This window comes from Sminthopsis crassicaudata, chromosome 3 (genome assembly GCF_048593235.1).
Source record: "Sminthopsis crassicaudata isolate SCR6 chromosome 3, ASM4859323v1, whole genome shotgun sequence".
In the NCBI taxonomy this organism is placed as follows: domain Eukaryota; kingdom Metazoa; phylum Chordata; class Mammalia; order Dasyuromorphia; family Dasyuridae; genus Sminthopsis; species Sminthopsis crassicaudata.
The window spans coordinates 611,234,730-611,305,339 of record NC_133619.1 but is presented as its reverse complement, the minus strand read 5'-3'; the positions used below and the strand labels follow the sequence as shown (position 1 = coordinate 611,305,339).

Here is a 70,610-nt window from a genome sequence, read left to right as displayed (position 1 = left end):
TTATAACCTTGTCATTACTCTGGACTGCTCATTCTTCCTGGGGCAAGTTGGGGCCAAATCCTATAATTTCCCCCTCCACAATGCCTCTTGCTTCCTTTTCTTTCTCTCTACTCATACAATCATCACCCTTGTTTGGTCCCCCATAACCTCTTGGCTGGACTGCTACAACAGCTTCCTGATTGGTCTCCCTGTTTCAAATCTCTTTCCTCTCCAATCCGTCCTCCACAAATATGCAAAATGATATTCCAAAAGAACAAGCCTAACCACATCACTCTCTTAACTTAATAATCTCCAATGGCTCCTCTAGGAACTTCCATTTCGTTTTTAAAGCACTTTTGCAACTTGGCCCCAACCTACTTTTCCAACTTTATTATCATTTTTCTCCTTTCTGGACTCTATAATCCAGACAAACCAGCCTATTGCCTTTTCCTACACACCACAATCTATTTTCTTTCTGTATATATTCACACTGGATGTCCCCATGCTTAAGATTCACTCCCACCTCACTTCCACCTCTTAGAATCTTTTATTTCTTTTTTTTTTTTTTTTTTTGAGGCTGGGGTTAAGTGACTCACCCAGGGTCACACAGCTAGGAAGTGTTAAGTGTCTGAGACTAGATGTGAACTGAGTCCTCCTGAATTCAGGGCTGGTGCTCTATCCACTGCGCCACCCAGCTGCCCCAAGAATCTTTTATTTCCTTAAAAATTCTACTCACACAAAACCTATAGGAAGCTCTTCCTTAGTCCCTAGATGATGGTCATGGTCAAGGTCACAGTCATGGTCACAGTCATGGTCATGGTGACTATAGTAGTGACAAGGGTAAGAGTGATGGTGGTGATGATAGTGGGTCATGATGGTGATGGTTATGATGACAATAATAATTATGGTGAGGGGGAGGTTGGCAATGTTGGCGGTGGTGAAGTTGTAATGGTGGTAGGACTGGTAATAATAGTGTGGTGATGATAGTGATAGTGATGGTAATGGTGGTGGTGGCGACCATCTTGGTAGTGATGGTTATAGTGATGATGGTGATGCTGAGGTTACCATGGTGATAGATGATGGGTAATGGTGATAATAGTGTAATAGTGATGATGATAGTGATCGTCATGGTAACGGTGATGGCAATCACCTTTGTAGTGATTGTCATGGTGATGGTAGTGATGGTGAAGTTTCATGGTGATGATGGCAGTAATGGTGATAGTGTTGGTGAGGGTGATATGGTGAACCATAGAATAAGATGGGGGAAGAGGTCACAGTAGATGGAGGAAAAAAAGAGAATATCAGTCAAAGACAATTATCCTTGAGGAAGATACTGTTGACCTTGCTCCAATTTCCTACACCTAGAGAAATGCTTCGAGGACCTCTTCATCCCCGCTTCCCTGGGGACTCCAGGAAGGACAGCTCCTGAGAAGAGCAGATTCTCTCCCCTTCTACTTCTGTTTGGACCCCAAACCTTAAGCTACAGTCAATTTATCCAAAGCATTTATCAAGTGTCTCCTCTAGGCCGAGTTTCATGTGTCAGTAAGGAGAGAGCCCCCTTCCTTGGAGAAGCCTGAAGTCTCCTGAGGTGGACCACACGCAGACAGGTAAGTGTGTGCAAGAAACAGAGTCGTTCCGAGGGACATTGAGAGAAGGAGTCTGGGAGAACCGGGCTCGGCCTCGTGCAGAAGGCAGCCTTGGAGCTGAAGGAAGCCGGGATCCAAGAGGCACAAGTGAGGAGGAAGAGTGTTCTAGGCGTGGGGGAGAGACAGGGCTAAGTCATGGAAACTGGAGTGCTGGGAGCAAGCAGCGCTATGTAAGCTCCAGCCCCTTCCCCAACCTGCCCAGCCCCTTCCCCCAACTCTCCTAGCGCGGCTCTGGCACCAAAGGCCCCATAAAACTCCCTTGGCTGGGCTCCCAATCACCCAGGCTAGTCATTGTCTCCCTGGCACAGAGCACCCTCCCACCTGGCCAAATGATCCCGTCCACAGCTGCGGCCAAAGCCTGCCTCTCACTGAGCCTTCGGCTGGGGAGGGGGCCGGCAGGACCAAGTGGGGGAAGGGCAGAGAGGTTCTTGCTGTCCCTGCTTTGGGAAGGAGCTTGAGAGCAGACAAAGGCCTCCAGATTCCCTTCTCTGACTCAGCACAGAAAAAGAGGAGGAGGGGTGGCTCCCTCCCCCCAGGGAGCCCGTAGCTTGAAAATAAGCTCTAATCAAATCCAGAATCATTCTGTCTTCCCCCTGCCCCCAAGGACAGCCCCTTTGCTGGGTATTACTCATATGCTCTCTGAGAATTCTTCCGAGGCTTCTCTGAGACATAAGGGAATTTGCAGGGCTGGGAAGATAAAAATCTAGAAATCTTTTTCTTTTCAGTTGCTTTCTTGCTTTTCTTATTTTCTCCTTGTGACTCGCTTCCAAAAAGCCCTTCAAGAATTACATTGTTTGGGGTTGTTCTTGTTGTCCGGCTCATGGAACCCAGAGAGGTAGATAAGAGTGTCCAGGGGGTCTCTGGCCAAAAGCTGGACACCCCTCAGGAGGAGCCACAGTCATAGGTAAATCAGAGGTCACAGTGCAGGACCAAGAAGCCAAAGGCCAGGCCAGGAGCAAAACTGGCACCATGGAGGTGCTGGGAGTTTCCCAAGACCCCAGCGAAGATCCACAGCTCCATTTACACAAGCAGTGGAGTTAAAGCTGCTGAGCAAGCTGCTCAGAGAGTCAAAAATATCAGAATCAGCTAGAGTCCTTAGAACATGGAATGTCAGAGCTGGGAGGGCCCTTAGGACCCAGGAGGTCAGAGCTGGGAGGGCCTTAGAACCCAGGAGGTCAGAGCTGGGAGGGCCCTTAGAACCCAGGAGGTCAGAGCTGGGAGGGCCCTTAGAACCTGGGATGTCAGAGCTGGGAGGGCCCTTAGAACCCAGGATGTCAGAGCTGGGAGGGCCCTTAGGACCCAGGAGGTCAGAGCTGGGAGGGCCTTAGAACCCAGGAGGTCAGAGCTGGGAGGGCCCTTAGAACCCAGGAGGTCAGAGCTGGGAGGGCCCTTAGAACCCAGGATGTCAGAGCTGGGAGGGCCCTTAGAACCCAGGAGGTCAGAGCTGGGAGGGCCCTTAGAACCCAGGAGGTCAGAGCTGGGAGGGCCCTTAGAACCCAGGATGTCAGAGCTGGGAGGGCCCTTAGAACCCAGGATGTCAGAGCTGGGAGGGCCCTTAGAACCCAGGAGGTCAGAGCTGGGAGGGCCCTTAGAACCCAGGAGGTCAGAGCTGGGAGGGCCCTTAGAACCCAGGAGGTCAGAGCTGGGAGGGCCCTTAGAACCCAGGAGGTCAGAGCTGGGAGGGCCCTTAGAACCCAGGATGTCAGAGCTGGGAGGGCCCTTAGAACCCAGGATGTCAGAGCTGGGAGGGCCCTTAGAACCCAGGAGGTCAGAGCTGGGAGGGCCCTTAGAACCCAGGATGTCAGAGCTGGGAGGGCCCTTAGAACCCAGGATGTCAGAGCTGGGAGGGCCCTTAGAACCCAGGAGGTCAGAGCTGGGAGGGCCCTTAGAACCCAGGAGGTCAGAGCTGGGAGGGCCCTTAGAACCCAGGAGGTCAGAGCTGGGAGGGCCCTTAGAACCCAGGAGGTCAGAGCTGGGAGGACCCTTAGAACCCAGGAGGTCAGAGCTGGGAGGGGTCTAGAACCCAGGAGGTCAGAGCTGGGAGGGCCCTTAGAACCCAGGAGGTCAGAGCTGGGAGGGCCCTTAGAACCCAGGAGGTCAGAGCTGGGAGGGCCCTTAGAACCCAGGAGGTCAGAGCTGGGAGGGGTCTAGAACCCAGGAGGTCAGGGCTGGGAGGGCCCTTAGAACCCAGGAGGTCAGGGCTGGGAGGGCCCTTAGAACCCAGGAGGTCAGGGCTGGGAGGGCCTTATGGATGAGAGGGAAGAGACTAGAAGCAAGGAAACCAATTGGGGGTCAATTTTTGTTTCGTTTTGCTTTATTCTGTTCAGTCATTTCGGTCACGTCTGACTCTTGGTAACCCCATGGTTTGCCTTCCCTTTTCTAGCTCATTTTTATACGTGGGGAAGAGTGGAGTGACTTGCCCAAACTCACACATCTGCTAAGTGCCTGAGGCCAGATTCGAACTCGGGAAGGTGAATCTCCCCAACCCTGGACTTAGCACTCTGTGCACTGGGGCACCATCCAGACGCTGGAGACTGTTAGAAAATCCTAAGGAAGAAGGAATGAGTTGGATAATGGCTGTGAGAGTGGAGTGAAAGGAACCAATATGGTAGATGGCTGGTGGTAGGGATGGGGTATGGGAACAATCATTTATTAAGAGCCCATATTGTGCCAGGAACTGTGTTAAATGGTTTAAAATATTGTCGGTTCATCCTCACCACAACCCCATTTTACAGATTTAAAACTGAGGCAGGCAGAATGGTTTGCCTAGAGTCACATAGCTAATAAGTGTCTGAGGCTAAATTTGAACTCAGGTCTTTCTGACTCCCAGCTACTAATTACTGTGACATCTACCCACTGTGACTAGGTTTGAGGATCAAAAAAGAATAAAGAGTGAGGAAAGACCCTGAGATTGCAAACTTAAACACCTAGAAGGATAGTAGTGAAATAAAGAAATTAAGCAGAGAGGTAGATTTTAATGAGAAAGTTAATGAGTCCTGTTTGGGACATACTGAATTTGAGATGTGTATCCAGGTGGAGATAACTAGGATATAAAATGTGATGCAGGAACCGATTAGAGGAAAAAAGTTAAAATTGGATATGTAGCTATGGTTTTGCCTGCATAAAAATGATTTCGTGGATAAATTCCAAGAAATCTAAAGGTATCATCAAGATAAAGAAGAAAAGAAGAGATGGTTCAGGAGAGAGTTCCTGGTTATAACTGACAAAACTATTAATATAATTGTTAATGTAATGACAGAAAATTGTTAATACTGATGTAATATGGACTGCTACGTCTTAACCATCGTGACAATGTCAAAATTCCAGGAATGTCCTTATGTTCCTACCCTTAAGATAATGAGATTAAATTAAGCCGAACCACACTGTAGATCCCCCCACTCAGGAATGTTCCCTTGTGGGGAGCCCAGATCAAGCTGTATCTCAGCCTCTAGTGTCCTTGTCCTTTTCCAGGAGGATTCATCACATGAAGGACAAAACAGCCAGAATGAGGCAGCTTTCCTTGCCTGAATTGCCAAGGATCGCTGACATCTCATGACCAGACTTTGCTGCCTCAGTCTGTTTCCTCCTCCTATTCTCCCAAAATATCAAAAATTAAACTTCTTTATGGGTCTCTTTGGTTGGGAAATCCATTAGACATTCCCCCAGGATAACAGGTTTGCTGTTTTGTTATCTCAGTTAAAGATGATTTATTCCTCAACTCATGGCTTTGATTTATTTAAATTATATATATATGATAAATTTCAAAAATATTTTGATTTATTATTGACAAAAACACAAGAAGAGAATTGAATAAAGTCGATGATCCAGCAAAAGAGACAAAGAAAGCCTGGTCAGCCAGATAGGAGAGTCACTAGAGTGCCATGAAAGCTCCAAGAAAAGAGTATCCAGGAAGAGGGGGAGATCAACATCATCAAAAGCTTCTCGAAAAATGGATGCAGTTTTTTATTTCCCAGGTTTTTTTTTTCCTCCTTAATCCGATTTTTCTTGTGCAACAAGATAAATGTATAACTATGTATACAAATATTGGATTTAACATATATTTAACATATTTAACATGTATGGGACTACCTGCTATCTAGGGGAGGGTGGGGGGAAGGAGAAGAAAAATTGAAACAGAAGGTTTTGCAAGGGTCAATCTGAAAAATTGCCCATGCATATGTTTTGTAAATAAAAAGCTTTAATAAAAAACTAAAAATTAAAAATGGACACAGAATGGAAGAAGAGCATTAGGTTTTCCATTTTAAAGAATGGTTGATAACCCTGGAACAAGCCTTTTCAATAGAGAAGATGGCTTGAAAGCCAGAGAAGATGGAGTACAGAAGTGGGGGTGGGATGTGACAAAGGAGAGAGAATGAGCATGAGATGATCCTTCGAGGAGACTGGAACTGAAGAGATAAGATATAGGATGTTAGTTTGAAGGGACAGTTATGATCAAATGAAGTTGTTCTTTGGTTGGGGGAGAGGGATTTTTTTTTACTGCTTTTTAAAATTAATTTTATAATTATAACATTTTTTGACAGTACATATGCATAGGTAATTTTTTTTTACAGCATTATCCCTTGTACTCCCTTCTGTTCCGAATTTTTCCCCTTCTTCCCTCCATCCCCTCCCCTAGATGGCAGGCATTCCCATACATATTAAATATCTTATAGTATATTGTAGGTACAATATATATGTGCAGAACCGAATTTTGTTGCTGTTGTTGCAAAGGAAGGATTGTATTCGGTAGGTAAAAATAATCTGGGAAGAAAAAACAAAAAAAAATGCTCACAGTTTACACTCATTTCCCAGTGTTCCTTTTAGCTGATTCTGTCCATCATTGATCAATTGGAATTGGATTAGCTCTTCTCTATGCTGAAGATATCCACTTCCATCAGAATACATCCTCATACAGTATCATTGTTGAAGTGTATAATGATCTCCTGGTTCTGCTCATTTCACTCATCATCAGTTGATTTAAGTCTCTCCAAGCCTCTCTGTATTTCTCCTGCTGGTCATTTCTTACAGAACAATAATATTCCATAACATTCATATACCATAATTTACCCAACCATTCTCCAATTGATGGACATCCATTCATTTTCCAGTTTTTAGCCACTACAAAAAGGGCTGCCACAAACATTTTGGCACATACAGGCCCCTTTCCCTTCTTTAGTATTTCCTTGGGATATAAGCCCAGTAGTAGCACTGCTGGGTCAAAGGGTATGCACATTTTGATAACTTTTGGGGCATAATTCCAGATTGCGCTCCAGAATGGTTGGATTCTTTCACAACTCCACCAACAATGCATTAGCATCCCAGTTTTCCCACATCCCCTCCAACATTCATCATTATTTGTTCCTGTCATTTTGGCCAATCTGACAGGTGTGTAGTGGTATCTCAGAGTTGTCTTAATTTGCATTTTTCTGATCAATAGTGATTTGGAACACTCTTTCATATGTGTGGAAATAGTTTCAATTTCATCATCTGAAAATTGTCTGTCCATATCCTTTGACCATTTATCAATTGGAGAATGGCTTGATTTCTTATAAATTAAAGTCAATTCTCTGTATATTTTGGAGATGAGGCCTTTATCAGAACCTTTAACTGTAAAAATGTTTTCTCAATTTGTTACTTCCTTTCTAATCTTATTTGCATTAGTTTTGTTTGTGCAAAAACTTTTTAATTTGATGTAATCAAAATTTTATATTTTGTGATCGATAATGATCTCTAATTCTCCTTTGGACACAAATTCCTTCCTCCTCCACAAGTCTGAGAGGTAAACTATCCTATGTTCCTCCAATTTATTTATGATTTCGTTCTTTATGCCTAAATCTTGGACCCATTTTGATCTTATCTTAGTATGTGGTGTTAAATGTGGGTCCATGCCTAGTTTCTGCTATACTAATTTCCAGTTTTCCCAGCAGTTTTTGTCAAATAATGAATTCTTATGCCAAAAGCAGGGGATCTTTGGGTTTGTCAAACACGAGATTGCTATTTTTATTCACTATCTTGCCCTATGAACCTAACCTACTCCACTGATCAACTAGTCTATTTCCAAATACCAAATAGTTTTGGTGACTGTTGCTTTATAATATAGTTCTAGATCAGATACAGCTAGAACACCTTCATTTAATTTTTTTTCTTTACTTCCCTTGAAATTCTCGATCTTTTGTTGTTCCATATGAATTATGTTGTTATTTTTTCTAGGTCATTAAAATAGTTTCTTGGGAGTCTGATTGGTATAGCACTAAATAAATAGATTAGTTTAGGGAGTATTGTCATCTTAATTATATTTGCTAGGCCTATCCAAGAGCACTCAATGTCTTTCCAATTATTTAAATCTGACTTTATTTTTGTGGCAAGTGTTTTGTAATTTTGCTCATATAACTCCTGACTTTCCTTTGGTAGATAGATTCCCAAATATTTTATGCTATCATCTGTTATTTTGAATGGAATTTCTCTTTGTATCTCTTGCTGTTGGATATTATGTTGGTAATGTATAAAAATCCTGAGGATTTATGTGGATTTATTTTGTATCCTGCAACTTTACTAAAGTTCTGAATTATTTCTAATAGCTTTTTAGCAGAGTCTTTGGAGTTCTCTAAGTATACCATCATGTCATCTGCAAAGAGTGATAGTTTGATTTCCTCATTTCCTACTCTAATTCCTTGAATCTCTTTCTTGGCTCTTATTGCCGAGGCTAGCATTTCTAGTACTATATTGAATAGTAATGGTGATAGTGGGCAACCTTGTTTCACTCCTGATCTTACAGGGAAAGGTTCCAGTTTATCGCCATTACATATGATGTTTACTGACGGTTTTATATATATGCTCCTTATTTTTTAAGGAATAGTCCATTTATTCCTGTACTCTCAAGTGTTTTTAGTAGGAATGGATGTTGGATTTTATCAAATGCTTTTTCCACATCTATTGAGATGATCATATGGTTTTTATTAATTTGATTATTAATATGGTCAATTATAGTAATAGTTTTCCTAATATTAAACCAGCCCTGCATTCCTGGTATAAATCCTACTTGATCATAGTGTTTTATCCTGGAGATGATTTTCTGAAGTCCTTTTGCTAATATCTTATTTAAGATTTTAGCATCAATATTCATTAAGGAGATTGGTCTATAGTTTTCTTTCTCAGTTTTCAATCTACCTGGTTTAGGTATCAGTACCATGTCTGTGTCATAAAAGGAATTTGGTAGGACTCCTACAATCCCTATGTTTTCAAATAGTTTATATAGCATTGGAGTTAATTGTTCTTTAAATGTTTGGTAGAATTCACATGTAAATCCATCTGGTCCTGGGGATTTTTTCTTAGGGAGTTGGTTAATAGCTTGTTCTATTTCTTTTTCTGAAATGAGACTATTTAGATTACTTACTTCTGTTAATCTGGGCAAGCTGTATTTTTGAAGGTATTCTTCTATTTCATTTAAGTTATGGAATTGATTGGCATAAAGTTGAGCAAAGTAACTCCTAACTATTGTTCTAATTTCCTCTTCATTAGTGGTGAGTTCTCCCTTTTCATTTTCAAGACTAACAATTTGCTTTTTCTCTTTCCTTTTTTAAATCAGATTTACTAAGGGTTTGTCTATTTTGTTGGTTTTTTTCAAAGAACCAATTCTTAGTTTTATTAATTAATTCAATAGTTTTTTTTTTACTTTCAATTTTATTAATCTCACCTTTTATTTTTAGAATTTCAAGTTTCGTGTTTGTCTGGGGGGTTTTAATTTGTTCCTTTTCTAGCAATTTTAGTTGTAAGTCCAATTCGTTGACCCTCTCTTTCTCTATTTTATGCAAGTAGGCCTCTAGAGATATAAAACTTCCCCTTATTACTGCTTTGGCTGTATCCCACACATTTTGGTATGATGTCTCATTATTGTCATTTTCTTGGGTGAAGTTATTAATTATGTCTTTGATTTGCTGTTTTACCCAATCATTCTTTCATATAAGATTATTTAGTTTCCAATTATTTTCTGGTCTATTTCCCCCTGGCTTTTTATTAAATGTAATTTTAATTGCATTGTGGTCTGAAAAGGGTGCATTTACTATTTCTGCCTTAGTGCATTTGATTTTGAGGTTTTTATGTCCTAGTATATGATCAGTTTTTGTATATGAACTGCTGAGAAGGAAGTGTACTTCTTTCTGTCTCCATTTAGCTTTTGCCAAAGATCTATCATATCAAACTTTTCTAGTATTCTATTTACCTCTTTGACGTCTTTCTTATTTATTTTGTGGTTTGATTTATCTAATTCTGAGAGTGCAAGGTTGAGATCTCCCATTATTATAGTTTTGCTGTCTATTTCTTTTTGCAGCTCTCTTAATTTCTCTTTTAAGAATTTAGATGCTGTACCACTTGGTGCGTATATGTTTAATATTGATATTGCTTCATTATATATGCTACTCTTTAGCAGGATATAATGCCCTTCCTTATCTCTTTTAATTAGATCAATTTTTGTTTTTGCTTGATCTGAGATGAGGATGGCTACCCCTGCTTTTTTGGCTTCACCTGAAAGGGGGGGAAGGGATTTAATGGAGGAGATAAAGCAGTGTCCACTAGCAAAGAACTTCTTGCGGATGGAATGATCCCCATGGCACCCTCAATGTTGTTTGAACCTCTGCCAAGAGATCTTCACCCTCCATCTTCTAATCACCTACTGAAAAATGAAGATGAGCCAAGGAAATGATTCTTCCCTCAAAGGAGATGGAAGACAGAGAGGATGCAGATGTGGCAGAAGATGAAGAAAGCAATGGAGAAGAGGTGGTGGTCCCTCAGAAGAAAAAACTGTGGCCACACCAGCAAAGAAAGTACCTTGAGCCAAGAAAGTGGTTGCCACCCCACCTGCCAAGAAAATGCTCATGACTCCTATAAAAAGGCTGCTGGGGACCCTGCCAAGAAAGTGGCTACCCTAGCCAAAGCTGTCATCACACCAGGCAAGAAGGAAGCAACTCCAGCTAAAACAGCAACCACCCAGCTAAATCACCAGCCCCCATGCGCCCCAACCAAAGGAGCAAAAAAAAGAATTACAGAAAGAGGAAAGAACTGAATCTGAGGGAAAGCACAGTGAAGATGAGGAGGATGAAGAATGTGAGCCATTCAAAGCCACAAAAATGGGAGCAGTCCTAGCCAAACAGGATTCTGAAGAGTGAGGGGATGGGTGGCGATGAAGATGAGACTGATTCTGAAGGAAAAACTATAGATATCACACCTGCCAGAGGAAGGCTTCTTCTGTGATGGCTGCCCCTGGAAAAGCTGGGAAAGCCCAAGAATCCAAGGAGGAAGAAGATGAGGAGGGGGGAGGAGAAAGAGGAAAAGGAAGAGAAGGAGGGAGAAGAGGAGGAAGAGAAGGAAGAAGTGAAGGAGAAAGAGGAGGAGGAGGAAAGGAGGAAAAAGAGGAAGAGAAAGAGAAGGAGGAAAAGAAGGAGAAGAAGAAGAGGAGGAGAAAGAGGAGGAAAGGAGAAGAAAGAGGAGGAGGAAAAGAAGAAGAAAGAGGAGGAGAAAGAAGAGAAAGAGGAGAAAGAAGAGAAGGAGGAGAAGAAAGAGGAGGAGGAATACCCATCAAAGAAAGGACCAAGGAGGAGGAGAAAAGAAATGGTCAAACAGAAAATCCCTGGAGTCAAGAAATAGAATTTGGAAGATTTCAATCTCTTCATCAGGACCATGAGCTTCAACAAAGCCCCTTCTGAAATCTAGTATCACTCAAAAGAATCTTAAAAGTTGTAGACATCCATATTGGTGCCCCCAGGAAGTTTTGGTTATAAGGAATTTTAATCCACTAAAGATAAGAAAAAACCTCTGAAACTCAGTCAGTGTCTCCTAAAGGTTGGCTCTGAAACAAAACTGGAAAACTCAAAAGAAAAGAAAAAAGATCCAAATGTAAAGATGATCTTTATCAAAAATCTGCCTTACAAAGTAACTTGGGAAGCCCTCAAGGAAGAGTTTGAAGGAGCTATTGAGCTTAGGCTGGTCTACACAAAGGACAGGACACCTGAAGGAATCACCTATGTTAAATTCAAAATAGAAACAGACAGGGAGAGGGGGGGGCAAAAACCTTGAAAGAGGAACATGGAATTAGATGAATGGTTAGACATTCATTCTGGACTACACATGGGAGAAAAATCAAGTACAAGAGAATCTGAGGGGTAGGAAGGACTCCTAGAGTCAGAGAAATACTAACCCACAAGACTGGAAGACACTAGTGCTTAATAATATCATCTGCAACAGCTTTGGCAGCTGAGAGACTGGTCATGGTGGCAGTTGGAAGTAGTGAAAGCACCCTAGGAAGGGGAAATGATGTGGGAAGAGAGAGTGCTGGTTTCAACTGGAAAGCTCATCCCCATAAACTTTTCATCTAGATTAGTGATAAATATTTCAGTTCATCATTTTGCCTATACATTGTTTTGAATTCATAGTGTTATACCCCCCTGTCCAATACTAATTTTTCTTATCAAAAAATAGATAAATGGAAAAGATCTAAGAATGTTTGTAAAATCAGAGAATGAAGAAAGACTGGAGATTAGAAAGAGAAAAAGGGCAGTGAAAGGTCAAGCTGCCAGAAGAGACAGGACTCAAGGACTCAAATAGAAGGACTGACTTCGGCAAGGAAAAGAGATCACTTCTGAGAAAGGACCATGGAATAAGATGCATGAAGATGCTGAGAGGACTGAAGGTAGAGAACTGAGGGCTCTCAGATTTTTTTTGTGAAACAAGGTTTTTTGTTGGAAGGAAATATGGATGAGAATGTTTTTGGGGAAGAGAAGAAAAGGCCCGAGACAGCCACCTTGGAGAGTGCAAGAGGAAATCTGGCAGGAAATAATAAAAGGTGTTATGCAACAGCAAAAAACAGGAGAAAATTGGTAGTAGATTGCAACAGGAAAATTCTATGACTTCCTCCAAGAATATTCAGCAGAACTCAACAGGGAGCAAAATAGAGAGATGTTGGAGGTAATCCAACATGGGAGTTTGGAAAGGAATGAGTGGTAAAAAGTAAGAGAGAAATGAGTTTAGAGTTGGGAAAAGCATGAATTTAATTGGTTCTCTGTGGCAACAAGATTTCAAAGGGAAGGAAAAGGAAATAGCAGGAGAGACAGACCAGGAAAGAGGGAGGGGATGGAGTAGTAATTCCATCCACATAGAGAGGAATTGTGAGTTAAGAATTGAGTGATGATGAGCTCAAAGGCATTATCTTTGAGGGAAAAGTGGAGTAAAGGTGCAGATTATGAAAGCTGAGAAGGTTGGTGAACTGGGATATTTAAAAAGACATCAGTAGGAATATGGAGAACTAAAGGAAGGAGAAATTGCTATTCGAGGCAGACACGATGGAGGATTATGCTTTAAATAATGGGAAGAAATTGGGCAAATAGGAGTGATGAGCTAGGGGTTGGAGATAGTAAAGGCACTCCAGGAAGGAGGAATTATAAAAGTAATTATATAATTATAAAATAATAAGTATATAAGTAAAGATTTGGGAATTTGAGTAATGGCGAGAAGGGAGTTATCACTGCCCTCGTACTGATCTCATCTCTAGGGGATCCTCCACAAGACACCAGGCCTTTTCCCAGCAAGGAGAGCAAGAAGATATAATCTACTTTTTCTGGGATCATGGAATTTCCCTGAAAAGAAGATAGTGGAGAGCACCATGTGAAGCAGAATGTGCCCTAGGAGGGGACAATGGAAAGCTCTAAAAAGGGCATAGCACAGAATCCATATGCGACCTCCCGAACAAGATCTGCCTGCCAGGGACCATTCTGTGTGATACATCTCTGTATCAATAGCATTTTTCAATGCATTGAAAAGGTATCCCATATACTGGGGCCATTACATCCCAGCCTAATGCACCCAAAAAATTAGAGCCATATCAGGACATTTGGTGATTCCCAAGACCCCAGCTAGGTGATACAGTTCTATTGTCACATGTTCTACATTCATCTTTGCCATCCAGGCCACTAACAGATCCATAGAGAGAGCAAAGGTGGGAACTAGCCTTAGAACCCAGGAGGTCAGAGCTGGGAGGGCCCTTAGAACCCAGGATGTCAGAGCTGGGAGGCCCCTTAGAACCCAGGAGGTCAGAGCTAGGAGGGCCCTTAGAACCCAGAAGGTCAGAGCTGGGAGGGCCCTTAGAACCCAGGAGGTCAGGGCTGGGAGGGCCCTTAGAACCCAGGAGGTCAGAGCCGGGAGGGCCCTTAGAACCCAGGAGGTCAGAGCCGGGAGGGCCCTTAGAGAGAGCCTAATTTGACCCCTTCCATCCCCACACTACCTAGAAGCAGTTAGGATCCAGAATCAGGCAATCTGGCCCCAGATACTTACTAGCTCTGTGATCCTGGGCAAGTCACTCAATGTCCATCTGTCTCTAGCTCTTCAACTATAAAATTAGGACCTCACAGAGTTGTCATGGGGATCCATTGGTATAACATTTTTATAGTACTTAGCATATGTCTGGCAATGACTGCTCCCTTCTACCCCCATCCTTCCCTCAATGTTATAGATCGGGAAAGAAATCCAGAGGAACTGACTTGCCCCGTCATACACCTGACCTGCAGAACTTGAAGCCATAACTCAAGCCCAGGTATCCAGGCTCAAGACCCAGGGCCCTTCCTACTATGATGGCATGATATTTCAAGCTAACGTGCCAAGTTCTGACTCCTATTTATAGGGAATATTGGGGGCAGATCAACTGGGGGCGGAAAGATGGGAGTGGGAGAGCATCTCTAACTGCAAACTATGTAAAGAAGAGAGGGGAGCAAGCATCACTTCATGTGGGCAGGAGAAGAGAGCTGTTAGGGTGCCAGCCATCTCAGGGAGAAACAGAAGTAGGTCATACTCCACCTCTTCTCCTGTTCCTTGGATCCTTCATCTACAAATGAGGGGATTAGATCAGATGATTTCTGGTGTCCCTTACAGCTCCTACATTTTTTGTCCTGAAGTCACTGGCAGGTCTAAAGTTCAATTTGATCCAAATCAAACCAATTCAACAAACACTTACTGAATTGAATTCGATGTTCTATAGTTCTAGCAAGATTGTGTGATGATCAACTATGATAGAATTTAGCTCTTCTCAGAAATACTTTGATCCAAGACAATTCCAATAGACTTGGGATGGAAAATGTCATCCGCATCCAGAGAAAGAACTGTGGATACTGAATATGCCGAAGCATCTTAGTTTCACCTTTTTTTGTTTTCTTTTTCTTTCTTGTATTTTTTCCCTTTTGTTGTGATTTTTCTCTCACAAAATGACCAATATGGGAATGTATTTTAAGTGATTGTACTTGTATAACCTATATCAAATGGCTTGCTGTCTCAGAAAGGAAGGAGGTAAGGGAAGATGGGGAAAAAATTTGGAACTCAAAATGTTAAAAAAAAAAGTTAAGTAAAACTATCTTTTCATGGAATTAGAAAAATTAAATACTATTGAATTTTTAAAATTGCTCTATAGTTCTACATTCTGAGGTTCCTTTCACTTCTTTTTTTTTTTAATTAAAGCTTTTTATTTACAAGATATATGCGTGGGCAATTTTTCAATATTGACCCTGCAAAACCTTCTGTTCCAACTTTTCCCCTCCTTTCCCCACCCCCTCCCCTAGATGACAGGTAGTCCAATACATGTTAAATATGTTAAAGCATATGTTAAATACAATATATATATATATATGTGTGTGTGTGTATGTGTGTGTGTGTGTGCGTGTGTATATATATATATCTACAGTTATCTTGCTGCTCAAGAAAGATCAGATCTAGAAAGAAAGTGAAAAAAAACCTGAGAAGGAAAATTAAAATGCAAGCAAATAATAACAGAAAGAGTGAAAATGCTATGTTGTGGTTCACGCTCATTTCCCCAAATTCTTTCACTGGATGTAGCTGGTTCTCTTCATTATTAAACAAATGGAACTGATTTTGATTCCTCTCATTGTTGAAGAGGGCCACGTCCATCAGAATTGATCATTATATAGTATTGTTGTTGAAGTGTATAATGATCTCCTGGTTCTGCTCATTTCACTCAGCATCAGTTCCTGTCAGTCTCTCCAGGCCTCTCTGTATTCATCCTGTTGGTCATTTCTTACAGAACAATAATATTCCATACTATTCATATACTATAACTTATTCAGCCATTCTCCAATTGATGGGCATCCACTCAGTTTCCAGTTTCTAGTCACTACAAAAAGGGCTGCCACAAACATTCTTGCACATACAGGTCCCTTTCCCTTCTTTAAGATCTATTTGGGATATAAGCCCAATAGAAACACCGCTGGATTAAAGGGTCCCTTTCACTTCTAACATGTTGTGTTCTAAAGTCCCTTTAATTTTGATGTTCTAAGTTCTATAACTACTTCCAATTTCTATAGAAAAAAAAATGGCATTGGGAAATAATCTAGAAAAGAGAGGCTTTAGGGGCAGATGAAGTCAGGAGGACCTGAGTTCAAATCTGATCTCAGATACTTAACACTTCCTAGCTGTGTGACCCTGGGCAAGTCACTTAACCCCAATTGTCTCAGCAAAAAAAAAAAAAAAAAAAAAGAAAGGAGGGATTCTAAGCCAAACAGTAAGAAGTGCTTGAAGTAGTAAGCATTAGTGAAGAAAGGCAGGGGGTGAATTTGGGCTGGAAAGACTTGGCAAAATTGAAGAAAATTTGGAGAACCAGATACTAGTTCAGGAGCAAGAAAGCAAAATCAAGGACAATAAAGGAGGATATAAATGATTAAAAGGATAGTGGAGTCATGAAACCTAAAGAGATAAACTCAAACAGAAGAAAGAGAACATAGTCGGCAAGGCAAGGCAAGACCAAATAAAAGAAAGGTAAGGGAGACAAATAGAGGGCTAGGTAGATTTAACAGAGTGGATTGGTGGGTGCAACAAACTGATTGTAAAATGTCTTAACTTTAAAAAATTAATAATTGGCCTTTTTTAAGTTTTAACCAAGTGCTTAGGGTTAAGATATAAATACTTGAAAGTAGTCTCAAGAAACAAAGCTGAAAATCACAGGGTCAGGGAAAATTGTAGAATCAATCACATCAGGTATTTTCTTTTGTTTGTCACCAGTCAAGTGACTATTATCTGTATTCCAAGTACAGTCTGAACACCCTCCTAGAAGAACTGGTGAAGGACTATTTGAAAAAGAGAAACACCTCTTTACAGTGTAGGTTGTTAGGGAGTTTGAAGGGCTGCTAAAAGAAATAGAAGCAAGGCTTTAATTCAAAGGAAAGGTGGCTTCTGGAGTGAGTTAAAGAATACTTAACCTTGATTTGGATTATAGAATATGGAAGAACAATACACAGAAAAGAGAGAGAAGGAAAAGATCACTTGTATAATTTTAGTTTCATAACTGGCTTGAGGTCCTTCTTAAAGACCTCTTAAGACTTTCTTAAAGAGGAGAGAGTATGATGGAAGGAGGATGAAGAAGTTGCTAGTCCTCCCAAGAATGATAAAGTGGCAGAAGTTATCAGTTGTGAGATAAGAGGGAATATGAAAATGACTAAAGTGAAAGAGGAAAAGAAAAGGAAAAGTAGTTAGTGATTCCCTACTCAAAGATGGTGACCAAAAAATAAATTTTAAAAGATAACGATGCATTTATTGGTTAAGTTGATAAGACTTACTGGGGCCATGTCTATATCCAAGATATGAGAGAAAACATTCCAAGTTTTATTAAAAATTTCAAAAATGATGATAACTACATCTTTCACATGGATGTAAATAAATGTTCCAGAAAGAATCTTCAAAGTATAGTCAATTGTTATGAAGTTTTAGGCCAGAAACTGAAGACTAAGGATACAGAATGTACTTTCCTCACTTTTGTCCAATAAAGACAAAGAATATAGAACAGAAAATTGAATTGGTGGGTAAAACTGGGATTTGGTTTTCTACTTATTGTAGAAATTTCTGGCCAGAAGAGAATCACTTAATAAAGGTAGGTAAGAATGTATTGGTAAGCAGTTGCAAACCTAATCAAAAGGCTTAAACTAAAAAGGATAGAAGAGGAAGAAGGTACCCTATGAATATTCCTCATGCTATACCCTATAGAGAGAAGCTACAAAGAAAGAAACCTAGGAGCTGGGATGCCCACAGATTCACAAAATCACAAAATCCAAGCAGAGATCCAGTAGTAAAACCCACAGCCTCTTGGGAGTATAGACACATGTTAAAAGTTTAAGCATCAAATAAGAGGGACTAAAGGGCCTAATAAAAGAATGCAAATTTGACCTTATTAGATGTCATTGAGATCAAACAATCAATAAAAAAATATTAAGCACCTACTATGTATTTTTGGGAAAACAAAAAGAGGCAAGACATAAGCCCTGCCCTCAAGGAACTTACAATCAAAAGGTAAAAACAACATACAAACCAGCTATATGAAATATAAATAAGACTCAGATAGATGGTACTCCTAACATCAGGAGTACTTGAATTCAAATCTAGTCTCAGACACTTAATACTTACTAGTTGTGTAACCCTGGGCAAGTCACTTAGCCCCAACTGCCTCATCAAATACATTTTTTAAAAACAATAAATAACAAAAGGAAGACATGAGAATTAAGAGGAGTTGGGGAATTCTTCCAGTAGAAGATAGGATTTTAGTTGAGACTTAAAAGAAATCTGGAATGTCAAGAGGTAGAACAGAGGAGGGAAAGTGTTGCAGAGAAAAATGCCAGGAGACAAAAGAAAGGATAACTTGGTCACAAAACAGCCAAGAGACCGATATCTCTAGATCAAAGACTCCATGTTGAAGAGAAAGAGATAAGAAGTCTGGAAAGGTAGAAAGGGATTAGGCTATGAAGGACTTTGAATGTAAAATGGAAGATTTTCTATTTGATCCTGGAGATGACAGGGAGCCACTGGAGTTTGTTGAGTAGAAAGAGTGACATGAGCTTTAAGGAAAATCACTGTAGAGACTGAATGGAGGATAGATTTGAGTGAAGAGAGTAGGTTACTGGAGATTTAGTGCAATGAGACCCATGACTTGACTTTGGCTTTGAGTGGCTATAGTATATAGTATATTAAAAAAGAAAAAAACATGTGTAAAGTGTTTTGCAAAAAATTAAAGTAATAAACAGATGCTAGGTTATTGTTCTCTTTGTTGTTTTATTAAAAAGTTGTGGAACAAGAGCAGGGAAGCACAATAAAGAGCATTTGCGTGAAGTGATTTTTGTCATCACTACCAACCATATGAAAGGATTAATGAAGGAAGAGTTTGGGAAACATGTCACAAATCTTCCTCAGGGGTGCGTTATAATTGTTATGGGCAACTCCAGCTAGCCAGACATCTACCAGAGCTCCCTCTGCCAAAAGATTTCTTGTCATTTGTTTTAGTTTTCTGTGTGTAAGACAATCAGGATTAAGTAACTTGCCAGGACACACAGCTAGGAAGTGTTAAGTGTCTGAGGTTGGATTTAAACCCAGGCCTTCCTGACTCCAGAACCAGTGCTTCATCCACTTTACCATCTAACTGCCCCATTAGCAACTCATTTCTTAATCCCCTTTAGTGACAATTTTACCTAGAAAGGTAGAAGAATCAACAAGGAGAATTCTATTCCAAATCTGATTCTCATTACCAGGGAGCAACCAGTTTCTGAGATGAAATGATAGGAATAGAACTAGAAGGAGGGAAGGATGGAAAGAAGTGAGCTCACCATCCCATAGTTAGTGATAGAAAACAAAAAGAAATCTGGGAATAATAATCTAACATTGGAGAGAAGAGATGATCAAAAGTGCAGAGGAAGGGGCATCTAGGTGGCGCAGTGGATAGAGCACCAGCCTTGAATTCAGGAGGACCCGAGTTCAAATCTGGTCTCAGACACTTAACACTTCCTAGCTGTGTGACCCTGGGCAAGTCACCAGCCTCAGGAAAAAAAAAAAAGTGCAGAGGAAAGATAGTTAGGAGTCCATAAAATAAAATATTCCAGGAGAAGTCAGGCTAGGAGAGATAGGAGATGTGTAAGAATAAAACTATAAAAATACAAAAAAAAAAAACAGTTTCAATGAGGAAGGGGGAAAAAAGCAGAATTTGTCTGAAGAGACTTGTGGATGTGGTTACACAGGGAGCCCATCTTAGCCCAATTTAGATTTTAAAAAGATGTGTTAAAGGTAGAAGTAAAGCCAAGTAAGATATGGTATACCTAGATGAATATGCATGGGATTGTCCTGTAAAATTAGTGTCAAAAATTAAGCTCAGAATCGGAATCAGAGCCTACAAAGGGAAGCTAAGAACAATCAAAAAGAACTTTTTAAGCTATGTTGAAAGGGGAAAAAAATCCTATGTTGAGGATTAAGAAAAGTGTTTGGGGTTTACATGATGATAACTTATAATGAAGGGGAACTAGAAATCCTTAATCTTATTTCACTTATGTTTTCTCTTCAAAAGAAAATGACTTTCCAGTCATGAAATCTGTCAATGGACATGACAGATCAAAAGGGATTATCAGGGAATTGATATCTATGATAAGGAAGAGACCCCCTTGCTGCCCTGGATGAATCAAGTGACCTGAAATGTCATGGGTGTGGTTTACCTGGATTTCAGCAAAGTTTTTTGATAAAGTAGCTTATGTTATCCTTATGGAGCAGATAGAAAAGTAAGATTAAATCATAATACAATTAGATGGATTCCTAATTGGTTGAATGGTCAGACTCAAAGAAAAGCTGTTAATGGTGTTTACATGGCAGAAGCTCTCCCGTGGAGTGCCTCAAAGATCTGTGTTGTGTCTGTGGTGTTTAACAGTTTTAGTAATGACTTGGGTGGGAAAAGGGCATTTAGATGACTCAGTGGATAAAGCACTGGGCCCACAGTCAGGAAAACCCAAGTTCAAATCCAGCTTCAGACATTTACTGGTTTACTCTCCATTTGTCTTGTGTTCATAAGGAACTAAGAAGGAAAAGACAAAACACTCCAGTATCTTTGGGGAAAAAATGAACAAAGGACAATATGTCCACAGAGTCATGAAGAGTCAGACATGACTGAGCAAATGGAAAAAATGTATAGACAACATGCTTATCAATTCTGCACGTGACCCAATGTTGGAAAGGATACCTAATACGATGGACAGCAGAGTCAAGATCCAAAAAAGTATTAATAGTCTAGAGCATTGGGCCAAATCTGATGAAATGCAACAACGATAAATATAAAACTGTACAATCAATAATAAAACAATCAACTTCATAAGCACAATTTGAAGGAGACATGACTAAATAGCAGCTGTTCTGATATAGATCCAGGAGCTTTAGTGGACCACAAGTTCTATCAACAATGTGACCTTGAGTTTTTAGGAATCAGAAGGTGATGGTCCTGATGTACTGTATATTCCAAAATCTGGAGTATTGTGTTCAATTTGAGATACCATTGTTTAGAGAAGACACTTACAAGTTGGGGAGAATTTTTAGCCAGGATAACAAAAGACCTCAAGTTTATGCCATATAAGGAAGGGTTGAATGAACTGGATATGTTTAACTTGGAGAAGACTAAGGGATACCGAAGAGCAGTATTCATGGATTCATGATTTAGAAGAGGAATTAGAATTGTTCTTTTTGGTTCTAATGAGCGGTACCAGGAACAATGGGTCAAAGCCACAAATTTAAGCTTGTTGTTCAGTCATGTCTGATTCTTCATGACCCCATTTAGGATTTTCCTGACAAAGATAATGGAGCGTTTCCCATTTCCTTTCCCAGTTCACAATACAGATGAGAAAACTGAGACAAACAGGGTGACATAACTTGCCCAGGGTCTCACAGCTAGAAAGTATCTGACGCTGGATATGAAAATGAAATGAAATGAAAACTCATGAAAATGAGTCTTCCTAACCCCAGATCTATCTCATGAGCCATCTAGCTATGCTACTAACACTGAAAGTTGTCCAAAAGTGGAATGGTTTCATCGGGAGGTTGTAGAGGGCCGCAGATAGCAAGTTTCCTCTGGGCTGAAGGGTCTTATACCTCTACATTTCCCCTTTTCTTTTGTTTTAGTTGAAACAGGCACATTTCAAACAGAGGCTGGATTCGCACTTCTCAGGAAATTACAGTGGGGATTGATTTCATGGATGGAGATCTCTTCTAACTTTCAGATTCTGTGGGTATTATTCCATCTCTAATGTTCTGTTTGCATGTCCTTTTGAGCTTTGGCACTCTCTGTTCTAAAGTTCCTTCCAGTTCTGACAGCCAGTGTTCTAGATCTGGCATTCTATTATCCTTCCAAGTTTTACATTCTCTGTTCTAAGGTTCCTTCTAGTCCTGACATTCTCTGTTCTTTTTTTTTTTTTTCAAAATTTTTGTTAAAGCTTTTTATTTTTAAAACATATGCATGGATAATTTTCAACATTTGCCCTTGCAAAATCTTGTGTTCCAAAATTTTTCCCTCCCTTTTCCCCACTCCCTCCCCTAGATTGCAAGTAATCCAATATATATTCTCTGTTCTAAGAACCCTCCCAGCTCTGACATTCTCTATTCTAAGAATTCTCCCAGCTCTGACTTTCTGTGTTCTAAAGATTCTTAGGTTTGACCTTCTGTGGACTAAGGGCCCTCCCAACTCTGATAATCTATATTTTAAGGGCTCTCTCAATTCTGACATTGTGTTCTAATGATCCTTTTAGCCCTGGCATTCTCTGTCCTCATAGTTTTGACAATCATACTTTGTAAAAGAATTTCTATTCTAACAAGATATATTCTAAGGTTCCATCTAGTTCTGCTCTTCTATATTCTAAGGCCCTTCCCACATTCTATATTTGAAGGGACTTCCCAGTTCTGACAGTCTATGTTCAAAGTTCTCTCCCAGTTCTGACATTCATATATACTATATTCTCTGTTCTTTCCTTCTTCCGGCTCTTACAATCTATGTTTTGAGATGCCTCCCACTTTTGACATTCTATATGCTAAGAGAAACCCCAACCTTTTCTATCACCCCCCTGCTTCAACTCTGTGATTCGGGGAGTCTTTAAAAACTATGTTAGATCCCTCTCACAGTCGGGAGATGGGAGGATGACCTACTCTTCTGCTCTTAAAAGTCAAACTGGGTGCTGGCAAGGCTTGCCCAACCACAGTTTTAATTTACTGAACTAACAGATGACTTCACTTCCTAAACAGGGAACTACCTCACCTGACTCAATTCATTACCAATGGGAACACCCCTGGTGAATAGACACAGGTAAATATTATTCTTTAGCCTGGATCAACAGCTTCCAGGTAATCTTTTCCCAAACAGATCTTGCCATACTGTCCTTACCTCATCAGTTTGTTTAATAATTTTAAACAATGCCTATCAAAACAACTATCCGAGCAGTTTAAATAACTAGAACCATAAACATTCAGCCTCTGATACTAAAAGGAAATCCCCAGGCTGGAGGCTTTCAAGAGAAAAACCTCAGCTAACTCATCCCACCAACATGAAAGTCACTCTCAACTCTCTCCATCCAGAGTATGACACTTTCCAGAGGAATAAATGCCAATCGGCAGCTCCAGAAGGATACCACCATAAATCAGGGAGTCAGTGCCTTGAGATCTTAGTCATGGTATCTTAGGATTCTGGGCTGAAAAGGACCTTATAGATTATGTAAGCAAAGCCTACCCTGTGGGAAAATCACAAGCTTGGAGCCTCGAATTCTACATTAGGATCCTAGCTCTGATATTGTGTGACCTTGGGTGAGTCCCTTCCTCTCATTAACTCTCACTAATGAAGATAATAGCCTCTAATGGGGCTCACAGGAAAGCACTTGGCAAACTTCAAAACATTATGGAAGTTGGAGTGAGCACGATCTTTCTTGCCTGTGAATGGGGTTTTCTGAGCACAAATGAATGTAGTCCCTTTTTTTTCTTGATAATAAGGTAGCATTTGGAGTCAGAGGAACCAGATTTGAATCCAAGCTTCTACTTTCTAGCTGTGATCTTGGGCTTCTCTCTGAATTTCTTCTATACAATAAGGATATGTGATCATTATCTGATTTCTAAGACTGAAAAAGCTGACATTCTAAGGACTCTTTCACCTTTGATAATCTGCTTTCTAAATTTCCCCCAGTTCTGACATTTTATGGCCTTTGGAACTTCTTAGATCTGATGTTCTATACCCAGGGTCCCTCCAAGATGACATTCAGTGCTCTAAGGTCCCTCCAAGCTCTACCATTCTGTATTCTAAGGCCCTTTCCAGCTCTGACAGTCTGTATTCTAAGGATGTTTACAATTCAAATATCCCATGATCCTGTAGTCTTTGAAGAGGCAGAAAAACTTGCTTTAAGAGTACCCAGTCACAAGATAGTGATCCTCTGATCTGCCCCACTGGTTCAAAGGATATCTAAGAACAGCTGGAACTTATCTGGTATTATAAAACAAAGCACCTTACTAGCATTATTTCACTGGATCTTCACAACAATCTGGACACAGATTTTATGATTCTCCCTATCTTACAAAGAAGGAAATTGAGGCCGAAAGACATTAAGTACTAGCTCCGGGTCAGTGGCCAAAGAAGGATTTCAATCCAGGTTTCTCTGAATTGAAGTCCAGCACTCTATCTCTATAGATAAGGAACCAAGGCTGGGGCAAGGCTTTGAGGTGAATCCCTGGCCAAAGGCAGAAGCATAATTTGTGTGATTCTGAGCCATCCATAAAACTGGCATTCAAAGTACTTTTATAGCTACCGTCTAGTGTGATTCTCACAGCAATTCTGTGTGGTAGAGATTCCAAAATAATCTATCATTTTACAGATGAGGAAACTGAGGCCCCAGGAAGAGACTTTACCACAATCACATAATTTTATGGTAATCCAGGGCAGTTGGGGTTTAGGAAGCCCTGGGCTTAGAATCAGCAAAGCTTGTCTTCATGAGTTCAAATCTGGCTTCAGACATTTACTAGTTTTGTGACCCTGAGCAAATCACTTCACCCTCTTTGCCTCAGTTTCTTCATCTGTCGTGATTTGGGATTTTCTTGGCAAAGATTCTGGAGTGGTTTGCCATTTCCTTCTCCAGTTCATTTTACAAATGAGGAAACTGAGGCAAACAGAGTAAAGTCACACAACCAATAACTTTCTGAGTTCAAATCCAGTGTTCCATTAAAATGTCCTAAGATGGGACAGTACAATAGAATTCCCTTTGGATTTGGATTTAGAGTGTGTAGATTCAAATAATTGACTCTTAAATAAATCACTTCCCTTCCTGAATCTCCATTCTCAAAGAGAGGCAAAGGAAACAGAATTGAACCCCAAAATCTTTAAGCTTCCTTCATTCTCTAAATTTTTGCTTTGTTATTATTGTTGTTGTTGTTGTTTGTTTGTTTATTATTATTATTAATGTACCTAGAATTTTGTAAGGGATGTCAAGTAGAATTTGGAGTACCCATACTCACTACTTCATGGCAGTCTCCCCCATCCATGCTTTCTCCAAAGTCCTTGTGGTCTGGGGAATTACGTGGGAGGATGAAACAGGATGACTGCTGAAAGGGGTTGGAGAGTGGGGAACAGTCCCTTCCATCAGCAGAAATTTAAGAATAAAGGTTTGTGGAAGGAGGAGATGCAATGGGATGCATTGGAAATGACCAGAGTTTGGTTCTACAAGGCCTGGGTTATAAAAGAGGCTCGCTCTTTACCACCTACTTATACTTGACTAAGCTACTTTTCTTGTAAGTCATTGCCCTGGTTTCCTCATCTATAAAATGATGGGAGCCAGACTGATGATCTCAACGATTCCTTCTGGTTCTCAACCTTAGTCTAACTCTATTAGCAAGCCACTTCCCCTCAGTTTCCCTATTTGGAAAATGAATCTAGTCGTCTCAAAGGTCTCTTTCATCAACAATCCTCTGGGGGCAGCCCCAGCTGAAAATGGTAGTTGTCGCTGGGGGTAGGGAGGGGGAGGAGGAGACATTCAGGGAAAGCAGCCAGAGCAGGAGTAAATAATTTACACTGATGAACCGGAGATAACATTGACTAGTAGAGGATTGAGTTCAGGCCTAGAGATGAAAGCTCACCCTACCTTCTGAGAGGGAAAAATTACTGGCTCTTTCTGGTCTGCCTAGAAAACCGAGTCTCAGAGGGTGGCCCGGCTCCAAGAAGGGCTGAGGGGGCTCCCCTTCAAGCCAGGCTGGCTGCCCAGGCCACATCCTTGAACTGGTTCCCATGGCAACAATAGGGACTAGCAGGGGCTACTTCTGGTTCACACATACACACACACATACTTATTCACATACTTATTCACACGCTCACTCACCCAAGCAAACGAAGTCAGAGCTCAAAGAAACCTTAACAACTTAGAAAAGTAAATCTGGGGAAGGCTTTAAACGTTGAATATCAAAGTTATAAGGGTCATAGAATATAGGATGTTGGGGAAGAAGAACCATAGAACCCGGAATGTCAGAGCTGGGAGGGCCCTTAGAACCCAGGAGGTCAGAGCTGGGAGGGTCTTAGAACCCGGGAGGTCGGAGCTGGGAGGGCCCTTAGAACCCAGGAGGTCAGAGCTGGGAGGGCCCTTAGAACCCAGGGTGTCAGAGCTGGGAGGGCCCTTAGAACCCGGGAGGGCCCTTAGAACCCAGGAGGTCAGAGCTGGGAGGGCCCTTAGAACCCGGGAGGTCAGAGCTGGGAGGGCCCTTAGAACCCGGGAGGTCAGAGCTGGGAGGCCCCTTAGAACCCGGGAGGTCAGAGCTGGGAGGGCCCCTTAGAACCCGGGAGGTCAGAGCTGGGAGGGCCCCTTAGAACCCGGGAGGTCAGAGCTGGGAGGGCCCCTTAGAACCCGGGAGGTCAGAGCTGGGAGGGCCCTTAGAACCCATGAGGTCAGAGCTGGGAGGGGCCTTAGAACCCGGGAGGTCAGAGCTGGGAGGGCCCTTAGAACCCATGAGGTCAGAGCTGGGAGGGCCCTTAGAACCCAGGAGGTCAGAGCTGGGAAGATGTCAGAAATCATTTGGTCTAATCTGATCAGTTGTTGTGTCCAAGGTCACACCACTAAGTTGGGACCAGATCTGTTTTCTTGACTCTCCAGTGTCTCTCCCCATTCCCAAACCCCACCAGCCTGCAGCGAGAAGGGGACCTCCTGGGGCTCCCCAGGCCACCAGTTCTTTGCACCCTCCTGCGTCCCCATCCTGTTCTTCTGCCACCCCCACTTCCATGCCTTGCCCAAAACAAACATCTCAATATTTGCTGAACAAGGGAGTGAAAGATTAAGTGAATGAATAAACAGATGAACGAATGATACCACATACACACATACATGTTCCTGTTGGTGATACCTCCTTGTAACCAAAACTTCCTGTCATTTGGCATCCCATCTCCTTGACAACTTCCTGTCACTCCCACACAGCACCCCTCCCATCCAACTTCTGACCCCAGCTTCCTGTCCTGTTGGACTGTCCAGTTTCCCGAGCATCTCCTCTACCTGTTTTCCTTGCCTACCTTTCCCTTTCAATGAGCTCTGCTGTTCAAAGCAGCCATTCAGAGACCAAAAGTTCTTGCTCCTTCCAGTGTCTAGATCTTTCTAAATCTAGATCAGTCGATATCTTTCTTTGGGGTTTTTGCTGAACGTGAAGATGTCCACCAAGTCCCCCTGCATTTTACCCTGACATAAGAAACTAGGGGATGGTCACATGTCCCCCCACCTCAGCCCCCCTGTGGCCTCCTGCATTGGAAAGTCATCAAATCCCATGATGCTGGGCTGAATTCCCACAAAACCTTCTCCCCCAGAGCCCTGGACTGCCAGCTGTACGCTGTCCTGAGCCACCCCGGAACTACTGTTGACTTGGATTTGCATGTGGTTGGATTTGCATGTGGTTGGAGAGTTGAGAGAGAAAATTCTGCACAGTTTCTAAGTCAGGGTGACAGGTCTCCTCAACAGGAAATCGTTTTTATGAAGTTCTCTCTCCCTCTCTCCCTGTCCCCTCCCCCTCTGTCTCCCTGTCTGTCTCTGTCTCTTTGTGTGTGTGTGTGTCTCTCTCTCTGTCTCTCTCTCTCTTTGCCTCTCTATCTCTCTTTCTCTCTCTCTCTATCTCTTTATGTGTGTCTCTCTGTCTCTCTCTCTCTCTGGATCTCTCTGTCTCTTTCTGTGTGTCTCTCTGAGTCTCTGTGTGTCTCTGTTTCTCTGTCTCTGTATCTCATTTCTCTATATCCCTATTTCTCTCTCTCTCTCTCTCTCTCTCTCTCTCTCTCTCTCTCTCTCTCTCTCTCTGTCTCTGTCTCTGTCTCTGTTTTTCTCTGTCTCTGTCTCTTTCTCTCTCTCTCTCTCCTTTTCTTTCCTGTCTCTTCCCCTCTCCTCTACTGCCTTCTCTGTTCTCTTCTCTTCTGCTTTTTCATTCTTCTTTCTGTCTCTCTCTCCCTCATTTCTCCTCTCTTCTCTTTCTCTTTCTGTCTTTCTCTTTTTCTATCCCCTTCTCTCTCTCTCTCTCTCTCTCTCTCTCTCTCTCTCTCTCTCTCTCTCTCTCTCTCTCTCTCTCTCCTCCTCCTCTTCCTCCTCCTCCTCCTCCTCCTCCTCCTCTTCCTCCTCCTCCTCCTCCTCCTCCTCCTCCTCCTCCTTCTTCTTCTTCTTCTTCTAATTCTTCTTCTTCTTCTTCTTCTTCTTCTTCTTCTTCTTCTTCTTCTTCTTCTTCTTCTTCTTCTTCTTCTTCTTCTTCTTCTTCTTCTTCTTTTTCTCCTTCTCCTTCTCCTTCCCCTTCTCCTTCCCCTTCTCCTTTCCCTTCTCCTTCTCCTTATTCTTATTCTTATTCTTCTCTCTGCTTCCCCCCTTCTTCTTCTTTCTATGTCTCCTTCCCCTTTTCCTCTTTTCCCTCTCTCTATCTCTTTCCTCCTCCCCTCTTTTTAAAAACACTTTTCTATCCTGTTCAATGTAAAGATGAAGAGGAGTTGCCATGGACACTCTTATTTGTCTGAAGTTTATGAGTCCACAAGCATCATGCTAATAATGGAGATAGAATATCAAATTTGGGGAAAACTAGCAGGCTGAGTTTGAGATGAAAATCATGTAGGGAAACATAGAATGAAAAAAGAAAATAAAAAACAAACACAGGATCTTGGACTTAGAGCTGGTGATCATCTAGTTCAATTGAAAATTTTTATAAAAAAGGAAACTGAAGGCCAGAAATGTTAGTGAACTTGCCAGAGATTATATAATTAGATAGTAAGTGGGAATTACATGTTGGGACACTCTCCAAGCTTTGGGCTAAGTATTTTTTAATAATATATTTTATCCCTGAAGCAATAGGGAGCCATGGAAGGTTTTTGAGCAAAGAAATGATTTGGTAAGACCTGTGTCTTTGAAATAATAATTTAGCAGCTGGATAAAGAACAAATTAGAAATGGGAGAGACCAGGAGCTATGAGTTTACTTGGAAACCTATTGAAATAGTTCATGTGATGAAGGTTTAAACACCAAGTAAACTTGGTTTAAACCAAGTGTGAGTACAAAGAAGGGATCAGATTTGAGAAATGTTCTAAAGAAGGAAGTGACAAAACTTGACAATTAATTACAAGTATGTGGTAGCATTGAGGAAGAGGAAACAGTGATAAATGTGACTAGATTTATATATCTGGGTAACTGGGAAAATAACAGTCTCCTTGATAAAAAATAAATTAAAAAAAATATTTAGGAGGACAAAGGTAAGGTCTTTCATTGTGGACATGAGGCGTTTGAGATGTCAAGGGTATGTTCAAATGGAGATATCTGGCAAGTAATTGGTAATACAGGACTAGAGTTAGTAGAGAGATTCTAAATGGATAGATTGAAAAATTGTTTAGTTTCTTTAATACATTTACTCAATCACATATGTGGCCCCATTGAAAATATTCCCCCTAATTCCCCCTGGTTACTCAACTCCATATTTTTTCTTGATGCTTCCCCAGTTGGGTCCTCCCTTCCCTGCTAAAGGTGTTCACCTTATTAGCCATTATTGCTCACGAGGTAGAATGGTGAATTTTAATCTTTATTATAATATAACCTCAAAGAGGGTAAGGTCTACAACAGATCTCTCTCTTTGCCTCCCCAGAATTTAGCATAGAGTCTTCCATACACAGAAATTTAGTACGAGTTAGTAGGATTTAATTTGCATCTCAGATGTTCACTACCATCCTCTTTTAATCCTAAACCAATTTTACCATTGTCAAAGAGACCTAAAGATAGCCCTAACAGAAAACTGCCATCTTTTTCAACTTCCTCTTCTAAGGAAAGAAGCTCATAAGATGATAGGAAAAAATAATGACAAATGTTGGAGGGAATATAGGAAAACTGGGTCACTGATACATTGTTGGTGGAACTGTGAATGGATCCAACCATTCTGGAGAGCAATTTGGAACTATGCTCAAAAAGTTATCAAACTGCACAACTATTTGACCCCAGCAGTGTTTCTACTGGGCTTATATCCCAAAGAAATTTTAAAGAAGGGAAAGGGACCTGTAGTGCAAGAATGTTTATGGCAGCCCTCTTTGTAGTGGCAAGAAACTGGAAACTGAAGTGAATGCCATCAGTTGGAGAATGGCTGAATAAATTGTGGTATGTGAATATTATGGAATATTATTGTTCTGTGAGAAATGACCAGTAGGATGATTTCAGAGAGTCCTGGAGAGACTTACATGAACTGATGCTGAGGGAAGTGAGCAGAACCAGGAGATCATTATACACGTCAACAACAAGATTATATGATAATCAATTCTAATGAACATGGCTCTCTTCCACAAAGAGATGATTCAGATCAATCAGTTCCAATGATCTCGTGATGAGGAGAGCCATCTACACCCAAAGAGAGGACTGTGGGAACTGAGTGTAAATCACAACATAACATTCTCACTCTTTTTGTTGTTGTTCACTTGCATTTTATTTTCTTACTCATTTACTTTCCTTTTTGATCTGATTTTTCTTGTGCAGCAAGAGAATTGTATAAATGTATAACATATATTGAATTGCTTGCCATGTAGGAGACAGAGTGGGGGAAAGGAGAAGAAAATCTGAAAGGTTATGCAAGGGTCAATGTTGAAAAATTATCTGTGCATATGTTTTGAAAATAAAAAGCTTTTAAAAATAAAAAACAGAAAGAAGCTCAGTTCTCATTGATTCCCATCTGGAAAGCTGGCTGAGGAGGCTTTCTAATAGCTCTCCATTAATACCTCTTGGTTACATAAGGGATATGTGGTCTTCCATGGACCAAGTCTTTCATTTTCCAGTGTTCTCTTTTATTAGAACTAAAATGAAACCTTTACTGAAGGAGGCTTAGGTAGTTTAATTGGTCTAGCCCAGATCCCATACAGGGAATTAATCTTTGACCCTGGCCAGACCTCTGGGATTCACATGAGAAAAAACTCCAGTCTTCAATGCTTTGGTTAATAGAATAAAAGAAAGTCAGAGCTAAAACATAGTACTTCAAAAGAAGGGACCTTAGAACGGAAAATGTCAGAACTGGGAGTAACCTTAAAACACAGAACTGGGAGGATCTTTGAAACATAAAACAAATAGTTTACTTCTCAGACTTGTGGAGGAGGAAGGAATTTGTGACCAAAGGAGAACTAGAGACCATTATTGATCACAAAATAGAAAATTTTAATTACATCAAATTAAAAGGCTTTTGTACAAACAAAACTAATGCAAACAAGATTAGAAGGGAAGTAACAAATTGGGAAAACATTTTTACAGTTAAAGGTTCTGATAAAGGCCTCATCTCCAAAATATACAGAGAATTGACTTTAATTTATAAGAAATCAAGCCATTCCCCAATTGATAAATGGTCAAAGGATATAGACAGACAATTTTCAGATGATGAAATTGAAACTATTTCCACTCATATGAAAGAGTGTTCCAAATCACTATTGATCAGAGAAATGCAAATTAAGACAACTCTGAGATACCACTATACACCTGTCAGATTGGCTAAGATGACAGGAACAAATAATGATGAATGTTGGAGGGGATGTGGGAAAACTGGGATGCTAATGCATTATTGGTGGAGCTGTGAAAGAATCCAGCCATTCTGGAGAGCAATCTGGAATTATGCCTAAAAACTTATCAAACTGTGCACACCCTTTGACCCAGCCATACTACTACTGGGCTTATATCCCAAGGAAATACTGAAGAAGGGAAAGGGACCTGTATGTGCCAAAATGTTTGTGGCAGCTCTTTTCATAGTGGCTAGAAGCTGGAAAATGAGTGGATGTCCATCAATTGGAGAATGGTTGTAAATTATGGTATATGAATGTTATGGAATAGTATTGTTCTGTAAGAAATGACCAGGAGGAATACAGAGAGGCTTGGAGAGACTTAAATCAACTGTTGCTGAGTGAAATGAGCAGAACTAGGGGATCATTATACACTTCAACAACAATACTGTATGAGAATGTATTCTGATGGAAGTGGAAATCTTCAACATAGAGAAGAGCTAATCCAATTCCAATTGATCAATGATGGACAGAATCAGCTACACCCAGAAAAAGGAACATTGGGAAATGAGTGTAAACTGTTAGCATTTTGTGTTTTTCTTCCCAGATTATTTTTGCCTTCCGAATCCAATTCTTCCTCTGCAACAACAACAAAATTCGGTTCTGCACATATATAGCCATCTGGGGGGGGGGGGGGGAGGGAAGGAGGGGAAAAATTCGGAACAGAAGGGAGTACAAGGGATAATGTAAAAAATTAACTATGCATATATACTGTCAAAAATGTTATAATTATTAAATTAATTGAAAAAAAAAGAAACATAAAAACCTAGAATCCAGAATTTTAGAAATGGGAGAGCCCTTAGAACACAGAATCGTAGAGTTGGGGGGAGGATTCCTTAGAATACAGAATGACAAAGCTGGAAGGGATCTTGGAACATAAAATGTTGGGACATTGAGGTGGCTCAGTGGATAGAGCACCAGCCCTGAAGTGAGGAGGACCTGAGTTCAAATATGACCTCAGATGCTTAACACTTCCTAGCTGTGTGACTGCCTCAGCAAAAAAAAAAAAAAAAAAAAAAAAAAAAAAAAAAAAAAAACATAAAATGTTAAAGGTGGGAACGAGCCTAGAATCCAGAATGTTAGAATGTTGGAAATGAAAGGCCCTAAGAACATCAAATAGCAGAGTTGGATTACCTAGAACATAGACTATCCAAGCTTGGAAGAGCCTTAAAAAAGAAAACGTCAGAGCTGGTATGGGAAAGGCAACCTTAGAACAGAGAATGCCGAAGTTAGAGGGGGACATGAAATATGAGAGCTGGGCAGAACCTTAGAACACAGAACATTAGCTTCTAGAGCATTAAACACAGAAGGAAGGGCCTTTGAGAACCAGCTTGGCTGACTCCCTGTGTTCCAGAACCTTAGAACACAGAACATTAGCTTCTAGAGCATTAAACACAGAAGGAAGGGCCTTTGAGAACCAGCTTGGCTGACTCCCTGTGTTCCAGAACCTTAGAACACAGAACATTAGCTTCTAGAGCATTAAACACAGAAGGAAGGGCCTTTGAGAACCAGCTTGGCTGACTCCCTGTGTTCCAGAACTTAGAACACAGAACATTAGCTTCTAGAGCATTAAACACAGAAGGAAGGGCCTTTGAGAACCAGCTTGGCTGACTCCCTTTATCAACGAAGAAATGACTGAGCCATGCAGCTAATATCTTTCAGAAGCAAGACCTGAATCCAGGTCTCCCACCCTGCAGCGCTGGCTGGACTCTTCCAGTTTCTCCCCCATAGCCCTTGGACCAATAAGGGATACAGCCTAAATGCTTTAGGCAAAAGATGGTGTTTCCTTTCCCAAAATTCTGCGGAGGTGCTGGAAGACAGGAGAGCTCCCCCGCCCTGGGGATGTCTGCCAGTCTTCTCCCCATCCCCCATCCCCCCTCCACTTCCATCCCCACCCCCCCCCAGAACTTCCTTTTTTCCTCCTTCACCTGTGGTCTCGGCTTGCCAGTAATTTACAAGTCTCTTACATTTTAAAACTTAATTTGCCAATTCCCCCTGGAGGCATTTTTTATTCCCGCAGACTGTCAGCCTGGCCAGGCTACAGGAAGCGGAATCCATAAAGGTTTACATTTATTACTGGCTTTCAATTAGCTAAGTTTGAATAATGTGGCCCTTGACTCACCAATCGATAAAGCAGGAGCGTGGCTCTGCTCCTCCCAGCCCCCTCCCCGGCCCACGTCCCCTCCCCCGCCCACACCCCTTCCATTGCACTTGCCCTTTCCATATTTCTCAAAGGTCCCCTGCAACTGACATGATTTAATATCAGCCAAGCCCCTGACCTCTTGCTGAAGTGCACAAATGTTTACTTGATACTAAGTTGCATTTAAAGACTTAGCTACTTTGATGCTAAATGGGAGCCTGGGAAGCTGCTGAAACCCAGAGAACAGAGTGCGTTGCCCCAGTCTGCAGCACTGGGCCAGAGCCTCGGGGAGTGTGAGTTAAATCAGAATTCATTAAGATGGACCCCAAGGTCCAGGACAACAGCTCTCTGTTCCAGGGCCCCTCTCCCTTCTGATCTAAGCCACTGGAATAGAGGCCCTGGGTTCAAATTCTGCCCACCAGGATTCTATTCAACAAGTATTTATTAAGCCTTTACCTGTGAGACCTAAGGCCACAATCTTTCCGGAGCTAACTTTCCTCATCCGGGAAAATGGGGGTTTATATACATGACATCTAAGGTCCATTCAGAGCTCAAGATCCAAATAACAAAAAGCTGTTAAAAAAGCAAACAAACAAGAAAATGCATATGCAAAAATAGAGGGAAATCTTACGTTTCAGAGACGCAAGAGATATGTGACCATTTGATATCTGAGTATGAGAGCTGGGAGGAGCCCTAGAACATCAGAACTGAAAATTCCTTCCAAATCTCTCATTGAAGAGAAGGAAACGGAGGGCCCAGAGTACCCCAGCTCCCACAGGTGGTAAACTACAAAGCTGGACTTTAAACACACAGGTCCACGGACGACAAACCTTTATCTGCAAGAATTTCTGACAAAAGAGAGCTCGGGGGCCCAGAAAGGAATCCAGCTGGGAAGTAGCAGAGGCCATCATTTTGAGTAGACAGAAATACCCTCCCTTCCCCTCTCTCCTACAAAGGATTTTTTGCACATGGCCCTAAGCCACCCACCCCCACAGCCCAGTAGATTTCTGCTTAAGAAGGAGAGAGAGAAAAGAGACAGGAATGGTAAGAGAAAGAAGATATCATTTGAGAAGACAACTGATTTTCCCCAAGCACCCTGCCTGTACTGCCTGTGGATTTCCGATTGTCACTCCTAGGTGGATTAATGGAATCTTATGATTACACTTATTACCATTATTATTAACACCCATGACAGTAATCACAGCTCACATATGGTGCTTTAAGGTTCACAAAGGTCTTACCTTACAAAAGTCCCACTAGTAAGATCACTATTATTATTTCTATTTTATAGATGGCAAAATTTGAGGGTTAACAATTTGCCCATAGCACTGCAGCTAGTCCCAAACTCAGACCCGTCTCCAGCTCTTCCAGCTTGAGTCCAATGTTCTGGATCCCCACTGCAGTTGTCGGAGCAGCCTTTGAGTCCTGTGGGACTGGCCCAGACCCCCAGCCAGGTACCAGGTTTGCTCTTTTCCCTCCCCTCCTCCCAAGTCCTGTCTTACCTGATGTCTGAGTCACACTGCTCCTGCTGTCACCATGAACAGTGTGTTGTGACTCCCCAGCCTGACAGTTTTACAACAAACATGTTAAGCTCACAGTTGGCGAAGCTAGTGAAAGAACCCAAGGGAAAAGGCCCCTCCTAGGGAGCCAAGGTCAAAAGAGGTCCCCCTTTGGGGAAAAAAAATCCCATCATCCTTTGTCCCATCCTACCAAGAGGTTAACGCTTCAGGAAATGGGATCAAGACTCTGTTTGGGTATTCCCTGACTATGTACCCCTGGTCAAGTTGAAATCATTGTGCAGCTGGAAAATGGAGGAGACTAGGACTTGTACCATGGAGCTCGCCAGGCTGTGTGAAGGAAGACTTTTGCATGAATTATCATCCCTGTTCTCAGGCTCATCCCAGGAGACCAGTTTGCAGAAGGGAGGCTCTCAGTGAGGATCAGAGACACACACCGCCCTCTTATGTGCCACTGGCATTTCTCATCTCCTAAGCAAATTCTCACACTTCCCCTGAAATGGTTCCGCCAGACTGGCACCTCGGGGACCCAGCTCTTGGAAGGTGTTGGAGGGAGACAATGGCTCGGCAGCCACTGCCTTGGAGGAGAAACGGCAGCCTTTTCTCCTGAATGTGCTGGGGGCTGGGGAGACAGTACACATGGATTCTTTTGGGCCCCTACCCCAAAAAAGGGAACGCTAGCCTAGTCCAACAACGGATGGCAGACATTACAAAGAGTGGAGGAGATTCCCCAAAGCAGTCCAACGACGAGTAGCCATTCACTTGGTCTCCCAATTCCAGCTCTGGCAAGAGAATCCCTGTAGAAGCCAGTCTGTGATCTCCCAAGAATGACCACCTAACTGGTTTTTCCACTTTCTCTGTCCCTCCTTCCCTCCCTCCCTCCTTCTCTCTCTCTCTCTCTCTCTCTCTCTCTCTCTCTCTCTCTCTCTCTCTCTCTCTCTCTCTCTCTCTCTCTCTCTCTCTCTCTCTCCCCCCTCCACCACCCTTTCTCTCCCCCTCCAATAGACCGCCAAAAAAAGACACAGAGGTTAGACACAGGAACAGTCCCTTTTATTGTACATTGCAGAAATAGCCCTGTGTAGTGGTTAACAGTGCACCATATACACAATATTGAATTAAGAAAAGGGAGAGAGGGAAGGGAAAGGGGGCAGCCGGAGGGAAGGCAAAAGAAACCTCTTTGAGGTTTGTCATCCAAAGTTGCAAACCCAAAAGAAGAAAGAAAACAAAATGGTGAAAAGACCCCCCCACCCCCAGCCCCTGCGCAAGAGGCATCTCTGCAAACATCATGCAAAAAGGAGAGCGGTTCTGCCTTAAGAGAAAGCCCGATAAATAACCCAGAAAAGAGAGACTCCGACGAAGCACTGCTTTACATGGGCTCAGGGAGCACAAAAAGGGGGAATCAAACCAAACTGCCTTTTGGCATTTCCAGATATTTGGCACTCTCGTGATCACATTTTGTACAATCCATTCATTGAAGAGGATGAATCGCCACGACACCGGGAGGAGGAAAGAACAGGGGTGGGAGTTCGTACAACAGAGAGAAGGCTTTCCCCCCCTTTCCTCCTCCCCCCCCCCCACCAAATTCGTCCATGTGAACTCGAGTCCAGAGAACACAAGCTTCACAGCACATTGAAATCAGGAGAAAACTCTTCCTAGATGGCAATCCTTAGGGAAAGTGGGTTGGTTTTGTTCAGTGGAGCGCACGCACATCCCACCAAGGAAGACCTTCCAAGGTGGCGGGAAAACGAAATAGAATAACTATCTATATATTTATATATAAGTCATTCTGGGTTTTTTTTTTTTCTGTTTTTTTTTGTTTTGTTTTACACACATCAAAGATAGGAATATTTCAGTAAAAATGCAACGGACAGCATCTCACATCTAAGTGCACAGAATCATTTTTGCCAGATGGGAATAATGTAAACAAAGGGCTGACTTTCAGGGCAGCCAGATCAGCAAAGGGGATGCCAGCCCCCCCCCTCCCACCAGGAACCCAGAGGCATTTTGCTGGGCAGGCGGTTGCTGCTGCTGCTGCTGCTGCATTATTTAAAGTGGCTGGAAATCCAGGTCTAGAATTGCGCAATATTCACTGTATATAAAAGGAAACGCATATTAATTTAGACAAACAGCTGCAGCTGATGTTAATTTCCTTATGAGTGTGTGTAAATCAATTAATCTGTTGAATAATTTCTTTTTTTTTTTAATTTTTTTGCTCTTTGTTTTTGTTTCTGTCCTTGCTATGCTCACACCTCTTCCGTCCCCAGGCCTGACACAAGATACAGGTTGGTGGTGTGTCTGCATTGTGGACTGCAGGCTAGAGTAATGAAGATTTTTTTTTTTTTCCAAATTGCTTTTTTTTTTTTTTTTTTTTTTTTTTTTTTTTTTTTGCCAATAAACTGTGTGAAGTTGCTGTGTTTATTATCATCATTTTGTCCCTTAACTCAGTGTCTTTGGGGGCTTTAAACACCAGGAGGTGCCTTGTCTGTCATATTTTTCAGCACGTCATCAATCCTATCATCTTCAATAACAACTGTAAGGCAGAAAAGAAAGTGAAAAGTATAAGCAGGCCTTTTCTCCTAGAGAAGGGAAGGGGGAGGAGGAAAGGGAAGGAGGGGGAGGAGAGGGGGGGCTTCTCCCTCTCCAGTAAATATCCACTATGGTGCTGGGCTCCCTTACCTCCAGCTATCCCTTAGCTTTCCTCTTCTGCCCTCAAGCCTCTGCCCTTGTCAAAGCTACTTGGGGGTGGGGGACAAGGAAAGGGGGAGAAGAGCCCAGGTTGGGGATGATGGATTACAGACAACCCCAGAGCTGGTGGGAGTGGGAGTGGCCCTGTGGCTCCCATCCCCCAGCACACCCACTCACCTCCCCCGGGGCCTTATTTATTTGGAAAAAGGGCTCTGCTGGCATGGAGGGTGGGGTGGGGAAGTGGTGAAGCACCAGGAGACAAGCTAGGCAAACAGCAGCCTCTGCTCTGTCAGCTCTGGATAACACGGCCAAGGGTCCCTGTGGGGCTGAGGGAGGGGAAGGGGGATGGATGAAGATGGCAACCCAGCCCTTTGCATTGACCTGGGCTAGGTTCAGAGGAAGAGGGAAAGGGAGAAAGTGGATTTCCCACGGGGTGGAGAAAGGGAGGGGAAATCCCTCTTCTGGCCCTCTCCCTTCTCAGCGCTCAGCCAAACTCAGCTCTCCCAGTCATGGGTGAGGGAGAGAAAGAAGGGGGGGGGCTGTCTTTCTGGCTTTCTGTGTGCATGAGCAGGAAGAGGGGACACACCAGCCGGGTTTGGGTCTCCCTGGGCTCCCCCAGCCCATCCCACCATCCTTCTCTCCTAAGCCCCTAGGAAAGGAAGCAGCAGGCAGAGACTGGCTCTGCACTGGCACTGCGGTGTTGTGGAGGGGACTCTGTCCCTTTGCAGGCCCCCTCCCCCGCACTACCCCATGGGGAGGCCCCAAGTCCCTTAGTGTCCAGGGAGAGAAAAGACTTGAGACTACACTGCGCAAAAAAAAATAAATAAATAAATAAATAAAAAATAAAAAGTTTGGCGGGGGCGGGGACCAGTCAGATCTCGCTGGGGGCCCCCAGCGAAGGCCCCAGCTCCGGCTGAAAGCGGTGGCTCCTAAACTGGGATCGATGTCGAGGGGAACAGAGGCCCCGAGACCGAGCTGGTTCAAACAGGCTGGGACTGAGGGGGGAGGGCAGAAAGGAAAGGAGGAGGGAGCACCAGTCCTGGAGCTGCTGGTCCCAGCCGGACCCCGCAGTGTGCCAACCCTCCCCCCTCTAGGGAGACTCCCCTTCCCAGAGGGTCTAGAGATCCCCCTGAAGCACCCCCGCCTCCCTTTCTCTGGGCTCTACAGGGAGCCCCTCCCTGCAGCTTGTGGGTACCCCTCGGAGGTCTGCGTCTCTTCCCCATCCCCCAGCCTATGGGATCCCCAGTGGAACCAAGACCCCTCGGAAGCCTTGCCTCTCATCCCTCAGCTTCCGAGAGCACCTCGAGGGGCTGCCTAGCTCTTCTCCCTTTAACTGATGGGTGCCCCCGGTCCCGACTTGTGGGGGATGCTGCATCCCTCGCCCCACTCCTAGCCTGGTAATGTCCCTGGGGTCACCCCAGGGATACAGAAGGGTGAGGCTCAGCCGACTGACCGCGGGAAGGGGAAGAGCTAAGGGATGGGGTTCAAACCCACGGACTGCCCCACTCCAGACTAGGGGAGATGTGAGAGTCGCCCCCTGCTCTTGTCCACCTGCAGCAAGCCGGGGGAGGGGGGCTGCCCGGGAAAAGGGGAAGGGGAAAGGGAAGGAGAGGGGGAGGGGGTCTGGGCGATCCCGGGGCTCACTCACCTCTCTTGCTCCGGCCGATCTGGCCCAGTTTGGGCGGTCTCTTGTTCTGAGCCGCCCCGAAGAAGTTGTTGGTATCCTGCAGGCGGCACGTGAAGATCTGGCCCACGTCCCCCCCGTCTCCATAGTGCCCCAGCTTTTCCTCGTTAAACGGCAGCACTTCCGACATGTTCTCGCCCGGTGGTTCGGCGGTGCCGCCTCCTCCTCCTCCTTCCCCGCCGGCGGACAGGGTCAGCGCTGGAGCAGGGGGGCGGCCGGAGAGCGGCGGTCCGGGGCAGGGGAGGGGAGCCCCGAGGCGGCGAGCCGGGGGGCGCGGGGCCGGGGCAGCGGGACGGCCGGAGGCCGCGGAGGGAGGACCGGGGGGAGCGGGAGAGGGCGAGCGAGGAGAGAGGGAGCCCCGGGCGCCCGCAGCTTCACTCCGACCGCCGCCGCCGCCGAGTGCACCCTCCGCCGCCGGGTGCAGTCACATCCTTGTCTCCGCCGCGCGGTTCCTCCGGCTCTGTAGGGGGCTGGCGGAGGGGGGGCTGGGATCTTGGGGCGCAGCAGGGGGGGACTGAGCCGAGAGAGGCAAGGGGGATCCCCTTCAAGCAGAGCTGGGAAGGGCAGGGCCGGGAGGAGGTGGAGGAGGTGGAGGAGGGGGGATGGGAGCCCCGGGGAGGGGGGGTGGAGCCGCTGGCTACCCCTCTCCTGCTGCCTGGGCCGCCGAGGTGCTGCTGCTGCTGCTGTTGCTGCTGCTGGCGGCGAAGGTCCGGAGAAAGCTGATGGAGAGAGATGTGCAGAGACAGGGATTCGAGGGAGAGAGGGGGAGGGGACAGGGAGGAGGGGTGGCGAGGGAGAGAGGAAAGAGGGTAAGAGGGAGGGGAGGGGAGGAGAGGAGACTAGAGATCCCTGGAAGATGAGTAACGTCACGGAGGGCCGGCCGATCCCGGCCGCGCTCGAACTACGAGGGATGGCTTCCTGCTGGCGACACTCCCCGCTCCCCGGCCTGCCCCTTCTCCCCTCCCCAGGCACACTCTGTCCTGGCGGGGATCTCTCCGCTGAGCGCTCCCTCCCCGCCCCCTGCTCCGCGGGCTGCCCGCTCTTGGGCTCGCCCCCTTCCCCTCCCTCCTCCCGCCCCTTCCCTTCCCCCTCCCGGGGCCGGCGCGCAGTGTTTACTCCGGGCCCGGGAGGGAGTCGGGGCACCGCGGCTTCGTGCCTCCTCCCAGGCCGGGCCGGGCGGCGGGTCTCCCGGGGCCTTAGGCTCCGCGACCGGGGCGCCTTTCCTTGGAAGGAGAATTATTAGTACTCTTGTCCCTGGCTGGAAGTGGCCGCGGAGAGTACTTCGAGGTCACCGCCCTCCAGCTGCTCCCCATCCCCACCACCGCCACCCCGACCCGGGAGGAAGAGCCGAGGGACGAGGAGGCTCGGGCGGGGGAGGGACACTTAATGCAATTTAGGGTGAAAGGCTCCGGTTTGGGAAAGAGTTTATACCAAGAGCATCTCTCCCCGCCCCCAGGGAGCAGGGTGGGGGCGTTGGGGGACTCGGGCTAGGGAAGGGAGAGACCTCCCCAGGACGGTCTAGCTCTCCTCGGGTCCAGGCTGAGGTCGGAGAGGGGAAAGGATTTCAGCAAAATGGGGGGGGGACTCTGGTTTGGGGGAGGGTGAAGCCTTCACGGGAGTGTCATATCAGGACAGAGGCGGGGGTGCATTAGTGTAATACCCGCTTTGGGAATGACTGAGGTGGGGGCGGCGACGCCAATCCGCAGTCTCTCTCCCCCTTCACCCCACGTTGGCCCCGGAAGAAGCCGAGTTCAGGGACAGAAGCTGGCAGGGCAGCAGGCATTTACGTTTGGGGGCCCAAGAGGTGCGAGGGACGGGGGAGGGGCGGGAATTACGCGACGCTGCTCGCAGCCGTGGGGAGGGAGCCTGGGTTGGAACGCACCTCTCTTTCTTCCCAGTGCTCAGAGTCTCCCCCCCTCCCGCAGTTAGCCACTCAGGGAACCCGATCTCCCTCCCACCCCTCAACTCCCGATGGGGGTGACCAGTGTACCCAAAGCGAAAGGGGGGTAGTTAATGATTAATGGACGTAATCCTCCATTCTCTTCCCCCATCCCCAGCCTAGTCCGCTCCACCCTAGCCCTGGGGAGAGAAAGTGCCTTCATTTGCTCCCTAGGAACCTCAATCTCCTTTCATGCTCCACGGCCTCGGTGCCCTTTCCAGGTCAAGGCTGGGCCTTCCCCCCTCCCCCCACCCCCTCTCAGCTCCGAGGGAGAGGTAAGCCGGTAAATCTTCGCTCCCCAGCTGATGCTCCTCGGGGCGGCCTTCGGGGAGGGTGAGGATTCCCTCGCTGGGGGATTAGCCTGGTACTTTCCGAACTATCCCTCCCTTCCCCGCCTCCCCTCATCCCCTGGGAGCCCCGAGGCTTTGAGCTCCCTGAAGTGAGGAGAGCCGCGAGTTCTCTACCCTAGGTACCACTCCCCCACCCGCACCTGCCGCTAAGGGGACTGCGGTGACCTCTGCCCCGGGAAGATCAGCCACCATTGGTCCTCTGAGCCGATCCTCCCTCCTTTTCTGCCTACTCTCGGTTCCTTTGTATTCCCAATGTCACAATGCAAAGAGGTACACCTGCTCCCCGGTTCTCAGGAGGGAGGGGGAGGGGATCTGGAGCAGCTCGAAAGAGCAAGGGGAATCCCAGGGCTCTAAGAGGCTTGTCACCTACCCAGATGGCTTGCTAGGAGGAGGCCGGGGAGTGTGAAGGATGATCATTAGCATCCCAGAGTTCCTGTGACACCTGTTCTCCCATCCTACAGATGTTCTATTGGCTGGAGCTGTCCCCCACAATAGAGAGGCAGTCATCCACTCAAGGTCACCAAGCATCTTGGTAGTAGAACTGCGAAATTAATCCTGTTCTGCAGTTCCCCAGGCAGGGTAGGTACCTGACCTGACCTGACCTGACCTGTCTTAGCAGCTATGGGGACCTCCCCCAAAGACCTCGGAATAATCAGTCATGGCTCCCCCAAAAAATAAATCAAAAGAACCAAAAAGCCCCTTCTAACCAGAACTTAAAGCTGGAAGGGGCACAGAGAGCAGGGGGTGACAAATGTAGTCAGGAAAAGTGGGTTCATACCCCTAATCTTAATGCATGACCTTGGGCTGGACATCTTGATCTCAGTGACTCCTATTATAAAACTGGGATAATATTTGCACATAGTCCACTTACCTTCCTTAGAATAACACTATTGTGAAGAAAGCTCTTTGCCAGACTTGGACTATTGTAGCCGTGAAAGCCGAGATCCTCTTTGCTCAGGGGGCTCAGGTGTAAGAGAGACTCTTACATCCATTTCAGAAAGGCACTGTTGTTCTTGGAGCAGAAAGCAGAAAAACTCCCTGGAGGAGAGGCACCCAGAATGAAGGGGAAACCAGCCCTGCCGCTTCTCATTTTGGCTCCCAGGTATTTAGACTCCCTAGCAAGAGTTTACTAGAAAAGGGCCCTCAGCTCCAAGAGACCTGCCCTATGGGAAGCCAAGCCTCCCAGAGCATCACAGGGCTGTCCTGGGCCAATTCACACTGCTGAGGGATCAAGGAAGATTGAAAAGCCAAACTACTTCCAGTCAATCATGGAATACCAGATCTTAAGAAGAAAAGATGTCAGAGTAGCCCTCAGAATATGGAATATCAGAGCTGGAAGAACCCTTAGAACTTAGAATAACAGAACTAGAAATGTAGAATGTCAAAATTTGGAAGGCCCATAGAATGTGGAATATCAGAACTAAAAGGAGGCTTAGGACACAGAATATCTGCACTACTGAGCCACTTCAGTGCCTCTATCTGGCACATAGTAGGTATTTAATATACAAGCTTCTTGCCTTGGAAGCTGTCTTTTAGCTCATTGGTCCTGTATACAATCTTTGTTTAAGCTAGCTTTTAAAGTTTGTTGTATGTGTGTAAGTGTGTACTTATGTCTACTTATTTACATGTATATACTTATTTATATATGTATATATGTATGCATATACTTATTTATGTGTATGTATATACACATATATGCACATATGTGTATAGATATATCACAACTCTATAAAAGTATAACTCTGCAATTATATACACAGATGAGACTGAAAGAAGAGATTTGCCCAGGGTAACATAGCCTAGAAAGTGTCTGAGGCAGGATCTGAATGCAGGACCAGGACTTTATCCATTGGTTCATCTAGTTTGCTCCTTAGAAGTCACAGTCCTCACCCTCAGGTCAGCTGGGATCCAGAGAACTTATGCACTGGTCTCATACTCAAGTTCAATACAGAAAAGGATAGAGAGAATTCAATAATTCAAAAACACAGTATTTGTAAAGTAGTGACATACAAAAATAGACCATAGCCTGTGCCTGCCTTCAAGGAGAATATGTTCTAGTAGAAAAGGTACCTCGGGCACAAAGCACAGAAATCAATTAGAAAAGAAATAGGATATTTTGTTTAGGATTATGATTTTCTCTTCCTTTTGAGTTCCTGTTGCTGGCAGGACACAATTTCTATTCTTCACCTATCCACACCCCCGTGAATGTTTATAGTTGTATGTGTGTGTGTGTGTGTGTGTGTGTGTGTGTATACACAAATATACATACATACACATCCTCCTGGTGCATTATAAGCTTCTTAAAGTCAATAACTGCTTAATTTTTATTTTATATTTCCCCCCTCCATGTCCAGAAAACTAACTGGAACTCTTGTAGTTAGAACTGTTAGATATTGCCTTCAGAGATAGATTATGAGCTCTCAGGTGCTGGATGTGTCTGCATAAGAACTCGATCACCACTTCTTAGGGATGCAATAGAGTGATTACCTGAATTCAGGCAGATGATTAGATTAGCTCAATGGTTCTCAAAGTATGATCCAGAGATCCTTGGGAGAGGTGCTCCTAAAAACCTTTTCAGGGGGTCAAGATGATTTTCATAAAAGTTCTTTCAAATAAAAGTAATTTCATATACATCAATAGATATAACCCTCACAAAAAAGAGGTCCCCAATACTTTTAAGACTCTAAAGGGGTCCTGAGACAGATGAGTTTGAGAACTGTTCAATCCTACAAAACCCATTCAACTCCCCTCTTTTGCAGAAGCCACCAAAGGTTGACTGAAGATTGCAAGGAGGTGCTTGATCTTCCTCAGAAACTCTCAGCATGATACAATGGAGTGGGGGTTCAGAGCCAAAAGAAATCTGGGTTAACATCCTCCCTCTGATAGAGACTGAGTTTGAGATCCTGGACAAGCCCCCAAACTTCTCAAGGCCCCAGATAAGTCTTCAAGAGGAAGAATCATAAAGGAGCTGTCCAATATGTAAGATGGTGGAGAGAGTTAGCATAGAGAGTTTACTCAAAGTTCTCTGAACCAAGGAAATCACAGATATGTCTAGAATTTCCTGACACCCCCACAATAAAAATCCATATTATTTACAAATGGGATGGTGAAAATCAAATGAGATAATATATGCAAAGTGCTTTGGAAAGCTTGAATGGATAAATTGTCATTACATATAGTATTGTTATCACATATAATTCAATATTACTATGGATCTATAATCTCAACTGTGTTATTCCCCTCCTCGATAACATTCACTAGCTCTCTATTTCTTTTATGTTCAAATATAAACTCTGGTGTTTCAGTAAAGCCCTAGACAGCTTGGCTCCAACCTTACTTACACTGCAGCTAAATCATCCTGTTCTATTGCCTGAGCTCAGCCCTTTATTGCATGTCTCTGTTTCTTGTATGAGCTGTCCCTCTTGCCTGAAGTGAAATTTCTCCTCATCTCTACTTCTCAGAATTCCTGTTTGAATCTTTAAAGTTTATGTGAAGTAATACGTTTTATATGAGACCATACCTGGCCACCCCTCCAGGTGCTAGTGCATCAATTTCATCACTACTCCTACAAAAAAAAAATTTTAATTGTCTTGAATTTATATGTGTACATATATGTATATACACACACACACACACACACACACACACACACACACACACACACACACACACATCCCCTTCTGATGCACCATAAGTTCCTGGAAGGTAGGAATTGTTTAATTTTTATCTCTGTATCCCCAATACCTAGCACAGTGCTTGGCACATAGCAACTGCTTTATAAATGCTTAATGACTGACTGTTCATTGATTTGGACTCTCTCTCCCCAATATAAATAACGGCTAATAATTTTTTTTTTCCCCTGAGGCTGGGGTTAAGTGACTTGCCCAGGGTCACACAGCTAGGAAGTGGTAAGTGTCTGAGACCAAATTTGAACTCGAGTCCTCCTGAATTCAGGGCTGGTGCTCTATCCACTGCTCCACCTAGCTGCCCCTAATGGCTAATAATTAGCACAGAGACAGCATGATATGCTAGAAAAAGAGCTACCAATAGTCAAAGGACCTGGGTTCAAATTCTGCCTTAGATACTCTATGTGAGATCTGAGCCTCAGTTTCCTCACATGTTAAGTGAAGGGTTTGGACTTGACAGCCCCTGAGAGTAGAGCCATAATGCTTTTGGATCCTGTGGTCTTTATTTTTATTTTTTCTTTAACACACATTGCTTTATAATTCATGTTGGGAGAGAAAAATCAGAGCAAAAGGGAAAAATCATGGGAGAAGAAAAAAAAAAACAGAAAAAAAAGTGAATATAGCATGTGTTGATTTACATTCAATCTCCATAGTTCTTTTTCTGTGTGCAGATGGCATTTTCTGTCCAAAGTCTATTGGGATTGCTTTGGATCACTGAACTACTGAGAAGAAAAAACCAAGCCTTTCATAGTTGATCATCGCACATTCTTGCTATTATTGTATACAGTGATTTATTCCTGGTTCTGCTCGTTTCACTCAGTATCAATTCATGTAAGTCTTTAAAATCAGCTTATTCATCATTTTTTATAGAACAATAATATCCCTTTCCTTCATATACCACAACTTGCTCAGTAATTCTCCAGTTGATGGACATCTTCTCATTTTCCAATTCTTCACTACCACAAAAAGAGCTGCCACAAACATTTTTGCATATGTGCTCCCTTTCTCTCCTTCAAGATTTCCTTGGGTTGCAGACCCAGTAGTGTTACTGCTGGTCAAAGGGTTTATAGCCCTTTGGGCATGGTTCCAGATTACTCTCCAGAATGGTTGGATCCATTCACAACTCCACCAACAATGCATCGATGTCCCAGTTTTCCCACATCCCCTCCAACATTTATCATTGTCTTTTCTGTCATTTTAGCTAATCTGAGAGGTGTGAGGTGGTACCTCAGAGTGGTTTTAATTTGCATTTCTGATCCCATGGTTTTTAAAAGGAAGTGGTTAGCCCCAATGTTTCCTCAGATCTCTTCAGCCCTGAAATTTAGGATCATTCTAATTATCATTTCCTCCCTCACCATCACCCAGTTCCCCGCGGCAATGCCCTCTTTGTCTCTCTCTGTTCTCTCAGTTTCACAGATGGAGAAACCAAGATGTGGTCTATGGAGAAAGGAGAATGTGTCCAGGAATAAATGTCAAAGACTTAGAGGACATTGGAGACATCTGAAATCCCAGGCTCGGGCCAAAAAAGGCCTTTGATCAGCTCAGAATTCCAGGCACATCTTTTAAAATTCAAAGCCTGGCTCTGATTCTGGGCCAGTTAGTGAGGAACCAGAGATGTGGGCACCCGTCCTTTGGAACACCAGAAGTGACTCCCTTAAAGGCCAGCTGCCTTTTCCCAGGAGGCCAGGTCATGGCTAAGTGGTTGCCAGACTAGGGTAGCTACAGGATGAGAGCCAGACAGAATCAAGGAAAACTGCTTTCCATCAAAGGCTTTGAATGCCCAGCAGCTTCCCACACACTGGGCTGGGTGCAGCTTACAAGTGTCCCCTGCCATCCCTATTCCCCCATAAAAAAAAAAAAAAAAAAAAAAAAAAAAAAAAGTAGATGAATTGGCCATATACTGCTTGAACTTAAAATCTTAGACCATTAGAACTCGTCTTGTTTAAGACCCTCAGTTTATAGAGGTGCTAAGGCCCAGAGAAACCCCTCTCACCTTTGCTTCAGCAGTCTGCCCAGGTCTCTCTGTGTCACCAACAGTGTCAGGGGAGAAAGGACCCTGGAAAGAACCTTTATGTAGATAGAGATTGCTCCATTTAGTGTAATTGTATCCCCGGATTTAAGATGGTACCTGGAACATAGTAGACACTTAAATGCTGTTGGTTGTACAGCATAGAATGTCAGAGCTGGGAGGGCCCTTAGAACCCTGGATGTCAGAGCTGGGAGGGCCCTTAGAACCCAGGAGGTCAGAGCTGAGAGGGCCCTTAGAACCCAGGAGGTCAGAGCTGGGAGGGCCCTTAGAACCCAGGAGGTCAGAGCTGAGGGGCCCTTAGAACCCAGGAGGTCAGAGCTGGGAGGGCCCTTAGAACCCAGGAAGAGGTCAGAGCTGAGAGGGCCCTTGGAACCCAGGAGGTCAGAGCTGGGAGGGCCCTTAGAACCCAGGAGGTCAGAGCTGGGAGGGTCCTTAGAACCCAGGAGGTCACAGCTGGGAGGGCCCTTAGAACCCAGGAGGTCAGAGGTGGGAGGGTCCTTAGAACCCAGGAAGAGGTCAGAGCTGAGAGGGCCCTTGGAACCCAGGAGATCAGAGCTGGGAGGGCCCTTAGAACCCAGGAGGTCAGAGCTGGGAGGGCCCTTAGAACCCAGGAGGAGGTCAGAGCTGGGAGGGCCCTTAGAACCCAGGAGGAGATCAGAGCTGGGAGGGCCCTTAGAACCCAGGAGGAGATCAGAGCTGGGAGGGCCCTAAAATATGTACATAATATATAAATATGGTGATTTGGGGAGCAGCAGGAGCTCCTTTGGGGGTGGGGAAGAGCAGGCCTTCAAGTAAGAGGTAACACTTATTGCTGAGTTGAAGGAAGCTGAGATTTTAGTGAGGTGGAGGTCAGAAGGGAATGTCTTACAGGAATGAGGGACAGCTTTTGCAAAGATATGGAAGCAGGAAATGGACCATCAATCAAGATTAAGTCCTACAACTTTTTTTCCCTTTTTATACTGAGGCAATTGGGATTAAGTGACTTGCCCAGGGTCACACAGCTAGGAAGTGTTAAGTGTCTGAGACCAGATTTGAACTCATGTCCTCCTGAATTCAAGGCTGGTGCTCCATCCACTGCGCCACCTAGCTGTCCCAGTGCTACAAATCTTGACTGCCAGACCAGGACCTTTTTTTTACTAGAGCTAATAGAGTCAAAAAAGAACTAATAAACTCTCAGGTGAGGGGATGGACTGAAGAGATAATTTTAAAACAAAAGAAACACAAAATACCTCCCCAGTGATTTAATTCTTTTCTCATCTGAACTCTCGGCTCCAGGTAATTGGAGCTAGCCACCCAGGCCGGAGCCCTGATACCTCCCAGCACCTTTAGAGAAGAAATCTTCTCCTTGGAGAAAACTGGCAAGAGGACAGGCAGCTGGGGAGAAGGGAGAGAGGCTGGAGAGATGTGACTCACCAAACATTCATTAAGTAAAGACAGCAGGGAACAAGGACTTGGGTAAGATGCAGGGTGCAGATGTAAGAAGTGGGGAGAGAGGCGATCAGCTTGGAGACAGGACAAACCCTCCAGAGAAGAGCAGACCTGCAAGTTTGGGGGGGTGTCACAAGTCACTACTGCTTGGGGGTCTCAAGGTGGAAATCTCCAGTGATGAAGAAGCAGAAAGCAGCCTAGCCCCCGGGGCCAGCAGGAGCAATGGGGAAGGGGTCAGAGTATGCTCTTGGCTTCTGGAAGGCCATGCTGACTGCTGGCTGACGGGGAGAAGGAACTACCCCAAAACGTCATGGGGCTTTTTAGGCCACAGACTCACAGAATTTCAAAACTGGCTGAGTCCTCCGAAGTTATTCATTCTCACACTCAGAAAAGACTCTTGTTTTAGACTTCCAATAAGGAAGGCCACCCAAAAGTAGCCTATTCCATTTCCAGACAGCTCTAACCAGTAGGAAGGTTTTCCTGACAGCAAGATCAATTTGCCTCTTCACAACTTTCACCCACAGGCCTTTCGTGTTCCGCATTCTCCTAGTCCCTTCCAGGCCAAGGTTGGGCCTTTTACCCTCACCACACCCCCTTCACAGCTCCCATAGCCCCCAGAAGCTCGATAAACATTTATCAAGAGTTTTTCTTTCTGCCTGGCACTTTCATTTGATCTTTCCATCAACCCCAGGAGTTAGCAATAAGCCTATTATTATTCCCATTTTAGAGATGAGAAAACTGAGACTAGTTTGTATCTGAGGTCAAATTTTCTGAACTCAGGTCTTCCTGATTCCAGGCCCAGAACTCTACCACTATAGTTACAGAATAAGGCTAATTCCTCTCTCTATAGCAGCCCTTCAAATCCTTGAACACTGCTTTCATATCCCTCCCCAATTTTTTCTACCCCATTTTTTCTTCTCCAGGCTAAACCTCCTCATTTCCTTCAGCCAGTTCTCATATAACAGGAATTCAAATCTCTTTCACACCTTGGTTGCCTTCCTTTAGTTTGTCAATCAATCGGTAAGCATCCATAAAGTGCCTACTGTGTGCCAGGTTCTGAGCTTATCGATATCACTGAACACAGCTTTCAAAACCAGGGCAAAGGATAGTGGGACTCTCAGCTCCTTACTGTCTCTGTTATGTCTACTGTCCAATGTCATGTTAGCTTTATGGGCTACCCATAGCACTGCTGATTCATGCTGAGCTTGTAGTCCACTAAAACCCCCAGATCATTTTCAGACAAACTCATGCCTCAAAACAATTATACTTATAAAGTCATTTTTTAAAAGCCGCCTCAGCCTAGGGGGGGGGGGGGGCGGTATTCCATCCATGTGTCATAGGGAAGCTGGTTCCTAAATCTAAAAAAGGTCGTTTTGGGACCCTTCCACCCCGGTTCTCAAAATTCTGATCTGAGTCACAAGAGTTGGGGAGGAGAGTCTGGTTGCTGGGGCTTTTTTATTTAGGACCTGAATGACTCAGCCGAAAAGTGCTTTGAGGGGAGATGGTTTCTTAGAGCGAAGGGGGAGACATCCAGCAGAGAGGAGCACAAAGAGAACGGGGATAATGAGGGAGAAAGAGTCAAGAGCAATGGAGGAGAGGCTCATGGAAACAAAAGGATTCCAGCAGAAAGAACCAAGCCAGCCCCCACAAAACAAAGGCAAGGGGCACAGGGGAGAGACCGCAACCGAGGGAAGTCTAAGAGTTAGGGGATGGGGAGGAAAGAGAAAGAGATGAGAAAGCAGAGGTCTGAAAGACAGGCCAGGGTGAGACAAAATGTTTTCATAGCCTTCCATACCCATCTTACACTCAACCTCCTAGTGGATATTCATTCTTAGTCCCTTTTTACAGATGAGAAAACTGAAGCAAATAAATGTGCAGTGATTAGTCCAGGATCATAGAGCTAGTAAGTGTGTGAGACTGAATTTAAACTCAAGTCTTTCTGATTCTATCTTTTACACTACCCAGCTGCCATTGTATACAACAGAGAGAAATTGAAAAGAGGGGCAGCTAGGGGGCGCAGTGGATAGAGCACCAGCCTTGAATTCAGGAGGACCAGAGTTCAAATCTGGTCTCAGACACTTCACACTTCCTAGCTGTGTGACCCTGGGCAAGTCACTTAACCCCAGCCTCAGGGGGGAAAAAAAAAAAAAAGAAATTGAAAAGCAAGAAGTACTAAACCATGGACACTAAATGTAAATTAACACATCCTATGTTCACTTTTTTTCTTTTTTCTTTTTTTTTTTTTTCTCTTGTGGTTTTTCCCTTTTGTTCTGATTTTTTTCTCCCAATATGGTTCATAAGAAAATATGTTTTTAAAAAATTAATGTTCACGTATAACCAAAAAAATAAGTAATAAAAAGAAGTGCTATTCAGTCATTCAAAGGTCCCCTCAGCATAGTACAACCCTATAGGTATTTACATTGTCCTAGGGGGAAACAACAGATAAGTATACTAATGAGTAAAAACAACCGAATTTCAGGGGGGAGAGACCATTAACAGCTACCAGGATCGGTAGCGATTATAAAGGTAACCTCTCTAAAGAGAAGAGGGATCATGGATGATGAGAATCCTGAACCAGATTTGGAAGGAAGCTAAAGTTCTTAAAAGGAAGAAGCGAACATCCAATGACTTTCAAGCAAAGGCAACGGCTCAGACAAAGACACGGAGATGGGAGATGGTATGTTAAGTCTAGGAAATGTGACTTGTCCCCCACTAATTAATCCAAGGGAGCTGAACTTTGTGACTGCTCAGGTTAACCTAATAAAAAGAGGCTGGAGAATTGGGCTGAGACCAATGTACAGACCCAATACAATAAAGAACTAAGGAAAACCTAGATGGAGAGAAACTAATGAATGATTCTACTTGACCATAGTGTGGTCCGGAAAATACCGGAAGGAGTAACTTCATTCAGAGAATGGATTCAGGGAAGGGGGATTATTGAGGATGAAGACATAAGAACAGATTGTGTGAGGACTGATTGAACGCAAGCTTGGAGAAGACATGGGGGGACGAGACCCTCGTCTTCAAGGGTCAGAAGGGCTACCATGTAGAATCTCACTTGTACTTGTCTTGCTCCCTCTTTCTCCCTCTCAAAGAACTAAAAGCAATGAGTAGAAACCTTAGGAAAGTAGATTTCTTGGGTCTTCAAAGAGAAATTTCCAAACTAAAAAGGCCCAAGGGGGGATGAGCTGCCTCTGAAGACAACAGGTTCTTCTTTATTCACTGGGGATCTCAAGATGGAAGGCCACTAATCAGGAAGGCTAATCATAGGTTAGCTGAGGCGATCTCTAAGACCCTTTCCAGTTCTCTGATGCCGCAAGAGCCTCAGAAATCAATCTTTATTTGGTCTTAATTCCGTTTTGGGGCTTGTTTTTTTTCTTTTCAAAACCTTCACATCTCTACCCAAGCCTTTTAGTATATCAGGCCCCAAGAGATCTGAGGGCAAATCGAAAAGGAAACATCTCGTCCTTCTAGTCCCTTCTTATTTCTGAAGCAGGGCATGGAATCATTGATCCAAGTTAGAGCAGACCTCAGGGACCACCTAGTTCAAACTCTTCATTTTTTACCACTGAAAAACCTGGGCTCAAAGTTAAGTGCTTTGCTGAAGATCACACAGCTGGCAGAGCTGAGATCTGAATTTAGGAGCTGGGACTCCCTGCTGAGCCTGGGTTCAGATTCTGCCTTCCAAGCAACCTGATCAGGAACTGGTCACAGATTCTCTGAGTCTGGTTTCTCATCTCTCAAAGGTAAATATTAACTGTAGCTTGAATCTAACAAGATTTATGTAAATGCATTATTTGATTTATGTATGATTTATGTAAAGCAGGTGTTGTATCGTATAATTGTGATATTATTGCTATTTTTATTATTCTCCTCCTTACTTCTCACCTTTGGCCAGAGGCTCAGATAGACAGTGGTTGGGAGTGCGAGTGTGTGTGTGTGTGTGTGTGTGTGTGTGTGTGCGTGTGTGTAAGGACAGGGAGCAGGTGCATAAGGATAGGGATGAGGTGCACTCTTTCTGTCCTCCCTTTAGGGTGTATCCTAAAGGAAAAAGCAATGGAGTCAGATAATGAGATGGTAGAGCCCAGTGACTGCTTGCACCCCCAACCTTTGGGCAACATTGCCATCTCATGGCCAGTGTAAGGAAGGCAAGGCAGCCTGAGAAAAGCTCCAATCTTTTTCTTTTTTTCTTTTTTCTCTCCCTAGAGGTCCTAAGATAGTCAGTAGTCCCTCCCAAGGGAGAATGCCAGGAGAGTGGTTGCTCTGGACAATCATTTACTTGAACAGAGAGATGTTCTCAAAAATCACAGCATTTTAAAACACAGAATGTCAAAGCTGAAGGAGATCTTTCAATAAAGACTACTAAAGTTGGAAAAGGACCTAAAAAACACAGAGTATCAGAGCTTTAAAGAGCCAGCAAGGCTAGATTGGATCTTAGATCATAAAAGGCCAGAGTGGAAAGTTCCTTAGAACACAGAAGGCTGGGACCAGATGAGCCCTTAGAACAGAAAATGCTAAAATTGGAAGGGACTTTAGAACACAGAATGCTGGGACCAGATGAGTCCTTAGAACAGAAAATGCTAAAATTGGAAGGGACCTTAGAACACAGAATGTCAAAGCTGGAGGAGACCTTAGAAGAGAGAATATCAAAGTTGAAACAGTCCTTAGAGAACAGAATGTGAGAGCTGGAAGTGGGGGAATAAAAACCCCACAAATCAACTAATTACACGAGTATATGCAATGTTCATACTCATACCTCTTGGAAGAGTCTTTTAAGGCAACTGGAGTTAAGTGACTTGACCAGGATCATAAAGCTAGTGATTGATGTCAAATTTGAAGTTGGTTCCTTCTGATTCCAGGACCAGGGCTTTACTTGTTATACCACTTAGCTGCCCCTGGATGGGACATTAGGACATAAAATATTAGAGGAAGAGCCTTGGAGAAATAATTTATCCCAATCTTTTCATTTTTGCAAATGAGAAAACAGACCAGAAATGATTTGCTAAAGATCACACAAGGAGTTAGCAGCAAAGTCAAGACAAGCCTCCATATTGTCTAGCTCCTAGATTACTGTTCTTTTTCATTTCTCTGCGTAGGGAGATGCTGAATTTGACTGACAGCTCAAGTCTTGGCCCCAAGATTAGACAGGGACTCAACTAGAATTTAAAATGACCCAGAAGGTCACAGCTAAAAGGGGCTTTACAATGGAAAGAGAAGCACTTTTAGTCCAAGGCCCTCACTTTAAAGATGAGAAAAGAAAAGCTCAGAAAGGTGATTTAACAGAGAAATGGGCCAGGCAGCAATTCTCAAACGCTTTTGTCTCAGGACCCCTCTCCACTCTTCAAAATCATTAAGGCCCCAGTCTCAAAGTGCCCTTGCTTATGTGGGTTAGATGTGTCAACATTTACTATGCAGTATTCTAAAGCAAAATGCCTTACTAGGATTATGAAAATGACTTTAACTCTGCAGACTCCCTCCTTCCCCCAGTCTCTTGGCTTCCTGAGGTCCCTGGCCCACACTCTGAGAGCCCCCAGGTCTTATGCCTTGAGTTCAGGTGCTGCCTCTGATTGTGTGACTAGTCAAGTCCCTTAAGGTATGACCCCAGTCAGGTCTGGGATGGGTAGAGGGAGCTTCCCCACACACTAAGATGATGGCTCTAAACTGAGATCTGCATGAAGCACTGACTATCTCCAAAGGGCTCTTTGGGCACATCAAGCCAAGGTCACCCAGATGTCCAAGGTCACCCAGATGCCTGGTACCCAGCTTCTGAACCTCTCCCCTATCTCCCTCCTGTTAGGCAGCTGATGAATTAACGGCCCTAAACCCAGCCACCACCGAAGAAGCACCATAGCAGAGCCTTTGGTACAAGGGGCTGGTACGGTGGGTGCCCTAATCCTGGCTCTGGATCCCAGATTCATTATCGTGTAAGGGATGCTAAGTGGGAGGTCAAATAGATAATGGGGTTATGGCAGGCTCTTAACAGCCAAAGCATCTCTTTTTCCCTCTGGTTTCCTGGGCTCTGACACTTAATATGGGCAATCCTGGATAACTCGAAGCTTTTGGGAGTGTTTGCTCATCTGTAAAATGGGCGTACTGATATTAGGCAGTTACCCTCAAGCACTACAGAAACATGAGCAATCAGTGGTTCTGAGCCAGATGCAGTTTCTCCAAAGTGACGCTATCCCAGGGCCCTGACACTGACATCCCACCACAACGTGGACCCCAATTTCTGTGCTGAAATCACCAACTAAATAGGTCACTTCCACAGCTCCTGGGGCAGCTCTCCATGGGGGGGGGGGGTGACTCAAGCAATAGGATGCCTATATTTGGTCTCAAGGCCAGCAGTAGGCTTCCTGGAGGACGACCACAGGGCCTGGCTTTCATAAAGAGCCAACACCTTTGGGCTCTAGGAGCTGTCTTTTGGGGCTCCTAATTCCAATTGCTGGGTGCCACAGACCTCTCACTTCTCAGATTTATATCCCCGACTACAGATCTTCCTCCAACCGCCCCCAACTGCCTCCACTTCTGGGCCCAGGTCTCACTAATTCGCTTTGACTCAGAATGACTCAATGTCCGAGATCTGATCCAAAAACCTCAGCTCCTTCACCAGGGCCTATGAAGTCATGGCCACTTTAGCCAGGTTGATCCAAGTCTCAGACTCTGGATTCAAGCAGTCCATGATCTCAATCCTTGGGCCCACAGCCCCCCACCCAGTAGAAGGGCCTGACAAAGGGCTAATGAGCAGCAGCAGGCAGTAACCTTCAGAAAGGGAAAGGCCATCCATCCCCCCCACCCCCCACCCCCAGGCCAACTGCTCCAGAGCAAAACCTGGGCCTGGGAGTTAGAACAAAAAGGCAGCTGCAGGGGAAGTAGCTAATGAGCACTTCTGGGAGCAATTCAGCACAGAATACATGGAAATTTATTTCATTCAAAATGGATGTTAACGCCATCTAATTAGGAAGAAAAAGCAATTTTCCCCTTCTGGGTTTCTGCAAAGGCAATCCTGACACCTTGCAGAGGAGATAGCCTGAGGGGAGCCACATCTTATTTCCAAGACTAGCCAAGCTATCCTAAACAAGCACCTTAAAATATCTCCGCCCCACATTCAAGGGCCCCCAGTTCCCTAAGTGCCCACTCCCATCTCTACAACCTCATCCACTGAGGTATTCAGTGCTCTGGTCGGTCTTAATTGGTTGGCTTGTTCTTGCACCATACTCCAACAACTACAGACATTAGGTCAGTTACTCTTCCACACTTTCACCCTGCCCTACCTAGACCCCACAGGATCAAGGGGCAGTGGGGGTGGTATGGGGTGGTGCAATACCTCAGTTTCTCTGAATTGTAATTCCTGTTCCCCTGAATTATTATGCTATACCCTTAATATTATGGCCACCCCTTCTTTTCCTTACCCTATTAAGCTCTGGTCCCTCTCACATTCCAATTAAGTCATAAAACTGCCTGGGCAGTGCTCACTATCTCTTGTCTCAGTCTCCTGTCTCCTGCCCTCGACCTCCTTCTTGACCCCCAGTCAGAACTGAATTATGATCCTTTCCTAAAATTTTAACTTCCCCAGTGTTCTCCTCCCTTGCCTTTGTTTCCCTTATAATTGGAGCCCTATAAAAGTCTCTGGAATTAATTGTTCACTGCTGGATGCTTTAAGACAAGAATCCCATTCAGCTAGCCCAAATTCTCCACTATTAAAATAATTTAAAACCTAATCTGTCTTGCCTCAGTTTCCCCAACATTACAGTGAAAAAGGCTATGGTTACCTGTTAAAAGTCAGGGTATCCAGTCTGAGTTGGCAAATGGGGAAGTGTCAGTATGGTGAGCAAACTCCAAAACCCAAGTCAATTTATCAGGGGTATGTGCAGAGTGCCCACCTCCAAGGGAATTGAGTTATGATAGAATTCACGTATTGTAGACAAAGGTTCAGACTAGAACAGGAAATTGAGATTTAGGGACCAGTAGGGTTTGGCAATGACCAGCCTTCCTTACCTTCAAGGCATTCTCCCTGAGGTGAGGTCATCTACCAAGCCTCCCTCCCCACCACCAAACTAATCCTTATCTTGGCATCCAAACCCCATTGTTTCCAGGAAGCCCCCCTACCTTCAGTATGACTGGGCCACCTTGTTTCATTTGTGGGTTCCAAGAAAATCAATTCAGTATAAGAATGGGGAAGAGGGTTACATCTACAGTTATAAATATTCCACATGGCCAAGTATCAAAAGAGTAAAGAATAAAATTCTAAGTAGAATCTGATTACTACGAATTAGTAATCATAGGCTACTGCCAAAGAACATTAGCTGGGGCACTCGTATGTCTACACTTCATGGCGCAATAAACTCCCATTTAGCCAGAATGGTCAAGACTAGTCCAGTTATCAGACCTAGGATTTAGTGTCGGAAGGCATCTCTGGGATTATTTCGGCTAGCACTTCTCCAACTTTTTGGTCTCAAGACCCTTTTTTTTAACACAATTTAAAAATGGAAGATCCTTTCCCTCCAATGAGCTTTTGTTTATGTAGATTAGATCAACTTAGCATTATAAAGTTGGGAACTCCCCTGGTGACCCTGAAATACTCTTTGAGAATTGTCGATCTAGTCCAATCCTTTCATTTTACAGAGGAAGAAAGTGAAGGCCAGAGAAGGGAAGGGAGTACTTTACTTAAGTTAGAAATTAGCAGTCAGGATGTGTATCCAGATTCTGACTCCAAATTTGGTGTCATTTCCATTCAACCATAAAAATTTAGAAATATAAAAAATACACAGGCCATCCATTTTCAACGTAATAACAGTAAATATACCCAAGACCTTCACCCTTACTGTTCAGGTCAGAAAAATCTTTGGGGATGTGGCAGGCCTTCAGGGTGTTTGCTTGACATCAGCTCTCATTGTGTGGGATAGGTTTAGACTCCCAAGCTGGATCATGTCAGCTCTATACTTGGGACCACGGCCTTCTGGCACCTCAGCAGAGAGCTGGCACAGAGGCCAGAGCAATAAACCTGGAGTAAAGGTTAGAGTTCAAATCTGTAAGTTACTCAGCATCTGCCTTGGTTTTCTCAGTGGGGGATAATGGGAATAATAATGGCATCTCATTCCCAAGGTGTGAGGATCAAATGAGATAGCTGCAAAGTGCTTTGTAAACCTGAAAGAACTATGTAAATGTTAACTATTATTTCCTCATCTACAAAATGGAACTGCACTAGATGACCCTAAATGGGGCTCTATTTCTGAAGTTTATGAAATGAAGCAAGAGAAGCTCTGGTGGAAATTCGCACAAAGCAACAGACTCACATTCAGTTTCAACATAAAATATTTACTCTGTTTTCTCTCCATGTAAGTCAAAGAGGACACTGCATAGTACTGGCATGTTGTGCCATTCCTGTTCTCAGGGGAGACCAGAAAATTGGACACCGGGGAAGGAGAGACAAGGCAGGCTAGGAACTTGGCCTTTGGCTTGCTGATGAAGTGCTAGGAAAGGGGGATTTTCCTCACCCCTGGCTGGTGCTCACTAAATTGAAGCAGCCAAGGAAAGGAGAAAAGCAACACTAGAAGAGGTAATGATATCAGACCCATGGGACAGTCTCACTTAGGAGAAAGGGGAATCAAATAAGAATTTGGTGCTACTCTCCTCCTGATTGGTGGAAGATGCTCCCAAAGTCAGGAGGCTAATGCAAAGACCTCCTAAAAGTCTTGAGCACTTTCCATCCTCACCTCAAGCAGGGGCAACACCTAATCATTCCCTGGTTCTGGAAGATCTTTAGTTTAAACCCTGAGGGCAGGGATCTGGTGTCCTCTTCTCAGGAGGGCATGGCCGACATCTGCAGGTCATCTCCTGCCAGGAAGGCAGTGGGTGTGCTTAGGAAGAGGCAGCTAAAAGGGGACACAACAAAGCTGAAATGGAATTTAAAATTCAAATCCAACTCTCCCTCTCACCAGTAAGATTTCTTAGATTTCTCACCTCACATCTCCTTCAAGTTATTGCCTACTGTGCCTAAGGCACAAGACAAAGTTTCACTTCCTCACTTTTCCACACGCCTGTACAAACACATCCCACTTATCTGGTTGATGAAAGGGATGAGGAGGAAGGAAAGCCTCATCAACATATCATTTCCCAGCAATTTTGCTTAAAATCATTGAATGATATGCAAGTGGTGGAGCAGAAAAAAGAAAAGAGGCCTAATACCAGCTGGCAGCTGCTGTTTTGACCCCAGGCTTTTCCTGAGGCAGCTCTGAAAAACCCAACCCTCACTTGCTATCTGGCTTTCCCTTTCCTCCTGCTGGAATAACTGGGTCACTGAACCCAAGCTGTGTCCTAAACCAATGGGGCTCACATAACTCACTTGGAATTATGCAGGGGAAAATCTCAGACATAAGTGAGGAAGAGAACCGGTTGTGAGTTTAAGAGGGTCTAGTGACTTTTCATACATACATACATACACATATACACACACACACACACACACGCATGCACGCGCGTGCGCACAAACACACACAGGAACCCATATCTGAAAAATGGCAGAAAAAGTGCAACTGGCTTTGCTACATTCATCCATCCAGGGGATGGCCCTTTGGCTCTCCTGCTTTTTGATTTAAAGCATAACCCCACAGGCCTCAGTGTCCAATCTCCGCTGCTGTATTTAAGAGATCAGGATGTTTTTTCCTCACTCCCTCCCACCCTGGAGGTCGCCTGGTGGTTACAAGTAGCGATCACCAGGCTGACTCTCTAAGGGACTGGTAAAATCCATTGAAGAGGAGAAGCACTTCCTCTATAAACTCCAAATCCCTGAACAGTTAGCTGTTGTACAAAGGAACTACCCGGACGATCTCCTGTCTACAAATAGGGCACTTCTTTGGCTCGGGCAAAGCCTGGTAGCATTCACTGCATGAGCAGACGTGGCCACACTCCAGAAAGACACACGACTTGACGCTGCTTAGACACACAACGCAGGCGTTTTTGAGAGTCTCCCTCTCCTCCTCGCTGGCTGCCCCCAGGAGTCGCGCCTCATGGAGCCGGAACTCCTCCTGCATCTGCTTCATCCGCTGCCGCTCTCGCCGGTGCAGGTATTGCCTCCGCAGGATGAAGAAGAGGGTGGCGCAGGTGGCAAAGCCAAAGATGACGGTCAGGATTTTCCAGAGCTTGACACTAGACTCCTGCCTCTGCAGGAGGGTGTCGAAATCCTGGCTGCTCAGGTAGTACTGGAGGCCCTGTTTGGGGGGCTGCAAGCGGATGGAATTGTTGTCTAGCACCAGCTCCCCCACGCCCGTGATGGTAGCCCCCACCTTGAGCATCTCCTCTGTCTCCTGGATGCCTTTGGGTCTCTCCCCACTGATGTAGTGACCAATCACATCAGTGAAGGACTGGATCGTGGGGTGGAACTTCTCATACACTGTTTCCAAGCCAAGGTCAGCTGAGTCCAGGGGTTTCAGGACTCGAACTGCCACACCTGTGCCTTCCTCATGGGGCACCAAGTCAAAGGGCACTGTATTTGTTCTCTGGTGGATGATTTTTTCACAGTCATTCCTGGAAGAGGAGAAAAAGAACGTGAGACAGAAAGCAGAAAACACCACAAACCTAAGCAATAATTTCAGCAATCCAAAAGGGAGAACAGTGAAAGTCCACAGACGAATTTGTGAATTCTGTTACCATATATTGAATTATAAGGAGATCCCAAATTTTATCAGCCAATGGGCCCCTAAGGGTGGGGGTAGGGGATTGAAAGGCCCCAAGTTATTGCCTGTTCTCTTTGTCATAATTGGCTTGAGTTTTTTCCCTAATACACCAGAATCCAATGGGAAAATATCTTCTGTGATACAAATAAGGAAAGAGCCCTCTATTAAATATTTAAATTACCAATTAAGTTCATGTAATTTTACAAAATTTAGGAGAACAAGAGAGAATGCTAAGAATAACTAATTTAAATGGATGATTTGCTAGACTGTAAAATCCAAAAGATGGGATCTTCTCTTAAACTGTCTTTCCCCCAAATGCAAATACAGTGGTCTGTCTGTACACAACAGACCAGTAATAAATGTTTGTGAGACTTGATTAAATTGCATGGACTTTTTACTGAGGAAAAAATTGAAAGGAGGATTTCCTGACCCAAACTATACTGAGGACCAGGAAAAAAAATCTAAATTCTCTTTTGTTCTCCTCTACTTTGGTATAGGGACTATTTAGTCAGAAATCTGAGAGTAGGGGCAAGAAGAAGAAAGAGGGGAGGAAAGTCTGAAGATAAAAGGAAAGAAGAAAAATAACCAGTAACATAATTCCCCATTTCTATTGGGCTTTATACTTTCTAGAGCACTTCTCTCACAACTATGAAATAGGGAATATAAGTATATAAGTATGCCCATACATGTACTACTTACTTCATATGACTGTGATAAGGAAAGCACTTTCTAGAGCACTTTCCTCACAACTTTATGAAATAGGGAATGCTCATACTTGTACTACTTACTTCATAAGGCCGTAATGAGGAAAGCATTTTTTCAAGCTTTAAAGCACTAGAGAAATATTCCCATGATCCCCTCTGGTGTCCAGAAAGTATAGCCTAGAGGAGAAAGGCTTGGGCCTCCACTCACATGCTGCCTAAGCTTGCTTGGATTGTCTTAAGCTAAGCAGGCAATACTGTGCCCCAGGCAACTCCCTAAAATATTACCTGCTAACATGTAGACCAGCTGCAATCTGGTTTGAAAGAGTTCTCATGCTAGGAGTTCCTATGAAATGGTTGCTTTGTCTTCCTCAGAAAGCCTACCTTATAGCTATCTCTTATCTTCTACATACACAGGTATGTAAACACTGCCTCCCTCCTAGAAAGTAAACTTCTGGAGGCCAGGGACTTGCTTTTGTTTCATATTCCCTTCTTCCTCCAATGCTTTAGCACAGAGCCTGAGAACACATTTACATGCTCGCTGTCTGAGATTCCTCCTTTAAAAACAAGATTTTCTTAAAGCCCAGGTCTAATCATATTTGTCCCAGCCCTATTAAATAAACTCCAATTGTTCCCTAATACCAGGAGGCTCAAATTTAAACTCCTGTTTAGTAGTCAAAGCCCTTTCCACTTGGGCTCCTTTTTATCTTTCCAGTCTTTTATATTCTTCCCATTCCAATTCTACTCTCTGCCATCCAGTCCCCTTCATACCTGTCTCTGCATTGGCTGACCCTTTCCTTGCCTCCACCCCATCAGAATCCCTGGCCACCTTCTAGATAGAGCTCAGGTACCATGCTCTGCAGGAAGCCTTTCCCAGGATCCTCAAGGGCTGGTGACTGGCCTCTAAGATTACCTTGCACCTATTCTGTATACACCTACACAGACACACGTTGTCTCTTCCATTAGAACAGAGGTTCGTTAAGGGTATGAACTATCTTTGTGCTTTTTTTTATATCCACGGTTCTTCGTGTACTGATTGGCAAACGGCAGGAACTTAACTGTTTATTGATAAAATCAAGGTGATTGAGGGTCAGAGAGCTTAAAAGGTCACAGACCTCCTAACAGATATAACTAGAACAAGATGCTAGAGCTTCTGTCCCTAAAAAGACAGGTGTAGGCCCTTGGGAAGGTAGAAATTTGTAGAATTTGTGGACCAGAAAACACATCCAACATAGAGACAAGCAGGAAACACTGGCTTTGGCAACAAAAACTGCCAGCCCAATAAAGGAGTCAACTGCTTCTCTTTCCCTGAAGCTTCCCCATTTAATAAAGAGATTAATGAAATTATGACTCAAGACCCAGGAACCCAGCAGAAGAGACCAGCCAAAAAACTCCAAACCAGCTAAAAAAAGGTACATACCAGAGGTGGGTCGTCCGATTCCACACCATCTTGTGCTCCTGGAGGGTCAATCTTTGAATTACTCCTTTGCAGTTTTCTACAAACTGGCTGTTAAGGGTCTCCTTAACAGAACGCACAGCTCCTGAAGGGGAATAAAGATTCCTCATGAAGTGACTTCCTACAGAGGCTTTTGCACAAAAAAGATAAATTTCCCCATCAACTCTCTCTGAAAAAAATCTGATATCCAAGATGTGGAGGGAATTAACCAAAATACAGAATACCAAAAGACATTCCCCAGGGATCCATTGTCAAAGCATGTGATGTGAACCATAAACTATTAACAGCTGGATGAAAGACTGCTCCAAATCACTAATGAGAGCAAAACACAAATTAAAATTTCATCTCACTCTCAGGAAATTGACAAAGATGTCAAAAGATGAGAACAGTAAATGCTGGATTCACTGCTGGTGCAGCTGTGAATTGGAAAAATCCTTCTGAAGACAATGTGGAATTACTCTAACAAGCGATGAAAAGTCCAAACCCTCTGATCTAGGCAGACATCCCAGAGAGATGAAAACAGGGGAAGACCCACATTCTGAAAAAGAAAATATTTATAGCAATCCTTTATGTGTGGAATAAAAACTAGAAACAAAGTAAGTATCCATCAAATGGGGAATGGCTCAACAAATTGCGGAATGTGACTACACAGTAAGAAATTATGAATATGAAAAATACAGAGAAGATTGAGAGGACTCTGGTGCCAAGTGAAATCAGCAATATACATAAATAGTTACAACAATGCAAATGGAAAGGGCCAAAAACACCTGTGTAGCTCTAAGGACTACATCTGGCTTCAGAAAGGAGTTGAGAAATAAACCTCTCTCCCTCCTTTGCAGAAGGAGGTGACAATGGGGAGAATACTGCATATGCAGGAAGGCATAGATAATATGCTTCTGCTTTTGTGAAACTGCTTTTTATCACTGCTAAAAAGGATTTGCTTGTTGGGGAAAGAAGGGAGGGATATATTTGGAAAAAGGTATGAATAAAAATAGAATAAAAAGACTCATATCTCTGAATAAGTTCAAGTTTTTATTCACTTAGATAAAATGAATTTCACTCAAGATGATAGAAAGTTAAAAATTTCTTTTACTGAGCATAATTAAGTGTGAACTACATTGGGAACTCCCAAAGCCAAAACACAGCACCTCTAAACTTAAGGAAGGGGGGGGGGGGGGGAGTGAGACAATCCATACCCACATTAATCTTTGGGCATTGGGGGGACTAGAAAAGGCTTCCAAGAGATAAGAGGAAGGTAAATAGTGAGGAAGATGAAGCTGCAATATGGCAGAAATGAGAAGGGAGTCCATCCCAGCAGGGAAGAGAACCTGTGCTGATCATAGAGGACAGGATCTCTAGCTTAAGCTTTATCTTAATAGAGGTCCCGTAGGACATACCCAGATGCTCACCAAGCCATCTCTTATCCATGTACTCCCACCTTTCACCCTTCTCCCCCCCACTATACCCATCCCATAAATGAACATACCTTCAATGACAGCATAAGGCACACACTTCCCTGGAGCATCAGTAAGAATACTCTTCAAATCTTCACCCAAATGAATTTTTTTGGCTCCCTAGGAGGAAAAAAAAGTTAAATGATCAATGTTATGACATATTCTATCAAACTCATTAATATTTAAAGAAGAAGAATAAATGTAAGTGAACTGGACAATAGAAAGCTTGTTTCTAATTCAATCTAGGAATGTTTGGGAATCTTCAATACAAAGTGACATTAAAAATGGAAACAGGGTGATACTTCTGGAGGCATTGTTGAAAATGCCACTAAGAACATTTTCTATAAAAATTAAGTACCTTCAAGAGTACTTTTGAAGCTTTAAAAATTTTATCCATTTTTATGTAAATCTTTCTAAATTACATAATATAGTCCCCTGCCTAATTAAATAGAAGATATTGAACTTCTAACCATTTCCTGATGATTCAGTCCTTATTATTAACATCCACTACTTTGCTGTGACACAGTGGGACCCTCAGGTGCTAGCACAAGGGTATAGTTGAAAATTTTCCAAGAGCACTTCATGCCTGCTTCCACCCTAACATTTCACAGATTTTGTTAAATTTATGTGCAGATCATACTCCCCCTCACATCACAATGCATTAACCCCGAGGGCAATTTTCATCTCTATATCCCTCCCTCAAGCACAGTGCCCAGCACATAAAAGGAATCTAACAAATGTTCTCTAACTTGAATTGCTGCCACACAGAATAGCTCTAGACTGTTGAACTTTGTGAGTTCGTGTAGGTGTCTCATATTTAGTACTGTAAGAGATATGCATAATACTGAAGCCAAGAGGGCTATAAAGTTCTCCTTTGAATAAAATTCATGAGATTTAGTACATGAACTTTTTAAACTACTTTTAATTGCTCAAAGGCCCTTTTTTGCTTCCTTTCTGCTAAACAGTTTGGTGGTGAAGTGGTCAGAACACTGGGGCTGGAGTCAAGAAAATCTGAGTTCAAATCCAATTTCAGACATTTACTAGCAGTATGACTCTGGGTAGGGTAGTTAACATCTGTATGCCTCAGCTTCCTCAACTGTGATTTGAGGTCAATAATAACGCCTACCTCTTAGGGTTGCTATGAGGATCAAATGAGATGATAACCGAAGGATTTAGTGCAATGACTTGCACATAGTAGATGTTACATAAATGCTTATTCCCATCCCCCTTCCTTTCTCACTGTTTCAAATAATTGAGGTGACCAAACAACAGAGCCCCCGGTATGTGAGGTTTTCTTATATTTCTTATATTACAGGCCACTTTCCACTTAAGTGGCTTCTATGATTAATCTCAGAAGCAAATCAATTCACAAAGACCATAGAGGCCACACCAAAGTAAAAGCCATGGTCCCTCCACTAGAAGAGACCACATCAACACTGGACTTAGATACAATCAGAACTGAGAATTGGGCTTGAATTCTGACTGTGTGATCTCAGGCAAATCACTCTGCAGCTCTGGGACTCGGTTTCCTCCTCTGCAAAAAGGGATTAATTACACTTCCGCTCAAAGTTGTGAAGAAATACTTTGGAAGCCCTGGAGCATTATATAAAGGAGGGAGGGAGTATTTCTGATATTAGAAGAGCAGATAAACTAAATGAAGAAATAAAGATGTGCTATAGCAAGGGCCTCCCAACCTAGGATACCACCCCACAGATGAGGAAACTGAGGCTGGGAGATCTTAAGTGACTGGCTCAGGCGGGGTTTGAATTCAAGTCATCCTGATCCCAAGGCCGGAAGTCCCCCCATACAAAGCTGGAAAGGCAGAAAGGCACCAAGATAGGAGACTCTGAAAGTGACAAGAAAAAGGAGTCTGTAAATTCCACCTGGTAAACTGAGGATTCTGAGCAAAGGAATGACCTGCACGTACCTGCTGCTTTATCACAAATAGCAACTCAAAGTCAATCTTGTTTATTTCCTCTCCTAGTCTCCATGCTAAAGCCTCCCAGATGGCAGCAGAAGTACCTTCCCTTCCTATCACCTACAGCCCTGCATCCAATACACGCAGGGTCAGCAAGGAACTGAGCCTGAGACTCCCAACTCCAGGGATAGCTCTCGACCCGCTGGGCCAGATCCCCAAGTACTAGAGAAGTTCTTCACTGATTTTTCGAAAAACCAAACAATGACCAATGCTCCCAGTGTCTGTGCTGGGACATAAGTTGTATGTCCCCATAGCTGTGAGATCACTTACTGCTGCATAATCCTGGACTGAGAATCAGTTTCTCTACTGTGAAATGAAGGGTCTGGACCAGAGTTCTGAGATCTCTTTTAGTTCTAAATCAACAATCACTTCCACCCTAAGGCATCTGTCCTCTTTACTTTCCTTATACTCCTCATCTGTTTAGGCGGCCTCCCCACCTTCATGTTCCTCCCTTCCTCCTCTTCTTAAGAAATTCCTGTCCACCCTCCAATCCCGATTTGAACCTCACTGACTCCATAATGTCTTCCCTGATTCTCCCTCATCATAAGGACTTTACCTTTGACTCACAAAGCACTTCATTTTTGCCTCTGCAAGGTCATCATTTTACTTTTCCCCAGAATCATTTCATTTGCTTTGTAGGGTAAACAAGAGGAACAAAATATATATTAGCAAAGACTCCATAGCGACCTCTGACCAGACCACACTCTGTTGTTGATGCTTATGAAGCCTTTGTCATTTCTAGAATTCCACCCCTCCAAATGAAGGCCTCTCTAGGCCAAAAACAAACAAAAATCCTCTTTTATTTATCATACAACGGGCATTATGGCTGCTGTCTGCAGACCTCCGAGTTCCCTGGGAAGGACCTTGAGTGTCTAAACGTGTAACAGCATTCCTCAAGTACAACATTCCAACAAGTGGTCACAGGCTCAGCTTGGGAACTTCCGGAGAGGGCGCGCTCCGCGGTTAGGAACTTCTCCTTACCAGAGAACGTCTCTTAGCGCCCGAAAATCCCGCCTCGCTGCCCCCGGTTCTGCCCACAGGGCGAGGCCTCCCTTTTCTCCGCGTCCCTTCTAACACCTAAAGGGGCCCCAAGTTTTCCCTTACTCAGACTAAGTATCTCCACTCCCGGAGCCAGCCCTGAAAAACCTGTCAGCCTTGACTTCCTCCCCAGAGAGCGGCCGTGACCGGAGCCCAAAGCCAGGCGGCCCGAGTCCCGGAGCGGTGCAATTATCAGCTCCGCAGCAATCACTCCGCCTGCATTAAGGGCGCACAGAGCGGCCCCGGAGCAAAAGCCGGTCCCGGCCTCGAGGCTCCCGCTCTAACGGGGGAAAGAAGGAACAGACTCGCGAGCCTTTGGGAAGAGAAAAGGAGATTCAGACCCGCTCAGGAGAGAGAAGGAGGCAAATACACACAGGCGGGGCGGGACTAGGATGAGGTAATGGGTAAACAGAATCATGAATAAACATGAATAGAGGGACGGACTCACAGACAAAGATGGACCAGACAGGATAGAGATGTATACATAGGGACTGGACAGGAGAGACACGAGACACAGATGGAGGTACGGGGAGGCTGACGTCCCCACTACTGCCTCTCTTAACGCAGCCCAAAAGTCAGTCGCTCTCTCTGACTCCCCCTGATAGGGGTCCTCGAACTCCCGACCTCCGAGGCTGCCGGGGGAGCGGGGAGAGGAGGGGGCAGGGCTTAGGTCCCGGGCTGCCCTCGGTCACTCCGGACGTTTGTAGCGGGGAGCGGAGACAGACGGGACCGGGCGCTCCCACTAGGAGGCTGCGGTGGTCTGGGGTGAGGGGCCACGTCCGGCCCGCGGTCAGAGTCCGGGGCCGCGGCACGCACTGACTGACCTTGAGCTCGCGGGCCGCCTGGACCTTGTGCCGATACACGGAGTACAGAGCGGCGGCCACGGCCGAGCTGGTGCCCAGCAAGATGAGCTGGACCGCCGAGGGCCGCCCGCTGGTGTCCATGGCGCTAGCTCTGCTGCCTCCGCCCGGCCAACACCGCCGCCCTCAGGTCGCGCCGGAACCATAGAGACGCGCCACCGCCGAAAAAGCCAGAGAGACCGGAAGGGGATAAACCGGAAGAGTAGGGACCGGAAATGGAGAGACCGGAAGGGACAAGAACGGGTCTTCTTCCCCCGCGTTCCAGAACGCAGATTTTAGTGTCCGCCGGGTTGGCTGCCTCCCTCCCCATGACCCTGATGCTCCGCCCCCAACTTCTCCCCAGCGATATTTTCTGTCTGTCTCTCTTCCTCTAAGTCTCTATGTCTCTCAATCTGTCTCTGCCTCTGTGTATCTCTCCTTTGTCTCTGCGTCTCTCCTCTCTGTCCGTGTCTCTGTCACTCTCCGCATGTATGCGCGCGCATACGCACGGTTACCCCAGCACACAATTATGCTCAGGCATAAAGATCTCAGAGAAATCTGAGCCATCATTACAGTCCTAGCGGGGCTTCTTATGGGCAAAATTAAGTCAGTGACGGAAATAATCCTTCAGGCTACGGGATTCGAGAAGGAGGTCCATCACCCCGCGTCCTTCAGTGTCGTAATAACTGAACAGTTAGAGAATGACTGTCCTATGGCCCCGAACACACCTCGGCGCTGGGGGGGTAAACAAAACCGGGTCGCGGGTTAAACTACGCGCAGAGCGGCCACGGACTGACGGAGGAGGACCACGCCGCCAGGGAGCGCCGAGAGGCTTCCTCTGCCTCCCGGTTTCAGGAGCGCTTAAGGCTCTTTAGTAAAATGTTACATCCCGTGGGACCGGTTTCAATCACTTACGGTTAATATTAACCAAAGCTACAGGAGGAACAAAAAAGTAAAAAATCCCATAAGAGGAACTGGGAGTGATCGGAGAGGGGCTTTGCAGGTTGTCTCCGGAGCCCGTTAGAGAAGAGCAGGAGCCGCCGTCTTCCTCAGACGGGCGGACCCAGGAGGGGCCACTCTATATCTCCCACCGGTCCGGTGAGAGCCTAGCGGTCAGAAGCTTCCCCCCTCCCCAGCCCCGCCCCGCTGTTCCCTCCAAACTAGGGATATTTCTCGGGCAGGTTTCCTTTCATGTGCAAGATTCCTCTTATGTGAACCTATAAAATGACCGCGAGCAAACGAAGTGATATTTGTGAAACAATCCGGGAGCTGCGGCTTTGTTACCATTCTTATCTTTATCCGCGGCGGCGGCGGCTTATCATTACTATAGAAAAGGATGGGAGGACCGCGGAGTCCCACCACGGACCCCACCTGCTGGAGATTAGCGATGTCTGGACGCCAGGGGGCAGGAGCGGCCCGGGGATGCGCCAGCAGCCGCACCTGCGCTACGTGGGGGTGAGGTCCGTGTCAGAGGTCCGTGTCAGACGCTGAGAGCGGGCTTCCAGCGCGTTCTAAGATGGCAACTGGCATCGAGAGGAGATCTGACCCACCACGGGATAGTGTTCTTCAGACCTTAGAAGGCGGAGATGCCCGCGGAGAACCGATCTCCCTCCCCCAGGATCTGCACCGTCCACATCAATCACAGCACTACCGAAGGGCAAGGCTCATTCCTCCGTATCGTGGCTCTGACCTTTCACTCTCCTAGTTGTCATGGGAACCCTGCCACTTGGTCCTCTTCTTGTGGTTATCACTTCCCCGAGGAACCACATGTTTCTCTTTAGGGATCGCGTTATGGACGAACCTTCCTTCAAGAAATTAAATCTGAACATGGGCGGGGCCATCACCTCTCTAGGTTTTTCTATTTCCCTTCGGAAGGAGGTTGTATGTAGCACGCTTTTAAGGATTAAAGCTAATAGGAATGTAATGGAATATTATTTTTTAAACTTATTTTCAAAACATATGCACGAATTATAATTATAAAATTAAATAAAAATTAAATTTAAAAAAATTAAATAAATAATAATAAAATAAAGATTAATACATATTTGGACAAGAGAATGACAAAAATCATTCATTTTAATTTATCCCTAATTGATTCTATAAAGATTTACATCAGTAAATATTCAGTGCTTATTTGGGAGGATTTATGAAACATTAAAATGCTGATATCAAATTAAAAAAAAACATATGCACGAATAATTTTTCTTTTTCTTTTCTTTTTTTTTTTTTCCTGAGGCAATTGGGGTTAAGTGATTTGCCCAGGGTCACACAGCCAAGAAGAGTTAAGTATCTGAGGTCAGATTTGAACTCTGGTACTCCTGACTAGGACTGGTGCTCTAACCACTGCACCACCTAGCTGCCCCTCACGGATAATTTTTCAACATTGACCTTTACATAGCCCTGTGTTTCAGATTTCCCCCTTCTTCCCCCCACCCCCTCCCCTAGATGGCAAAATTTGGCCTAGATAGCTTGGTCAGAAAGATTTCAGAGAGGCCTGGAGAGACTTACATGAAATGATGCTGAGTGAAAT

At 44.4% G+C, this 70,610-nt stretch overlaps 2 protein-coding genes and 1 long non-coding RNA gene across 6 annotated transcripts; 1 reads left to right on the top strand and 2 right to left on the bottom strand.

The window, feature by feature from the left end:
• Window positions 1-37,143: 37,143 nt before the first annotated feature.
• Window positions 37,144-40,482, bottom strand: CAMK2N1 (calcium/calmodulin dependent protein kinase II inhibitor 1). Its single transcript, XM_074306037.1, has 2 exons — window positions 39,475-40,482; window positions 37,144-37,671 (listed from the first exon to the last, which is right to left on the bottom strand). Exons 1-2 carry the CDS (start codon window positions 39,638-39,640, stop codon window positions 37,601-37,603), a joined length of 237 nt encoding a protein of 78 aa, XP_074162138.1. The 5' UTR covers window positions 39,641-40,482; the 3' UTR covers window positions 37,144-37,600.
• A 920-nt stretch (window positions 40,483-41,402) lies between these two features.
• LOC141559988 (uncharacterized) lies at window positions 41,403-45,356 on the top strand. Of its 2 annotated transcripts, XR_012487603.1 has the most exons (4): window positions 41,403-42,069; window positions 42,261-42,378; window positions 42,797-42,901; window positions 44,559-45,356. It is a non-coding gene; the product is annotated as an uncharacterized LOC141559988 (long non-coding RNA). The 2 variants fall into 2 exon arrangements; XR_012487602.1 differs by having other exon boundaries at window positions 42,261-42,901.
• A 12,880-nt stretch (window positions 45,357-58,236) lies between these two features.
• MUL1 (mitochondrial E3 ubiquitin protein ligase 1) lies at window positions 58,237-68,263 on the bottom strand. Of its 3 annotated transcripts, XM_074306036.1 has the most exons (5): window positions 66,760-66,813; window positions 65,267-65,363; window positions 64,258-64,345; window positions 62,736-62,856; window positions 58,237-60,465 (listed from the first exon to the last, which is right to left on the bottom strand). In XM_074306036.1, the coding sequence occupies exons 2-5, from the start codon at window positions 65,297-65,299 to the stop codon at window positions 59,736-59,738; spliced, it is 972 nt and encodes a 323-aa protein (XP_074162137.1). In that variant the 5' UTR covers window positions 65,300-65,363; window positions 66,760-66,813; the 3' UTR covers window positions 58,237-59,735. The 3 variants fall into 3 exon arrangements, with proteins under 3 accessions (XP_074162137.1, XP_074162135.1, XP_074162136.1); XM_074306034.1 differs by lacking the exons at window positions 65,267-65,363; window positions 66,760-66,813 and adding an exon at window positions 68,066-68,263; XM_074306035.1 differs by lacking the exon at window positions 66,760-66,813 and having other exon boundaries at window positions 65,267-65,388.
• Between the last annotated feature and the right edge of the window lie 2,347 nt (window positions 68,264-70,610).

What these genes read in the sequence shown, in the direction of transcription:
- CAMK2N1 (XM_074306037.1), bottom strand. Translation starts at nt 39,640, where the DNA reads ATGTCGGAAGTGCTGCCGTTTAACGAGGAAAAGCTGGGGCACTATGGA. An exon ending in GATCGGCCGGAGCAAGAGAG is followed by an intron (nt 37,672 to 39,474) that starts GTGAGTGAGCCC and finishes TCTGCCTTACAG; the next exon opens with TTGTTATTGAAGATGATAGG.
- MUL1 (XM_074306034.1), bottom strand. Translation starts at nt 68,185, where the DNA reads ATGGACACCAGCGGGCGGCCCTCGGCGGTCCAGCTCATCTTGCTGGGC. An exon ending in AGGCGGCCCGCGAGCTCAAG is followed by an intron (nt 64,346 to 68,065) that starts GTCAGTCAGTGC and finishes TTTTCCTCCTAG; the next exon opens with GGAGCCAAAAAAATTCATTT. An exon ending in AATCGGACGACCCACCTCTG is followed by an intron (nt 60,466 to 62,735) that starts GTATGTACCTTT and finishes CTCCTCTTCCAG; the next exon opens with GAATGACTGTGAAAAAATCA.